Source organism: Aegilops tauschii, chromosome 7 (assembly GCF_002575655.3).
Source record: "Aegilops tauschii subsp. strangulata cultivar AL8/78 chromosome 7, Aet v6.0, whole genome shotgun sequence".
Classification (NCBI taxonomy): Eukaryota; Viridiplantae; Streptophyta; class Magnoliopsida; order Poales; family Poaceae; genus Aegilops; species Aegilops tauschii.
In genome coordinates, this window is record NC_053041.3 from 62,825,617 (window position 1) to 62,897,705 (window position 72,089).

The 72,089-nt window shown below is 47.3% G+C and overlaps 2 long non-coding RNA genes across 4 annotated transcripts; both read left to right on the plus strand.

The window, feature by feature from the left end:
• Positions 1-22,336: 22,336 nt before the first annotated feature.
• On the plus strand, positions 22,337-24,756 carry LOC109751663 (uncharacterized). The gene is made up of 3 exons (XR_006667137.2): positions 22,337-22,684; positions 22,788-22,909; positions 24,136-24,756. It is a non-coding gene; the product is annotated as an uncharacterized lncRNA (long non-coding RNA).
• An 8,344-nt stretch (positions 24,757-33,100) lies between these two features.
• LOC120968340 (uncharacterized) lies at positions 33,101-35,591 on the plus strand. 3 transcript variants are annotated; one of them, XR_006666345.2, is made up of 4 exons: positions 33,101-34,077; positions 34,259-34,710; positions 35,218-35,256; positions 35,380-35,591. It is a non-coding gene; the product is annotated as an uncharacterized lncRNA (long non-coding RNA). The 3 variants fall into 3 exon arrangements; XR_006666344.2 differs by having other exon boundaries at positions 33,101-33,436; positions 34,013-34,710; XR_006666343.2 differs by having other exon boundaries at positions 33,101-34,710.
• Positions 35,592-72,089: the final 36,498 nt, after the last annotated feature.

Genomic DNA, 72,089 nt, shown 5'->3' on the forward strand with positions numbered 1-72,089 from the left:
AAAAAAGAGCTCACCAAAAAAATATGGGAAAAGGAGAGAGTGGCACACTACTATCCATTATACAAACGCGTGCTTCAAAGTAGCACCATGTACTTCATATAGAGAGTTATCATATTTTTCATTTTCATAGTAGTGGGATCTTTTACATTATAGAACATGACTTGCATATTCCAATGATGAGCTTCTTCAAATGCTTGAGGCCGTGAGAAAGGAGTTGGATGCACACACACTTAGTTCATATTGAGAACTTTCATATACTAGTGATTCCGTCGCATCGCAATCTCTATTCCTCTCACTATATATCAATTATAAGGCCTATCCATTGCCGAACGATAAGATGCATTAGTGTGAGACTTTCTTACCTTTTGCCTTCTTATAAAAGCGCCATCATCATTCTATTTTTCATCTAAGTGCGAAGGCCAATGCTTGTAGCTCGGGCATTAAGCAAAGTGCTGAGTAGTTGAAAAGGGCTTTCATGGATTTGGTTACTTGACTGAAGCACGGGGTTGTGTTATGATAATATGTTTAAATATGATAGTCTTGAGTAATTGGAACAATGAATATGATACATAATAGTATTGGTTGGTATTACATGAAAACACTGAACCATGAAAAGCAAGAGTAATTTTGTTTGCACATTTCGATGTTACTTGCGTGTTATCAATTATAGATCATTGCCTTGAATCACTTTTATCTCGATTTCACAAACGCTTTACATCATTTGATCAAGTTTATGCTAGGTATCACTACACATAAAAATTATCTTTGTTTTATTATCTACCCACTCGAGGACGAGCAGGATTAAGCTTGGGTATGTTGATACGCCTCAAACGTATGTATAATGTCAGTTTTTATCAAATATGCCCGCCATTTGCAATACAAAAAACAAATTGACCACGCCTACATACTGCGATGACGGTTATGGAAGACATAATTGTCATCCACGTCAGCACAACAATGGGACCACATGTTAGAATCATTGACCGGTCAGACGACACATCGTCACTGAAAATAGAACGCCTGGTCCCATATGTAAGGAGCCACGTCAGCATCTTCATGGCCCATATGTTAGCACCATTGACCGGTCAAACTGACGTCCGACTTATTAATGGCGGGACCGTCTGCGATAAAACCGACGGGGGACCCACATGGTAGCATCCACGTCAACAACTACTGGCCCCACCTGTCAGAATCTTTGACCGATCAAACCAGCGAACCGATCGCTGGTGACGGGATTATCGTTGCCAAAAAGATCTTAGGTGATAGATTGGGTATCATAGGTGACAATCTGGGCCATCAACGAAAACGACAATCAGTGACATTTTTTGGCCTGCCACTTAAAATGCGATCTTGCGCGAGAAAAAAAGTGGTACCGTCAAAATTTTATTTTCCATGACGCGCTTCGGTGACGGTGGGGTGACAGCCAGAGAACATCACGTGTGTATTTTCCGTGACGAAAAAGGGTTATACGTGACACAAGTGAAACGTCACAAAATAGAGAAAAATTTCTAGTGAAGAAGTAGATGATTAGATGATTGGTTCTCCTAGTTTAGCATGAGTATAATTGTTTACTAAGGTGTGCGCAAATGTTGTGTATAGTCATTGATGTAATTGGATGTTTAATTTGATTATGCAATCATGTTCGTATAAGTATATATGTTTTTGTTCTGTAGACAAAGTATAGATGTTGTGCAGATAGAGCAAATCAAATCGCACAAACTAAACTATGGAACCTATCAGTGATGATTTCATCAATCGCTGAAAATTATATACCAGCAAGAGTTTGCCCACAACACACACAACTTATTAGTAGGAACCAAATGTGTTATCAGTCTTCCTCCGTAATTCTGATTACTACTGTTTGCCAGGTATCATACACATCTAGTTAAGTCAAATCATTTCTGTTGTTTTGGCTCATCGCAAACAGTTGATTCGAGTGACATGTATGCTGTCTATCGCACACACCTTGATCTGGTTAATCGTTTATGTTGTTTTCTCTCACCGCAAACAGTTCATCCAAGTGACATGTATACCGTCTATCGCACACAATTGATTTGGCTAACCCTTTTTGTTGGTTTGGTTCATCGCAAATAGTTCATCCGAATGACCTGTATGTTGTCTATTGCACACAACTTCATCTGGATAACCGTTTCTGTGGTGTTGTCCCATCATAAACAACTTGTATGGACTAACTTTATGCCATGTATCGCACACGCAACTCTTTGATGAATCATGCTTGATGGATCCGCCATCGCACACAGCTCATTTAATTGGTTACTGTTTTATTACCATACCGTTTGTGATTCATGCATCGCACTGATCGAATGGTCTCCTATACATGTGTCGCGTTAGGACCTTCCTGTAGTAATGCTCTATCACTATCTATTTGCTTTTAATCTTATAACTAGCAAGACAAGGGGCCTGACAACCCCCTTGCCATGTTGGGCGCAAGCAATTTGATTTGTTTGTGTGCGGGTGATGTTTACGTTGTTAGTTTGCTGACTCCTACTGATTCGATAAACCTTGATTCTTAGCTGAGAGAAATACTTTCTGATGTTGTGCTACATCACCTTTCCTCCTCGGGGAATCCAACAACTCCTACAGGAGTAGCAGCGTACATGGCATGACCGAATCCGACACAGGCTAACGACTGAGCACACCATGAAACGCGCAAGACGGATCATGTGGTCACAACGAAAAATGTCAACTGAATCCACATGGTGAATTCCGACGCTCGCAGGTCGACCAGCCTTCCCATCGCGTACAGAGTAGCGTGGGAGCACTACAAAAAAAAGACACATCCGTGACATTTTGGGTCGAACGAATTTTTTTTCTGTCATACTTATGACACTTCTATGATGATAATTGTGACAAAATCCGGTATCATCATAGATGTGGTGGGGTCCTACTTCTATGACAAAAAATCATGACAGAAAATGGGCTTTTCGTCCTGGGCGGGCCGGAGACGCAGCTGCATGACATTCTTTGGGCCGTCCATGACAGAAAAAACCGTGGTAGAAGCGAGGGCGAGGAAAATATCGGGGTGTTCCCGGTTACGGTGGGTGGTCGGGGCCGAGCGATGCGCGTTTCTCTCGTACACGCACGCGCGTGGGTGCGAGGCGTTGGGCTCTAACTGAACACAAGCGATTGCACTGCAGGCTACGCGTTACTGAACCCGAGCGATCAATCGATGGCTGTTAACTGAACCCGATCGAGCGATTCCTTCGCTGCTGCTGCTAACTGAAGTCGATCGATGCTGCCTCTGGATGAACAGTGAGCGTTGCTGGGGGGTTTGGATGAACAGTTCCCGGTGGGGGTGGATGAACAGGACCCCGTGGTGTTGCCTCTGGATGAACAGGACCCTGATCGATCGAGCCAGTTGGGGCTGGATGAACAGGACCCCGTGGAGGGCAGGATGAACAGGACCATCTCGTGGAGGGCTGGATGAATAGTAGACGGTGGAGGGCTAGATGAACAGTAGCTCGTGGAGGGGTGGTTGAACAGGAGCCCGTGGAGAGGGCTGGTTGAACAGTAGCCAGTGGAGTAGCGCGCGGTGGAGGCTGGATGAACAGGAGCCCGTGGATGAACAGGAGCCCGTGGATGAACAGTCGCAGGTGGAGGCTGGAGGAGGTCGACAGTGGATGAACAGTTAGCCCGTGGAGGCTGTAGGGGGTCGACGGTGGAGATGAACAGTATCCCGTGGAGTCCCGTTTTGCGGTACGCCACACCCCTCCCGATGAACAGGACCCCCGTTTCGACCGTAGCGCTCCAACACAAGTCCGTTTCCCCCGTTTTGCGGTACGCCACACCCCTCCCGATCAACAGGACCCCCGTTTTGGCCGTAGGAGGTCCGTTTCCTCCGTTTTGCGGTATGCCAGACACCTCCCGATGAACAGGATCCCGTTTCGAACGTGGCCGGTCGAACACAAGGCCTTTTCCTTCATTCTGCGGTACGCCAGGCCTCGTTTCTATCGGCTGTTCCGTCCAAGCCCTCCTGATGAACACGACGACACATTCTGTTCCGACCCAGCCGGTTGGGTCCCCATGAGCACGACGACGACGCAGTTTCTCCGTTCCGGCCCAGCCATGTACAAGAGCCCTGGCCGTACGTATGCGCGAGTAGGCGTTCGAGACCCTGCCCGTATGTACGTACGTGGCCGTATTTTCTTTCTTGCACACTGGCCGCTGTACATATGTGTACATGCTACGTGGGCGCCTATACTACGACACGTGTGCGCCTCTACATCGACCAGTATGTACATACACGTTCGCAACCAGAATGACAACGCTACGTACGCTTCGACCAGGTGGGTCCTGTCGGTGTCAAAACCGGCGGATCTCGGGTAGGGGGTCCCGAACTGTGCGTCTAAGGCGGATGGTAACAGGAGGCGGGGGACACGATGTTTACCCAGGTTCGGGCCCTCTCGATGGAGGTAATACCCTACTTCCTGCTTGATTGATCTTGATGATATGAGTATTACAAGAGTTGATCTACTACGAGATCGTAGAGGCTAAACCCTAGAGGCTAGCCTATGGTATGATTGTTGTTGTCCTACGGACTAAACCCTCCGGTTAATATAGACACCGGAGGGGGCTAGGGTTACACAGAGTCGGTTACAAGGGAGGAGATCTACATATTCGTATTGCCAAGCTTGCCTTCCACGCCAAGGAGAGACCCATCCGGACACGGGATGAAGTCTTCAATCTTGTGTCTTCATAGTCCAACAGTCCGGCCAAAGGATATAGTCCGGCTGTCCGAGGACCCCCTAATCTAGGACTCCCTCAGTAGCCCCTGAACCAGGCTTCAATGATGATGAGTCCGACGTGCAGATTGTCTTCGGCATTGCAAGGCGGGTTCCTCCTCTGAATACTCCATAGAAGATTTTGAACACAAGGATAGTGTCCGGCTCTGCAAAACAAATTCCACATAACACCGTAGAGAGAATAATATTTCCACAAATCTAATCTGCTGACGCATTTTGCAGCATGACATCACACCACGGCCCGGTCATTATTCGAACCATTTTTTCACAACCAGCCACTGCACATATCGCGAGGCGGTTTCCTTGGCATGTCTTGTCGAAGGAGAGATCGTGTCCCCTTATCACGGGATTCTCATCAATACGGGTATGGGTAACCCAACTGAGCCATCAATTACGACGCTTGGGGAATAAGCGGTTTTACCAGGTAGGTGGGGAGGCGCATAGCTTCTTCCGCCCTTATAAAGGGACAAGGATTCACCCTTTTCACCCACGCCTTCTTCCTCCTTGCTCATCCATTCTTGCGCACTCGAGCTCCAGCGCCCAAGTTCGCGTTTTTCTCCTCACACCACTCCAAGCATGTCCGGAGCGGGAGGCAAGTGGATGGTCTCCTCCGTTACGGAGGAGAACATCACAAAGCTGCGGGATGCCGGATATCTGGCCGCGGATATCGCGCACCGGCTGCCAGATGCGGGGCAGATCATCCCTACTCCAGAACCCCATGAGAGGGTGGTTTTCCTTACCCACTTCGTCCGCGGACTGGGATTTCCCCTCCACCCGTTTGTCCGCACGCTCATGTTCTACTACGGGCTGGACTTTCACGATCTGGCCCCCAATTTCATCCTCAACATCTCGGCGTTTATCGTCGTGTGCGAGGCCTTCCTCCGCATCAAGCCCCACTTCGGCCTGTGGCTGAAGACCTTCAATGTTAAACCGAAGGTGGTGGTTGGCCAGCAAGCAGAGTGCGGAGGTGCCATGGTGGGCAAAATGCCCAACGTCACCTGGCTCGAAGGCTCCTATTGTTGGGGAACGTAGTAATTTCAAAATTTTCCTACGCACACGCAAGATCATGGTGATGCATAGCAACGAGAGGGGAGAGTGTTGTCCACGTACCCTCGTAGACCGACAGCGGAAGCGTTATCATAACGCGGTTGATGTAGTCGTACGTCTTCACGATCCGACCGATTAAGTACCGAACGTACGGCACCTCCGAGTTCTACACACGTTCAGCTCGATGACGTCCCTCGAACTCCGATCCAGCCGAGTGTTGAGGGAGAGTTTCGTCAGCACGACGGCGTGGTGACGATGGTGATGTTCCACCGATGCAGGGCTTCGCCTAAGCTCCGCAACGGTATTATCGAGGTGTAATATGGTGGAGGGGGGCACCGCACAAGGCTAAGAGATCTCAAGGATCAATTATTGTGTCTCTGGGGTGCCCCCCTGCCTCCGTATATAAAGGAGCAAGGGAGGAGGAGGCCGGCCCTAGGAGGGGGCGCACCAAGTGTGGAGTCCTACTAGGACTCCCTAGTCCTAGTAGGATTCCACCTCCCATATGGAATAGGAAAAGAGGAAGGGAAAAAGAGAAGGAAGGAAGGGGGCGCCCCCCTTCCCTAGTCCAATTCGGACCAGACCAAGGGGAGGGGTGCGGCCACCCTTGAGGCCCTTTTCCTTCTTTCCCGTATGGCCCAATAAGGCCCAATACGTATTCCCGTAACTCTCCGGTACTCCGAAAAATACCCGAATCACTCAGAACCTTTCCGAAGTCCGAATATAGTCGTCCAATATATCGATCTTTACGTCTCGGCCATTTCGAGACTCGTCATGTCTCCGATCTCATCCGGGACTCCGAACTCCTTCGGTACATCAAAACTCAATAAAACTATCATCGTAACGTTAAGCGTGCGGACCCTACGGGTTCGAGAACTATGTAGACATGACCGAGACACGACTCCGGTCAATAACTAATAGCGGGACCTGGATGCCCATATTGGCTCCCACATATTCTACGAAGATCTTTATCGGTCAGACCGCATAACAACATACGTTGTTCCCTTTGTCACCGGTATGTTACTTGCCCGAGATTTGATCGTCGGTATCTCGATACCTAGTTCAATCTCGTTACCGGCAAGTCTCTTTACTCGTTCCGTAACACATCATCCCGCAACTAACTTATTAGTCACAATGCTTGCAAGGCTTATAGTGATGTGCATTACCGAGTGGGCCCAGAGATACCTCTCCGACAATCGGAGTGACAAATCCTAATCTCGAAATACGCCAACCCAACAAGTACCTTTGGAGACACCTGTAGAGCACCTTTATAATCACCCATTTACGTTGTGACGTTTGGTAGCACACAAAGTGTTCCTCCGGTAAACGGGAATTGCATAATCTCATAGTCAGAGGAACATGTATAAGTCATGAAGAAAGCAATAGCAACATACTAAACGATCGGGTGCTAAGCTAACGGAATGGGTCAAGTCAATCACGTCATTCTCCTAATGAGGTGATCTCATTAATCAAATGACAACTCATGTCTATGGCTAGGAAACATAACCATCTTTGATTAACGAGCATCTTTGATTAACGAGCTAGTCAAGTAGAGGCATACTAGTGACACTCTGTTTGTCTATGTATTCACACATGTATTATGTTTCCGGTTAATACAATTCTAGCATGAATAATAAACATTTATCATGATATAAGGAAATATATAATACTTTATTATTGCCTCTAGGGCATATTTCCTTCAGTCTCCCACTTGCACTAGAGTCAATAATCTAGTTCACATCGCCATGTGATTTAACATCAATAATTCACATCACCATGTGATTAACACCCATAGTTCACATCTCTATGTGACCAACACTCAAAGGGTTTACTAGAGTCAATAATCTAGTTCACATCGCTATGCGAATAACACCCAAAGAGTACTAAGGTGTGATCATGTTTTGATTGTGAGATAATTTTAGTCAACGGGTCTGCCATATTCAGATCCGTAAGTATTTTGCAAATTTCTATGTCTACAATGCTCTGCACGGCGCTACTCTAGCTAATTGCTTCCACTTTCAATATGTATCTAGACCGAGACTTAGAGTCATCTAGATTTAGTGTCAAAACTTGTATCAACGTAAGCCTTTACGACGAACCTTTTTGTCACTTCCATAATCGAGAAACATATCCTTATTCCACTAAGGATAATTTTGACCGCTGTCCAGTGATCTACTCCTAGATCACTATTGTACTCCCTTGCCAAAATCAGTGTAGGGTATACAATAGATCTGGTACACAGCATGGCATACTTTATAGAACCTATGTCCAAGGCATAGGGAATGACTTTCATTCTTTTTCTATCTTCTGCCGTGGTCGGGCTTTGAGTCGTACTCAATTTCACACCTTGTAACACAGGTAAGAAACTCTTTCTTTGACTGTTCCATTTTGAACCACTTCAAAATCTTGTTAAGGTATGTACTCATTGAATAAACTTATCAAGCGTCTTGATCTATCTCTATAGATCTTGATGCTCAATATGTAAGCAGCTTCACGGAGGTCTTTCTTTGAAAAACTCCTTTCAAACACTCCTTTATGCTTTGTAGAATAATTCTACATTATTTCCGATCAACAATATGTCATTCACATATACTTATCAGAAATGTTGTAGTGCTCCCACTCACTTTCTTGTAAATACAGGCTTCACCGCAAGTCTGTATACAACTATATGCTTTGATCAACTTATCAAAGCGTATATTCTAACTCCGAGATGCTTGCACCAGTCCATTGATGGATCGCTGGAGCTTGCATATTTTGTTAGCACCTTTAGGATTGACAAAACCTTCTGGTTGTATCATATACAACTCTTCTTTAATAAATCCATCAAGGAATGCAGTTTTGTTTATCCCTTTGCCAGATTTCATAAAATGCGGCAATTGCTAACATGATTCGGACAGACTTAAGCATAGATACGAGTGAGAAACTCTCATCGTAGTCAACATCTTGAACTTGTCGAAAAACTTTTTGCGACAATTCTAGCTTTGTAGATAGTGATACTACTATCAGCGTCCGTCTTCCTCTTGACAATCCATTTATTCTCAATTGCTTGCCGATCATCGGGCAAGTCAACCAAAGTCCACACTTTGTTCTCATACATGGATCTCATCTCAGATTTCATGGCCTCAAGCCATTTTGCGGAATCTGGGCTCACCATCGCTTCTTCATAGTTCGTAGGTTCGTTATGGTCTAGTAACATAACCTCCAGAACAGGATTACTGTACCACTCTGGTGCGGATCTTACTCTGGTTTACCTACGAGGTTTGGTAGTAACTTGATCTGAAGTTACATGATCATCATCATTAACTTCCTCACTAATTGGTGTAGAAGTCACAGGAACAGATTTTTGTGATCCAATAAGGGAGCAGGTACAGTTACCTCATCAAGTTCTACTTTCCTCCCACTCACATCTTTCGAGAGAAACTCCTTCTCTAGAAAGGATCCATACTTAGCAACGAATGTCTTGCCTTCGGATCTGTGATAGAAGGTGTACCCAACTGTTTCCTTTGGGTATCCTATGAAGACACATTTCTCCGATTTGGGTTTGAGCTTATCAAGATGAAACTTTTTCACATAAGCATCGCAACCCCAAAATTTTAAGAAACGACAACTTTGGTTTCTTGCCAAACCACAGTTCATAAGGCGTCGTCTCAACGGATTTTGATGGTGCCCTATTTAACGTGAATGCAGTTGTCTCTAATGCATAACCCCCAAAACGTTTAGTGGTAAATTGGTAAGAGACATCATAGATTGCACTATATCCAATAAAGTACGCTTATGACGTTCGGACACACCATTATGTTGTGGTGTTCCAGGTGGCATGAATTTGTGAAACTATTCCACATTGTTTTAACAGAAGGCCAAACTCGTAACTTAAATACTCTTCTCCACGATCAGATCGTAGAAACTTTATTTTCTTGTTACGATGATTTTCTGCTTCACTCTGAAATTATATGAACTTTTCAAATGTTTCAGACTCTTGTTTCATTAAGTAGATATACCCATATCTGCTCAAATCATCTGTGAAGGTCAGAAAATAATGATACCTACTACGAGCCTCAATATTCATCGAACCACATACATCTGTATGTATGATTTCCAACAAATCTGTTGCTCTCTCCATAGTTCCGGAGAACGGCGTTTTAGTCATCTTGCCCATGAGGCACGGTTCGCAAGCATCAAGTGATTCATAATCAAGTGATTCCAAAATCCCATCAGTATGGAGTTTCTTCATGCGCTTTACACCAATATGACCTAAACAGCAGTGCCACAAATAAGTTGCACTATCATTATTAACTTTGCATCTTTTGGCTTCAATATTATGAATATGTGTATCACTACGATCGAGATCCAACAAACCATTTTCGTTGGTGTGTATGACCATAGAAGGTTTTATTCATGTAAACAGAACAACAATTGTTCTCTAATTTAAATGAATAACCGTATTGCAATAAGCATGATCAAATCATATTCATGCTCAACGCAAACACCAAATAACACTTATTTAGTTTCAACACTAATCCTGAAAGTACAGGGAGTGTGCGATGATGATCATATCAATCTTGGAACTACTTCCAACACACATCGTCACCTTGCCTTTTACTAGTCTCTGTTTATTCTGCAACTCCCGTTTCGAGTTACTACTCTTAGCAACTGAACCAGTATCAATTACCGAGGGGTTGCTATAAACATTAGTAAAGTACACATCAATAATCTGTATATCAAATATACCTTTGTTCACTTTTACTAGCCTCTGTTTATTCTGCAACTCCCGTTTCGAGTTACTACTCTTAGCAACTGAACCAGTATCAATTACCGAGGGGTTGCTATAAACACTAGTAAAGTACACATCAATAATCTGTATATCAAATATACCTTTGTTCACTTTGCCATCCTTCTTATCCACCAAATAGTTGGGGTAGTTACGCTTCCAGTGACCAGTCCCTTTGCAGTAGAAGCACTTAGTCTCAGGCTTAGGACCAGACTTAGGCTTCTTCACTTGAGCAGCAACTTGCTTGTCGTTCTTCTTGAAGTTCCCCTTCTTCCCTTTGCCCTTTTCTTGAAACTAGTGGTCTCGTCAACCATCAACACTTGATGTTTTTCTTGATTTCTACCTTCGTCGATTTCAGCATCACGAAGAGCTCGGGAATTACTTTCGTCATCCCTTGCATACTATAGTTCATCACGAAGTTCTACTAACTTGGTGATGGTGACTAGAGAATTCTGTCAATCACTATTTTATCTGGAAGATTAACTCCCACTTGATTCAAGCGATTGTAGTACCCAGACAATCTGAGCACATGCTCACTAGTTGAGCGATTCTCCTCCATCTTTTAGCTATAGAACTTGTTGGAGACTTCATATCTCTCAACTCGGGTATTTGCTTGAAATATTAACTTCAACTCCTGGAACATCTCATATGGTCCATGACGTTCAAAACGTCTTTGAAGTCCCGATTCTCAGCCGTTAAGCATGGTGCACTAAACTATCAAGTAGTCATCATATTGAGCTAGCCAAACGTTCATAACGTCTGCATCTGCTCCTGCAATAGGTCTGTCACCTAGCGGTGCATCAAGGACATAATTTTTCTGTGCAGCAATGAGGATAATCCTCAGATCACGGATCCAATCCGCATCTTTGCTACTAACATCTTTCAACATAATTTTTCTCTAGGAACATATCAAAAATAAACACAGGGAAGCAACAACGCGAGCTATTGATCTACAACATAATTTGCAAAATACTATCAGGACTAAGTTCATGATAAATTTAAGTTCAATTAATCATATTACTTAAGAACTCCCACTTAGATAGACATCCCTCTAATCATCTAAGTGATTACGTGATCCAAAGCAACTAAACCATGTCTGATTAACACGTGAGATGGAGTAGTTTCAATGGTGAACATCACTATGTTGATCATATCTACTATATGATTCACGCTCGACCTTTCGGTCTCTGTGTTCCGAGGCCATATATGTATATGCTAGGCTCGTCAAGTTTAACCTGAGTATTCCGCGTGTGCAACTGTTTTGCACCCGTTGTATTTGAACGTAGAGCCTATCACACCCGATTAACACGTGGTGTCTCAGCACGAAGAACTTTTGCAACGGTGCATACTCAGGGAGAACGCTTTTATCTTGAAATTTTAGTGAGAGATCATCTTATAATGCTACCGTCAATCAAAGCAAGATAAGATGCATAAAGGATTAACATCACATGCAATCAATATAAGTGATATGATATGGCCATCATCATCTTGTGCTTGTGATCTCCATCTCCGAAGCACCGTCATGATCACCATCGTCACCGACTCGACACCTTGATCTCCATCGTAGTATCGTCGTCGTCTCGCCAACTTATTGCTTTTACGACTATCGCTACCGCTTAGTGATAAAGTAAAACTATTACATGGCGATTGCATCTCATACAATAAAGCGACAACCATATGGCTCCTGCCAGTTGCCGATAACTCGGTTACAAAACATGATCATCTCATACAACACATTATATCACATCATGTCTTGACCATATCACATCACAACATGCCCTGCAAAAACAAGTTAGACGTCCTCTACTTTGTTGTTGCATATTTTACGTGGCTGCTACGGGCTTAGCAAGAACCGTTCTTACCTACGCATCAAAACCACAACGATAGTTTTTCAAGTTGGTGCTGTTTTAACATTCGCAAGGACCGGGCGTAGCCACACTCGGTTCAACTAAAGTGAGAGAGACAGACACCCGCCAGTCACCTTTAAGCAACGAGTGCTCCGAACGGTGAAACCAGTCTCGCGTAAGCGTACGCGTAATGTCGGTCCGGGCCGCTTCATCTCACAATACCGTTGAACCAAAGTATGACATGCTGGTAAGCAGTATGACTTATATCGCCCACAAATCACTTGTGTTCTACTCGTGCATAGCATCAACGCATAAAATCAGGCTCGGATGCCACTGTTGGGGAACGTAGTAATTTCAAAATTTTCCTACGCACACGCAAGATCATGGTGATGCATAGCAACGAGAGGGGAGAGTGTTGTCCACGTACCCTCGTAGACCGACAGCGGAAGCGTTATCATAACGCGGTTGATGTAGTCGTACGTCTTCACGATCCGACCGATCAAGTACCGAACGTACGACACCTTCGAGTTCTACACACGTTCAGCTCGATGACGTCCCTCGAACTCCGATCCAGCCGAGTGTTGAGGGAGAGTTTCATCAGCACGACGGCGTGGTGACGATGGTGATGTTCCACCGACGCAGGGCTTCGCCTAAGCTCCGCAACGGTATTATCGAGGTGTAATATGGTGGAGGGGGGCACCGCACACGGCTAAAAGATCTCAAGGATCAATTGTTGTGTCTCTGGGGTGCCCCCCTGCCCCCGTATATAAAGGAGCAAGGGAGGAGGAGGCCGGCCCTAGGAGGGGGCGCACCAAGTGTGGAGTCCTACTAGGACTCCCTAGTCCTAGTAGGATTCCACCTCCCATATGGAATAGGAAAAGAGGAAGGGAAAAAGAGAAGGAAGGAATGGGGCGCCCCCCTTCCCTAGTCCAATTCGGACCAGACCAAGGGGAGGGGTGTGGCCACCCTTGAGGCCCTTTTCCTTCTTTCCCGTATGGCCCAATAAGGCCCAATACGTATTCCCGTAACTCTCCGGTACTCCGAAAAATACCCGAATCACTCAGAACCTTTCCGAAGTCCGAATATAGTCGTCCAATATATCGATCTTTACGTCTCGGCCATTTCGAGACTCCTCGTCATGTCCCCGATCTCATCCGGGACTCCGAACTCCTTCGGTACATCAAAACTCAATAAAACTGTCATCGTAACGTTAAGCGTGCGGACCCTACGGGTTCGAGAACTATGTAGACATGACCGAGACACGACTCTGGTCAATAACCAATAGCGGGACCTGGATGCCCATATTGGCTCCCACATATTCTACGAAGAACTTTATCGGTCAGACCGCATAACAACATACGTTGTTCCCTTTGTCACCGGTATGTTACTTGCCCGAGATTTGATCGTCGGTATCTCGATACCTAGTTCAATCTCGTTACCGGCAAGTCTCTTTACTCGTTCGGTAACACATCATCCCGCAACTAACTTATTAGTCACAATGCTTGCAAGGCTTATAGTGATGTGCATTACCGAGTGGGCCCAGAGATACCTCTCCGACAATCGGAGTGACAAATCCTAATCTCGAAATACGCCAACCCAACAAGTACCTTTGGAGACACCTGTAGAGCACCTTTATAATCACCCATTTACGTTGTGACGTTTGGTAGCACACAAAGTGTTCCTCCGGTAAACGGGAGTTGCATAATCTCATAGTCAGAGGAACATGTATAAGTTATGAAGAAAGCAATAGCAACATACTAAACGATCGGGTGCTAAGCTAACGGAATGGGTCAAGTCAATCACGTCATTCTCCTAATGAGGTGATCTCGTTAATCAAATGACAACTCATGTCTATGGCTAGGAAACATAACCATCTTTGATTAACGAGCTAGTCAAGTAGAGGCATACTAGTGACACTCTGTTTGTCTATGTATTCACACATGTATTATGTTTCCGGTTAATACAATTCTAGCATGAATAATAAACATTTATCATGATATAAGGAAATATATAATACTTTATTATTGCCTCTAGGGCATATTTCCTTCACCTATGTGGAGACCATAAAGGGGTGGCAATCGGGATGGTTCTACATCCCCGAGCCGCGCGACACCAACTAGGTGGCGGCCCCCAAATTTCGATCCGGAATCCCCATGCGGCTCACCTCCTGGAAAGAGAAGGGCCTGTCCTGGGGTTCCCCGGTAGAGCTGACCGGACTCCAGACATGCATCAAGAACATGATGAGCAAGAAAATCAAGCTCGTCAACGTGGTCCAAGTCATGCTCTTCCGCCGGATCCTCCCGTGTTAAAGGCGGGCGTTCAATTTGTGGGAGTTCGACCCGTCCAAGCACCAGACGTTGCGAGAGCTCTTCGACACGACGCACAAGGACGTCTGGAAGGTGCTGTTCAAGGACGCCGAGTTACCTCCTCCCCTTACCGAGGACCGCGGACTCAGCGCAAAGCGCCCTGCCAATCCGGTAAGTCGTTGATATCTCATAAGATGTTCATTTTCCCCAGCTTAACCATGTGCAGGATATAAGCTTCCACACTATTTAACAGGACTGGGTAGAGACAACGGAGTAGATCGATTGTCCAGCCCCCCTGCCCGAAGATCCAGCAGACGCTCTACTTACGGAGATGCTGGTTCCAGCGCCTTATGAGGTGCCGGCGAAGAAGGCCAAGAAGAAGGCCACGGGGACCAGGAAGGGTCTCCGGCGCAAGGTTATATCGGACTCATCGTCCGAAAACACCGAGACGCACTCCTCCCACGAAAACGAGGAGGAGGAAGAGGAAAGTTCTCCCCCCCTGCTGGGGGAGACAAGAAAAGGAAGGCCGCCCCATCTGGGGAGGCCGAAGGGTCCAAGAAGGGAAGGACTCTCCTTCCGGACTGCTCCACGACGGCCGCCTATAGCGACGACGAGTGGTTGCCCAGGGACAAGCCCCTGGCGAAGTCGTAAGTATCCGGATACCATAATAATTCTTGGTATGTTTTATTGAAATGCTTCTCATCACGCCGAACATGATTATGCAGTCCGTCCCGAGCCCATATCGATGTATCCTCATCGGATGGTTCTTTGGACCCGTCGAATCTGAACAGCGATTCACTTCCGACCGCCTCCTCCCCTTGCCCTACGGACAACGTCGAAGTGTTGTCTCAAAGGGCACCGAGCCGAGGGGAGGTAGTCCTGGAGGCGCCTCAAGGCGACATTCCGGATGCTGGGTGCAAAGGGAGCAAGACTCCCATGGGCTCTGATGGTGGGGGCAGCAAATTCGGCCCCCAGCCGAATACTGCACCAGAACCTCCAGTGGTTCCGGACTCTGTCAGGCAACCCCTCCCTAAAATGGGAAAACTGCCTGTGCCGATGGCCTGTGTCCATCCAGAGGCATCGGACAACTTGCTGGAAGCGCTTCGCGGCGCTTCCATCGACGAAGAACACCGCACTATTATGAGTGCGGTGGTCAAGAAAGTTCAGTCCGCCAAGAGCGGGCTGACTGAAGCCTGTGCCAGCCTCCTAACAGGCTTTGAGGTAAGTAACCAGATTATAAGAGAATGTTACCGCATAGACACTAGACCCTGATGCTCTGTTTGGCGTTTGCGAAGAAAGGCCGAATAGAGGATCAAATAATAACTGCAGGAGTCTAATCGAAATATGTCTATGTGCATATGCAGGCTTCACTGCTAGCCGCTGCCGCACGTACTGCGGAGGTCGCCGCACTGAAGCGGGACCTTGAGCGCTCCAAGGAAGAGCTCGGCCTTGCCAAAAGGCAGCTCGAAGAGAACAAAGGTAAGTTATACCCCGTCTATATATTATAAAAAATTTGGTTTTAGAATAATAGGATCGTCACGAATTTTGCTAGGGGCCACGACCGAAGTGGCGACCCTACAGAAGGCGCTATCCGAGGCCGAAGACAAAGCGGCCAAGGAGCGAAGTGAGCGAGAAAAGCAAGAGGCCCGGGTGGGCGAGGTGCAGCAAGAGCTCCAGGCTCTCGTCAAAAAACACGAGTCCTTGGAGCTTGACTCTAAGACGCGAGAGTCCGAGCTTGCGAAGGCCCTCGAAAGCGCACAACATGCCAAGGCCGGAGCCCAAGAGGCCCCCAGGAAATTGAGGCGGTTAAGAAAATAGCGGCGGGTAAGGCATTCATTATGCAAAGCAAGCATGTGAAAGAAAATTTCCTTTTACTTACCCGAGTTTGGAGCTCTCCAGGAACGTTCGCAGATCTACCCTGCAGTGTGTCAAATGCCGCGGACTTCTACCGGGCCGAGGATGGGAGCTCGACAGAGAAGTTGTTCTGGTCTCAGTATACTGGGACCGAACACCCCATGCCCTTGAGCGACCAGCTGAAGCAACTGGTCGAGCTCCACAAGGTGGCCGAACAGGCCATGAAGGGTCTTATAGTCCGGATGTGGCCTGGCGATCCCCTGCCTGATAGCTACTTCGGCCTGGTGAGGCGGCTTGTGAATGCCTGCCCACGGCTTGAAGTCATAAAGCGGTCCGTCTGCATCGAGGGTGCGCGCAGGGCTTTTGCCCCGGCAAAGATGCACTGGGCGAAGCTGGACGCCGAGAAGCTGGCGAAGGAGGGACCGCCGGAAGGCAAGGAGCATCGCCACCCCGAAATGTATTATAACAGTGTCCTGAAGGGTTCTCGCCTTGTGGCGGAGGAGTGTGCTAAGGATGTAATATTCGAATGAATGTACCCATGTGATCCTGTAATATGAAACGAGTTCATTTGCGCTATGCAACGCTTGTGAATTTAAAATATTACCTTTTGTGCGGCCGTTTACAAAATTTGAGAGTTGGCCAGTCGTCGGCTTCTGCCCCCATGTAACTAGTACTGAGGTGTTCGGGATAAACCTGAGCACTCTTTATCCCAATTTTGGGTCCTTCGAGGGAGGTGTTCAGCACAACGAACCAGGCAATCGGACTATAAGGCTTTATCACTCTCACTTAGCCATAGAAGTCTACAATTTTAAATTTTGGCGAAGTCCCTAGTATTCGGAAGGCCGAATTTGGGGCGCTATATACGCCTAAGTCGGGTAAGCCCGACTCCTCGCCCGAAGCGGAAAAAGTCTTTAAGGACTTGAGACCTCTCGAACAGCGACCAGCTCTCGCCTTATCATGACAGTCAGTTTTTGGCTTTCTCTACTGAGGTGCTCGTCCGGAAGAACCGGGACACAATCGCAGTAGTTCTCCCAATGCTACCTTAGCCGATATTGCAGAACGTAAGGTACCAAAACATGGGAGCCGGGCAAACCCAACTATTGACCCAAGACATGATTCGGAGCTGATGCATATAATGCTATAAGTTCGGGGTGCCGCACTGTCGAAAGTGTTCGGACTTCTCACGCCGTGTTATGGGGTATACTGAAGCCCCTGGCGTACTGGTCGTACCAGAATGTACGGGAGCAATTTGTCGTAAATAAACAGACAAGGAAAAAGGGAAGGGTAATGCAATAATACACTAATGCTATGAATTGTTATTTAAAATAATACGTCGAAGTGTACTGATACAAATAGTGCAATAAGCAAAAAATAGGACTATTTGACATGTCCTATCCAAGGGCAAGTTGCGTATGGGTATTTAAAACGGGTACTTCGATCGTTATTAGAGACCACCTGGGTATTCCCTTGTACGTCTTAGCTTCTTGCCTCCTTGGTTTTTCCTTCCCGTAATGTGTCCAGCAATCAGACTGCCGAAGAGGGGCTTCCAGAGAGTAAGGTCCTGAAAGAGAAAAAATGATAAAGATATACAGCCCCTGAGGCGGTTGAGCCGCATTGTGGGATGTGCCCTGGTCGTGCCCCCACCTATGCACATGGTATTTTTAGTGCGTAATTATGTACGCGCGGCACAGATTTCGTCGCTTGACTGGGACTAGGACGGGGGACGAATTGCTAGGCGAGCTCTGAACGTGCCAGGCGATCCTGTTGCAGGTTACTTCGGATTCGCTTGAAGGTATCCGGGGGCTTTATCGCCGAATTGGCGGTTTGCCTTAAAAGGCTGCTTTGTGCCTCAGCTGCGAGGGCCGTAGTGTGCTCCTTCGTGCGGAGCGAGCGTTCTGTGTTTCCATTGACTGTTATAACCCCACGAGGTCCTGGCATTTTGAGCTTGAGGTATGCGTAATGCGGTACCGCATTGAATCTGGCAAATGCGGTTCGCCCGAGCAGTGCGTGATAGCCACTGCGGAACGGGACGATATCGAAGATTAACTCCTCGCTTCAGAAGTTGTCCGGAGATCTGAAGACCACTTCCAGTGTGATTGAGCCCGTGCAATGGGCCTCTACACCTGGGATGACACCTTTAAAGGTGGTTTTAGTGGGTTTGATCCTCGAGGAGTCTATACCCATTTTGCGCACTGTATCCTGATAGAGCAGGTTCAGGCTGCTGCCGCCGTCCACAAGGACTCGAGTGAGGTGAAATCCGTCGATGATGGGGTCAAGGACCAATGCGGCAGATCTGCCATGACGGATACTAGTGGGGTGGTCCCTGCGATCGAAGGTGATCGGACAAGAGGACCATGGGTTGAACTTTGGGGCGACTGGCTCCATCGCATAGACGTCCCTTAGTGCACGCTTCCGTTCCTTCTTGGGAATGTGGGTTGCGTATATCATGTTCACCGTTTTCACTTGTGGGGGGAACCTCTTTTGTCGTCCTGTGTTCGGCGGCCGGGGCTCCTCGTCGTCGTCGCTATGCAGCCCCTTGTCCCTGTTTTCGGCATTCAACTTGCCGGCCTGCTTGAACACCCATCATTCTCTGTTGGTGTGATTGGCTGGCTTATCGGGGGTGCCGTGAATTTGACACGAGCGATCGAGTATGCGGTCCAAACTGGACGGGCCCGGATTGCTTCTTTTGAACGACTTCTTTCGCTGACCGGATGTAGAGCCGCTGAATCCGGCGTTGACTACCGTGTCTTCGGCGTTGTCGCCGTTGTTTCGGCGCTTGTGTCTGTTACGACGTGGTCTGCCGTTAGTATCCTTTGTATCTGAAGTGCCATGACTTCTTGACGTGTTGTTGCTGCGAGCCAGCCAGCTGTCTTCACCCACGCAAAAGCGGGTCATGAGCGTCGTGAGCACTGCCATAGACTTCGGCTTCTCCTGGCCGAGGTGCCGGGCGAGCCACTCGTCACGGATGTTATGCTTAAATGCCGCTAAGGCCTCTGCATCCGGACAGTCGACAATTTGTTTTTTCTTAGTTAGGAACCAGGTCGAGAATTGCCTGGCCGATTCCCCTGGCTGCTGAGTTATATGGCTCAAGTCATTAGCATCCGGTAGTCGCACATAAGTGCCCTAGAAGTTGTCAAGGAATGCATCTTCCAAATCCTCCCAACTGCCAATGGAGTCTGTTGGCAAGCTATTCAGCCAATGCCGAGCTAGTCCTTTGAGTTCTAGTGGGAGGTACTTGATGGCATGTAGATCATCACCGCGAGCCATGTGGATGTGGAGGAGGAAATCCTCGATCCATACCGCGGGATTTGTTGTACCATCATATGATTCAATGTTTACGGGTTTAAAACCCTTTGGGAATTCGTGATCCATTACTTCATCAGTGAAGCATAGGGGGTGTGTGGCGCCTCTGTGCCGGGCTATATCACGACACAGTTCATACGAGTCTTGTCTGCTGTATTCGGCCCGGCCGGATTTGCTTTTAGTGTATCCGGCGTGACGATCATCGTCACGCGTTGGGGCGCGACCCCGTGATCCGTAGATCGATCTTGCATATTTCGCTTTGTTTTCCAATACGCCTCGCAGGTCCTGCGTGTTGCCCCAGGCCTTGGTATTTTTGTTTGGATGGCGGCAGGGTGCGGGCTGGACTTCGGGCTGATATGCCTCTCTGTCTCGGCCACGAGGTGGCCGATCAGCCGCATCATACGCTGGTGATGTGGGTTTCAATGCTTCCTCCTCCAGTTGAGGTAGCAACCTGCGCTTTGGGTAACTCTTGGTTGGGCGCTCGAGTTCGTATTCCTCGGCTGCCAGGACTTCAGTCCATCTGTCCGCTAGCAGATCCTGATCAGCTCGAAGTTGTTGTTGCTTTTTCTTCAGGCTGTTTGCTGTGGCTATAAGCCGGCACTTGAAGCGCTCCTGCTCGACGGGATCCTCAGGAACGACAAATTCTTCGTCGCCGAGGCTCACTTCGTCTTCGGAGAGAGGCATGTAATTGTCATCCTCTGATTCTCCGTTTGCTGCCTGTTCCGGAGGGCTAGCTTGTTCATCCTCTCGCTCGAGGTCTGGCTGGAGGGGATTGTCGTCGTCTTCGGCACTATCTGCAGCGTTATTGTCTCTTGTGCCGGTATCACTGCTTTTGCTATGGAGGGACTTAGAGTGGCGCCGCTGACGTCGGTGCTTGGATTGCTTCTTGGAGGGATTATCCTCCATTGCCTTATCGCCATCGCCTTCTTTGGGGGTGTCCACCATGTATATATCATACGATGAGGTGGCAGTCCAGCGCCCTGTGGGCGGTGGTTCTTGTTCGTCTCCTGCATCGTCGTCCATACCGTCGATGTCTTCGGAGCCGAAGTCGAGCATGTCGGTTAAATCATCGACAGTGGCTACTAAGTGGGTGGTGGGTGGGGCGCGAATTTCTTCGTCGTCCGCATCCCATTCTAGCCGGACATAGTTCGGCCAAGGGTCTCCTGACAGGGAGAGAGACTTCAACGAGTTTAGTACATCGCCAAAAGGCGAGTGCTGAAAGATATCCGCGGAGGTGAACTCCATGATCGGTGCCCAATCGGATTTGGTGGGCACGGACGCATGCGGCTCGGAGTCCGTGGCCGGGGACGAATCCAACGGTTCGGCAACACGGGTCTCGTAGGAGGTGAAGTCAGTATTCGGTTCTATCGCCGCTGAGTGTGCGGCCTCCGTGGCGGGGTCCATCCACCAGTCCTCAGATGGCGCAATTTGTTCCGAATTGAGGGCCGGAGTGGTTGCAGGTGTGATCTCCCGAACACTGTCCGACGACAGAGCTAAATCATGCTCGTCATGATTGTGCGGCGCACCTGACATGGGCTTGAATCCGTCAAAGATCAAGTCTCCGCGGATGTCGGTAGTATAGTTCAAGTTTCCAAACCTGACCTGATGGCCAGGGCATAGCTATCGATCTGCTCCAGATGGCCAAGCGAGTTGGCCCGCAGTACGAAGCCGCCGAATACGAAGATCTGTCCGGGGAGGAAAACCTCACCCTGGATCGCACCGTTGCCGATGATCGAAGGAGCCATCGAGCCTTATGGTGACGGCACAGTGGAACTCTCATTGAAAGCACCAATGTCGGTGTCAAAACCGGCGGATCTCGGGTAGGGGGTCCCGAACTGTGCGTCTAAGGCGGATGGTAACAGGAGGCGAGGGACACGATGTTTACCCAGGTTCGGGCCCTCTCGATGGAGGTAATACCCTACTTCCTGCTTGATTGATCTTGATGATATGAGTATTACAAGAATTGATCTACTACGAGATCGTAGAGGCTAAACCCTAGAGGCTAGCCTATGGTATGATTGTTGTTATCCTACGGACTAAACCCTCCGGTTTATATAGACACCGGAGAGGGCTAGGGTTACACAGAGTCGGTTACAAGGGAGGAGATCTACATATCCGTATTGCCAAGTTTTCCATCCACGCCAAGGAGAGTCCCATCCGGACACGGGACGAAGTCTTCAATCTTGTATCTTCATAGTCCAACAGTCCGGCCAAAGGATATAGTCCGGCTGTCCGAGGACCCCCTAATTCAGGACTACCTCAGGTCCCGACTGTCAGGCACTTGCGTGCGAACACTACAAGAAACTTATTAATACATGACGGATTTCGGATGACAATTTTAAAATTCATCATGAACCGCCTAGTACAGGCCCGCAAGCCCACTAAAGCCCGCCTAAAGCTCTTAATCTTTCCCCGTATAAAAGCTAACCCTAAGAGAATCCCGTCCCCAATCTGTTTCTCCATCCGCCGCCACCACACCTCGCCTCTCCTCTGCTCGCCCCGTCCTCTGCCTCAACCTCCCCGCCTCGAAGCGACGATGACGGCCCGAGATCCATGGCGACAGCGGCTGCAGCGGCCCGATGGAAGGGGCGGCCAATCCTAGCCGCTGTGGCGCGCCTCAGCTGCTCACAACCCATGACCTGGGCCATGGATCTACGGCAGGGACCTCCCTCCTCCGTCTCCCAGGCCGCGCAACTGCCTCGCCATCCGGAGATTTGGAGCAGCAAGGGCCGGATGAGGAGAGGACGACGACCGTGACCCGAGCTGGACCTCGCCGGCGACGTCGACACCCCGCACAAGGTCCATCCCTGCCTCCGCCCCCCCCCCCCCCCCCCCCCCCCCCCCCCCCCCCGCCGTCATCTTCTCTCCCATCCCCAATCGAAGTTTTTTTGCTTTGATTCAGATCAGCGGGAGCTCTCCACCTCTCCACTTCGATGGATGGCAACGATCGGGACCCCACGCTCGAGCCAGATGAGCTCGATGGCTAGGAGCCCCGACAACCATGATTCCCCAGAGAACAAGAAGGTCGACCCTCTCACTCTGTTTTTTCTTTTCTTTCCAAGTGACTGCTGCTGTTCTTTAGCATAGTTCTCCAGGGACTCTCCAATTTTCTTGGACTGAACCTGATGCAGAAAACGTGGCCGCTTTGTTTCCTGATACTCGCAAGTTACGGCCAACAATAGACTAGCACTGTTGGCTATTTCCCTTTTGTTTTCTCACCGTGCGAGCATTAGCAGTGTAGGTGTAATCTGCTAGTTAATTAAGTAACTGTACTAGTTAGACAAGCTATGTGGTGGTTCACGTTTAGTCCCTAACCAAAAATTAGGCCATGCCCATATTACTGTTTTTCTCCTTTCTATTGTTATTAGTCTGGCATATCCCTATTTTTTTTATATTATCTACCACTTTACTCCCTGGCATAGTTGCTAACTAATAATTAACTATGTGTCTGTTCTACACCGAGAAGTTGTTGTTTGGTATAGTATACCAGTGTGCATTTTTACTTGTAGCAGAACTTGTCTAAGTTAGATGTACTCATGTTTGTTGCTATTAGGATCAAATATCAATGCTAGTTGGGACATACTACCTCCCATCTTGAAATATAAGATGTTTTTATAGGCTAAACTAGCCTACAAAAACGTATATATATTTTGAGTCTGGGGTAGTACTTGTTAGTTCTGACCATGCCTAGCTTAAGGACTGATCGGTATTCTTGAAAAAAAATCCTGCATATGTTCGTAAATTTTCCTATCTGAATTAATGTTGGATGTATTTTGGTGTGTGCATGTGACATTCAAGGCACATTTTTGCAATATATGTTAGTATATGGTGTTGTGAAACTTCTACGATTGAACATACCACGGCAAGCTTTAGAAGTAACTTTCTTCCATCTACAAAAGCTGAGAGGCAGAGGGAGGGGCACATAGTTTTACCATTGAATAAGCTACTCCCTGAGCTAGAGGGAGGGGCACAACATTTACCACTGAATACGCTGCTCCATTCAACATGATTGAGGCTCTAAAATGAAAGTGTAACAATCTGCAGCTTTAGAGATTTAGAGGCACACACAGATAATGAAATAGTGTAACAATCTGCAGCTTTGAAATTTTGGTGTTCTTATTTGATCTTGGTTTGCAGCAAATAATAATATTGGTGTTATCATTGACTTTGGGCTCCAATGAAATTCTTGTACGTGTCAATCCTAATTCTCTGCCAAAAGTTGTTTAACAGTATGCTAATGCTTTGCCCAGGTCTATCTCATGGACACCCAGATTTTGTATGCAATTTTCTCAACACCATCGCGTTACCCACTGCTGGTGGTAATTTTGCATCGCCACTTATTAATTTTTTTTATTATTGTTACTGTCAAATACTAATTCTTCAGCTGTACGCTTGATAATTGTTGATGATCTCTTAGGGTTGCAAGCGAAATGTATCCTTGGGCAAAATGTCCACGTTCTTAGATAGGTCCATTACTGTCTCCTTCATAGCCTTTTGGTTTTATTATTTTCACTATATACCTTTTTTTTTCTTATTCAAGGTATATCCAATTTCTTAATGCTCTAATAGGGTAGGTTCTGGGTTGGTTAACCTCATTGAAGCAAATTGTTTGTACCCAAAGGTGCCATTCTGTCAAATATTGACAAGTTGATTCATGCCTACTTACAAGGCTGGAAAAGTAATGTATTACTGGACCTATCCCAGAATTGTTGATTCATGCCTACTTACAAGGCTGGAAAAGTAATGTATTACTGGACCTATCCCAGAATTGTTGATTCATTTCGTGGAGGATTTTGTAAACTCCAATGTTATAGATGCTTGCAGATGACTGCATATATTGATTCATATGTGCACATGAAGCACTTTGGAAATACCTTGTCGTAGCATTACGATTTGCATAACGCATCATGCTTTAAAATGTAATTGTTCAAAATTGGGCTGAATGAAATAGGCTAACGGGTTGAACTAATGGGCTACCCCATGTAGGATATCCATGATGATTTCTGTGACGAAAAATAGTGTCCACATAGGCTGCCACGTCATTCCAATTGGTCAATTGAAAACTCTACGTGGCGTTGTCCGTGATGGTCTGTTCCGTCACAATGGTTGGGGCCTTGGGCGGGCCTGGGTAGATCCTTGACGGTCAAAAACAGTCATGGACAGCACCATGTCAAATTATGACGCGGTATACATGTCACGATATACATGTCAGGGGAGCGAATCGTTTTTTTTTGCCCGGACGCACTTCTTTGCGGGCGAATATGTAGCTGGTGGGTCCTACAAGTCAGGGGAAACATTTTTTTGCGAAATACGGTGGCCCGTCCGGTGGGTCCCTGCTGTCAGGTGAAGGAATAATTATTTTGCACGTAATAAGGAGGCACTTCCTTGCTGCGGCCGTGGACCCAGCTGTCAGCCTCTCCACATACAGTCCATGTCCGATGGAAGCCGTTCCATGATCACGTTGACCACGCCGCGTCGAGAGCACCAGGGCGGTGGACGACGGCGAGGCCTAGGAAGGGGACGACGCGGAGCCGGGGAAGACGCGGCAGTGGATGCCCACGCGTAGAGGAGTATGAGGGTTCACTGGTTCGCCGCGGTGTGAGGCTGCTGTCGTTGCAGAATAACAGGGGGTGTGGGTGAGTAGAGGGATGGCCTGGCCAGCGGTGGGAGTAGTAGGGGGCGGTGAGGCCTCCGCCGCATCACAGCCGACCACGGGAGGCAGGAGCACGAGGCACGACCGGCGCTGGTTTGGGCGGCTGAAGCAAGAAGACCAGAGTTTGAAGAAGCACTACGACCGTTGGATGGACATCGCACGGTCAGTGGAGCTAGAATCGTGCATATTGACTAAGTTGACAAAGCCCTCCGTCCCGTCAACTTACTAGGCCCACAAGTCAGCCTGCCACTATACTGGGTCCCAGCTAGCAGGGGCAGTATTCATTTTTTTGTGCGTAATAAGGAGGCACTTCCTTGCGTGCGAAGATATAGCTGGTGGGTCCAAGCTATCAGCGGCGGTAACATTTTTTTCGCAAAATACAGAGGCCCTTTCGGTGGGTCCCAGATGTCAGGTGGAGGAATCATTATTTTGCGTGTAATAAGGAGGCATTTCCTTGCGTGTGGCCGTGGACCCAGCTGTCAGCCTCTCCACGTACAGTCCACTTCAGATGCATGTCGGTCGTTGACCACGTTGACCAGGCCGCGCCGAGAGCACCAGGGCGGTGGACGACGACGAGGCCTAGGAAGGGAACGAAATGGAGGCAGGAAAGAGTCGGCAGTTGTTTCCCACGTGGAGGGGAGTATGACTGTACGAGGGTTTACTAGTTCGTCTGCCATCACCGGAGAATAACAGCATGTGTGGGTGAGTAGAGGGATGGCTAGGCCAGCGATGGGAGTACGGTGGGGTGATGAGGCCTGCGCGGCAGCATAGCCGGCCGCGGGGAGGAGGGAGCAGGCAGTCCTGCCGGCGGTTGTTTGAGCAGCTGGAGCAGTAAGAGCAGAGATTTAAGAAGCACGACGGCCGTTGGATGGAAATCCAACAGTCACTGCTTGTGCGTCAACCTTTTTTTAGGAAAGTCTCAAATCTGTGGAAAAGATCATAGAGCCTATCTGCCATTATTTCTAATAATTTACAGCCCATTTGCTAGTTCTTAAGGTTTTTTGGAGCCCATATTCTTTTTGTTAGCATTACAGCCCATATTGTGGCCACGGTTAAAAAATTATACGAAATTTTGCATATTTCGGTGTGGTCCGAACTGTTTTTAATCCCGAAATTTCGAGTCACATTCAAACTGATTTTAAAAATAAATGTATATCAATATAAAATCCAACAAATAGTCCACGCATAAAAATCAATGCAATTTAAAATCTCGAAATGAAAAAAAGAAATTTGAAACTAATTGCCGGTTTGATGTGTTTTAAAAATGTACAGCCAATTTCTCATGACTGATAGGCCATTTTCTCGGCCAGCCGAATGAAGCTCTCCTCGTCTTGAAAGATTTGCAGCCCAACAGGCCTGACAAAGCGACTTACTTGGCAAATCACAAAAAACTAGGCTGTGACCGTGGACCCATCTGTCAACCCCTCCACGTACAGTACTCTTCCGATGGAAGTCGGTCATTGACCACATTGACCATGCCGGGCTGAGAGGACCAAGGCGGTGGACGACGGCGAGGCCTAGGAAGGGGACTTGCTGGGCTGGGTGAAAATATAATGTTGGGCTAGACGGAGAAATGTTATAAAAACAAAAACACATGATTGCACGTCTATTACTGCATTAGGCTAGACATGGGACAGTTGAGTTGGTTCTAGGGAAAAGTACTGGGAGAAAACTCAGTTTACATAAAAAAAGTAAGTGGGAGAAAATTCAGATATAGGATTAATGAAAACGAAAAATAAAGGAAGTGGGAAGGTCTATAAAATGGTTGGACGAACGACAGGTTTAACAGAAACTTATGTTGTTTCTAATATATATATATATGTGTGTGTGTGTGTGTAATAAAATAAGATATAAATATAGGTTCAGTTTTGCATTCTTATAGAAAAATAGAACTGAGTTGTGGGTCGTCTTGAAAAAACAAACATAACTTGGGCTGCTGATGTTATAGACAAGTTAGGTTGGGAGGCCCAGAGGCCGCTTGATACCTGCTGGATCCAAAAAATGTTGAAACATGTCATGGGCTGTCCATGTTAAACAACAAAACCTAGGCCATGGACCTGGTAGGCCCGGGACGGTCAGCCTCTCGACGAACAATTGTCTCCCGATTCCTCTTGTTTTGATGACCATGTTGGGAACGACAGACGGCGGCGCCGCGGCTCGAGCACCAAGGCGGAGGACGACGTCGAGACCTCGGACCGAACGAACCAGAGCGGGGGAAGACGCAGGCGGAGGGGACTACGAGGGTTGACTTGTTCGGGTGCAGGGTGGGCCGGTGGAGCTGCCGCCGCCGGACAATGTGTGGTAGTAGAGGGATGGCCTGACCAACGCCATAGGCTATGATGGCCAGCCATTGTATAGGAAGAGGACGAAAGATTGAACAAAATAAAGAAATACAAATGGATAGGTGGTTGGTCCCATATGTCTGTGTACGAGACCTGCTGGGTCCACCTGAGGAGGGGAATATGTTGGGAGGAAGGAGATTCAAAGCACGGCAGCCGAGTGAACTAGTTTTTTCTAACGGACAAGTGAACTAGTTACATACATAAGCAAATAGCCACTAAAAAAAGCAAACAGGTTAATGGGTTCTTAAAAGAAATATTTCGGACAAAACAGATAATTACGACACATAGGCTAATGCATGAAACACTCAGATGATAAAGGTGCTTATAAACAGACAAAGTACAACATCTAGACCTTCCTGGCACGCTTGATCATGACGCTGCGGCTGTCCGTGTACTCGTCGGTTACGGGAAGCAGACACGCCCTCATGTCCAAGATCTGCCTATACATGTCGTAGCATGCGTATGCGTCCTTGGCCGCGTAGGTTATGTAGGCTAGATTCAGAGGTACCTCCCACGTGTTCAGGTCCTTGGTATCGTTGTCTTTTTTCATGTCGGCGTATCAGGGGTCGATGATGGTCTCGGCAAGGTCAACCACGGAGTCCTTCTCCTGCCCGTTGCTGATGATCTTGTATTGCTTCTGGATGTCGACAAGCTTGTTGCACCAGATGGACGAATCGTCGCTTCTTCCTTCTCTCCACCGTAGCGAAGGTGCAGTCGGCGCTGCCGATGAAACGGGCGAATGCTCCAGAACCTTTGATGGCCCTACAGAAGTGGTAGATGAGAACCTCGTCCCGCACACATACCTGGGCGACGGCGATGGATGGAGACGAATGGATGGGCACAAGGTATAGTCCTGCAACTTTGTGCTTTCTCGTCCTGTAGGTACTGCTTGAACTCGGCGAGGCAGAGCTTCACCGAGTCTGGATCGTTGGTGTACATCAAATTCAAGTTGGTGCAGCCATAGGACTGAACGGCGAACTCAAAGGGGAACTCCTTGCCGAAGTCCATATCCAGCAGGCTCACCCCTCGGATCGCCATTGGAGTCTCTTCAAGTGAACAAGTGTGTAGGCGGCGGCAGGAGTTCGTTTTTCAGCTCTTGGGGAACTGGATTCAACAGTAAACTGAGTGTGTACAGGCGACAACAGTTACTACCCCTCCCTCGTCCGCTGCACGCCCGGCAGAAGATGCACCCTCGGCGCATTCAAACCCCTCCATTAAGAAACCTATTCCGGCCACACGTCGGTTCACGAGCGGGTCTGTATTGGTACTGTAATAACAGGAGTTAGTGGTCACTGTACTTAAATTTAATTAGCTTTAATAGAAATTTATACTTAAAACAAGCAATGCATTGGCTCGTTCTATCAGTGCCACAGGATCAACATGCACAACAACTAGAATTATTATTCTCAGGACGCACACGATCAGCACATTTGTCGCACCTTCACAAAGATAATACTACCAAGTTTGAACTGTTTGTTATGGTTGTTGTCCTCTGCATCAGCATGCCGTGTTTCCTAGCTTGCAAGATCCAGAACCAACAAATAAGATCCAAATAATAAGTACAACAAAGATACCTACACATCTCATTGATTCCCAGCTTGCAAGATTCAGAACCAACAAATAAGATCCAAATAATAATTACAACAAAGATTCCTACACATCTCATTGATTCCCAGCTTGCAAGATTCAGAACCAACAAATAAGATTCAAATAATAAGTACAACAAAGATGCCTACACATCTCATTGATTCCCAGCTTGCAAGATTCAGAACCAACCCATTAGAGCTTTTTGATAAAGTGAATATCGGGATTAAATCCATCTTGGCTAGCCATGTCATACAATCGAAGAACTTGGCGAATACTCTTGACCGTCGCAACATCTGTAGTTGAGTATTCCTGTTTGCACAGCACAAACAAGAAAAGCATGATTTCACTTTAATAGTGGCCTCCTTGAACTCAACCTGCAGCTCCACTCGGATGAGGCCTGCCTGGAGTTCCATGATTCAATTCTTGCGCCTTTTCTGTAGTTCACCTGAAATGAAGCAAAGATTGCATCATTCAGCTAGCAAGAAGTACTTGCTCTCGTGAGCTAGCTGGTTCTTCTTTAGTAGTTGCACTAAAATTGATGAACATTAAGGTTGGCTGTCCGGCTCATGTAAGGTGCAACTATAATTTTCTTATCATTTTGTGCAGTTCCACTAAAATAAAGTGCCATTGTGGTGACAGTGACGGCTCATCTTGCAAAGGCTAATAAAATGTTGCACGAGATTACCAGCAGAACTTGACGGAGATTTTGGAAACTCAAATCACCATTTTGTGCAGTTCCACCAAAATTGAGAGATGTTGCCCACGTGACATTTTAGTTGATCTGCACAAGACACTCATTCCAAAAAAGAGTGTTTTGTGCAGTTCACCAAAAGGTCACAATAGCAACAAGGTGAAATGGATATCCCTATCTGCACAAAAAGATAGAAAGTAAACAGTTGCTGGTCAATAAGAATATACGAAACATATACGAAATGAAAAGAAGCATCTTAATTATGTTCATGGCAATCACGCAAGGACAGTAGAAATTTAAACGTCAGCAATGCTTCATGTTACCAAAAGCATTACGATCAACAATGAGATTCCTCAAATATGGTGGCATTGCTTGTTTACCAGGTACAGTAAATCAACAACAGCTAAAGAGTTGGTTTAAGGGCATGGGACCGTGGGGATACCAGGACACTCAACAGCGTAAAGGAGCAACTTACTTATCATACTGGGGAAAACATCAGGAGTGCCATTTGTAACACAGTTTAATTGCATCTTATCACTGGAGGCATTAGATTAACAATAACACTGGTTAGACATGTCCCTAAGGTAACAGTGTGATCGCTTCATTTTACATGCGCCCTTACATTAATAACAACAAAAGGTTGGTATAAGGACATGCGACAGTGAACGCATCAGCACAATGTACCTACAAGGAGGCATAAAGTGGTGATGCCGAGTTTGTTCATGCTATGTGAGGGCATCAAATCTAATCCTGGAGACCTTTGACTATGTGAGGGCAGCAAACCTAATCCTGGAGACCTTGTACTATGTGAGGGCAGCAAATCTAATCCTGGAGACCTTTTACTATGTGAGGGCAGCAAATCTAATCCTGGAGACCTTTTACTATGTGAGGGCAGCAAATCTAATTCTGGAGACCTTTTACTATGTGAGGGCAACAAATCTAATCCTGGACATACTCTGTTGACTTGTCCACCAGCCGCCACTTTCTATCCTTTTTTTAACCAATAATAGATCTGTTCCTTATCCAGTTTGTACTGCGTTTTCCCATTATTTCCCTTTTCAACCAAGAGACCTGTTGGGTACCGGTCTTTACTACTTTCACCATATTATTTCCTCTTTGAATCAAGTCCTAGATTCATGCCATAACTTTCCCCCTTTCTTCGTTGTTTGAACAAAGCCCTAGATTAGAATGCATGAAGTAGCTTTACCTCTAATAATACTAAAAATTTAGGTGGCTTTGGAAGAGCTGATGGGAGTAGAAAAAGATGCACATGCAGACACGTGGGGAGCTGGGGCAGTAGAGCAAGGCCGCTTTCGAAGAACTTATACCTGAGGGTCGTCGGGATGTCTGCGGCGGCAGGTCGGGTCTGCGGACAATACGGCAGGGAGGAAGAAGGGTCGGAGGACCTCCCGAGCCGGCGCTGTGTCGGAGAGAACGGCACGGGCAGAGGATCGGGCCCCTCTGGCAGCTGTGGGTTTCCTCCCTCGCCGGCGATGACTGCGTGAACGATGCACCTAGTCCTCTACACACACCAGCCGAAGGGATCCGGCCGGATCTGTGACCAGCGGTGAGCAGAGTGAAAATGTCGCTACCGCTGTCTTGTTTATATCTGGAGAGGATGAGAGAATGAAGAGAGCAACCCTAGTAAAGCAAACGCTCAGGCCCCTGCGCACATATATAGTGGAGTGATTATCTTTTTCTCTCCACAACAAGCGTTTCAATTTGTGTATGTGGCATTAAAGAAAAGAAACTCTCTATTTAAGGTGACTACCTGTACGACTCCTACTTACTACTACTAGTAGTAGTATTGTTCACTTGTGCTCCCCGGCCCTCCATTCATTGAACAACCCCATGGGTGAATAAACATACAGTACTAGTATTTATATAGAACGAACAAGCTCGAACTATTTATGCGTAGTTAAAAGTTGAGGGCGGGGCTTTTCCCGGGCAGTACGCGCGGCAGTTTTCGCGTAGGCAGTTTGACAGAGAGGCGAGGAGAGTGAGGGAGTAGCGGATTCAACTTACTTACTGCTGGAAAGGTCGGGCTGTGCGATTTGACGGCGCGTTACTGTTTGGATCCATGTGTTAGAGTTAGTTTGGGTTAGTTTGAACTCAACTAACCCAAAAATATCCAAACAGGAGGGTTAGTTTGGGTTACTGTTTGGATCCATGTAGTAGAGTTAGTTTGGGTTAGTTTGAACTCAACTAACCCAAAAAAAATCTAACCCACCCAAGAGGTGCTTATTTGGGTTAGTTCTTCTCGGGACACTAAAAAACACATTTTTCTCTCGCTCTCCCCGCAGCAGATCCCTCCCCACCTCCTCGAAGCTTCTCGTCCTCTCCCTCTAGCACCGCCCATGAAGGCACCTCGCCGTATCCGCGCTCCATCTAATACTGTCATCCAGACACCTCTTTCGCTATAGTTACTTCAGGGTTAGTTCAGGATTAGAATCTAACTCTAACTTTAACTGAGTTAGAGTATCCAAACAGGGCCAGGCGGTACGACCGGGGTGATGCCCCCCTTCCGTTCCGCACTCTAATCTGGTGCATGACACGTATTACGTCGACCCGGATGCTGCTGGCTGTCCCACATGTCGGCGAAGTAGTACGTAGTAGTAAGAAGAAGCAAAGCATCGTGCGGTATAAGTCTTTCTCACTAGAACAAAAACCTCCCTATACCAACGGATGTGTACCAACGATTTTAAAAGATGTGTTTTTTGTCCCACCTCCCACATGGCCACATCCCACCTCCCGCACTTCGAGCTAACCGGTACCTCCATAGATGCCTCCTCCACCCAAATATCACGCAACAAAACATTTTTATCCGCCATCTGTCTCCCAAGATTCCTCTCTCTCTCTCTCTCCCGACTTCCATGACCAGCGGCCGCCACCTCCGACTCCGGCTAGATCCGGCGATGTCTCGCGTCGTAGGTCATAGGCCAGCACACCCCCCCCCCCCCCCCCCCCCAAACCTCCCAGTACTCTCCTCATATATTCCGCCGTGGCGACGCCCTCTGCGTCCCTGCACGCGTCTCTATGGCAACCGTAGTCGCCACGCGTTGCCGGCGCCCGGCACAGCTCCCACGCCTCTGGTTTGGAGGGCCACCACCCAGCGTCTCAGCATGCGCTGCTGCCGGCTTGGGCATGACGGTGCTGCTCCGCCTCGGCTACCTTGTGTCGACGGTCAATCAGGATTGCAGGTTGGATCTGAAACAATTTGCGGTGTAGGGTGCTGCTCCCTTCTCTCGGTGCTGGCTGGCAGTGGAGACAGGTTCGAGGTAGGAGGAGCTCGGGCTGGAGCCCCGTCCTAATTCCTCAATTACCAATGGGATCCCGCCTGTGTTGGTGGTTCTTGCGGCTCGCAAAGCCTTCGGCGGCGATGTCGCTCCTTTTGTATTTATTTTGGTGCCCGTCCTGGTCCTGCTCCGATTCCTGGCTCGCGTGCATGTGCCCGTGATGTGTGCGCGTGCTGATGGATATTACAACCCTTCGTGACGCTGATTGTTTGCTACCACCGTTGTCTGCTATTGCTTTTGTCGCTGACTGCTATTGCTACTTCTGCTCATTTTTCTGCTATTTAGTACTAATACAGTAGATAGAAGATGATCTGCATTCCCAAAGAAAATAAATAGAAGATAATCTGTATGTTTGAAAATTGTGAACTGAGCCAACTACTTGTTATCTCTTCTCTAAACTTTCTCTTGATCAGATTCTCTTTTGTGCTGCAAAAATTACTCAATACACATATAATTAATGTGTTCAGTAAAACTCATGGAAAAATCTAGCTCCTTATTGATTCCATGGTCCCTTTTCCTTACAATTGTTTCCTTTATGTGTCTCGCTTCCAATTGCAGAGAAAATATTTTTCAGAAAAGGAAAGTAGGATTTCAACGCTATGCGCCCGTGCTCCACACCTGAGGTACGCCATCGTATAACATGAGTACTAGATTTTATATGATCATATCATGAATATCCTTGAAGTGGCACACTCCCTTGCTGATGTAACTCCGAGCATGGACTTTTGCTATTGTATTATTGTTTGACAATCTTGTATGAATTACTGGTAGGTACTAACTATGTGATTTGTACTATGTTTTTAGTTTGATCCAACTGGAATTCGTGGTGTTCAAGAATGATGCCTCATCGTGTAAACAGGTTCAATTTAAGTGGGAGCCATGAATAAGTTTAAAAAAGTAGGGTTGTAGACTTGTAGTCGATATAGAGACAAGAGCTGACCAATGTGGAGCAGACTGACAATATTAATGGAGATACCCAGTCTTGCATGCTTTATTCTTAGTTTATGCAACCGTGATGTTTACAAGAAACTGTCCTACATTGCAGGTCAGGTTTCAAACTGTTGACAATAGACGCGTAAATAGATAAGATTATGTTGAAATCTTTATTTTTTTGGCGGATTGTGTAAGGAATTAACTTGCTTTAATGTCGTGCAGCTTCAGGGGCAGATGGATATGTATGGCTTACTACCTCATCGCAGAATGTGGGGCAACCCAGTCGCTTCCTTGAATACCGTCCCCTGGTTCAGGCCACTAAGGTGTCCGTTTCCACATCTTCTCATGTTGTACCACTCTTATTTATTCCATATCTTCAATTTTTACACTAACTGGTCCAACGAGTCTTTTTTAGTTAAGTGTGCCCATATATGTCTATATTTTCCGGTCTTCACTTTTGTCCAGTCCCATATTTTATAGATTTATATTGGTATTTAGTTATTAAATGACATGACAAATGATACTCCCTCCGTTCCGGAATACTTGTCGTGGTTTTTTTAGTTCAAAAATTTGAACTTAAACCACGACAAGTATTTTGGTACGGAGGGAGTACATGATTAGGGAGCTGAGTAGTGACCAAAGATGAAATTCAATTGATTATATGATATGCCACATTGGCAGTGAAGGCGCATGGGTAGTGTTTCTTAAAACTGGGTATGTATTGACAAATAATTGTTCATTTAGCTGAATTCTTCTCATCGTTGATATAATATAAGCTTTGGATAACTGTTAGTAGTGAATGCATGTTGATGCTTGTTCACATTGTGCAGGCACATCCGATTGGTCAAACATGATCGGTGTTCTAATATGTACGCCTATTAAGTTATTTATCAGTTATACATAGCTTATGCCCCCCGCCCCCCAATGATCTTTTCTTGCACACTTGGTAATTTTGAATTTATGCCTAATAGCATTATGATTTTTCTTTGTAGGTTGAGAATTTCAATACTAGATGATTACCTGGATCCTTTGAAGAATATATGCTGATTCTTGGTACTTGGAGGAGAAAGAAGACAGTTATATCACTGTTTAGAAATATGTATTCTATTTTTTTTTCTAAGTGATGTACTCCTAATTGATGATACTTGCAATGTAATGTAACAGATTGTTCCATTAAATCAATATATCAGTTTCATTTCTACTCCATCGATTTTTAATAAAGTTGTACTACCTCTGTTCTAAATGTAGGATGTTTTGGCAGTTTAAACTGCCAAAACGTCTTATATTTAAGAATAGAGGGTGTCTTATATTTAAGAACAGAGGGTGTATCAGGAAGGGTGTACCTTGTACTGCCATTGGAACTACATGCATATATAAATGGAATATATATGCTGGTTATTCTATTTCTCAAGCACCAACGCATAGAAACGTTGTATGAATCTGTTGTTGCCTTGCAAGGCATTATTTTGCAGGTTACCAACAGATCTATATATGTTGTTGAAGACGTTAGCAACGCCACCAACGACAACACATATGAATCCGTTGGTGTAGACCTTACCAACGGTTATATGGACAAACGACAACGCATTGATGCGTTGCTAAAGGGGGGTTCTTGTTGTAGTGTCTAGAGATTCCAACAAGTGACTAGACTACACCGCGTGTAGTATCTCAAATCTCAAATCTCCCTTCCGGTTTATAGGGCTCAAATCTCAAATCTCATCAACCAAGGCATTTGGCGATTGAAGGAATGTATCTCGTACTTTACAAAACTACCCTAATTAAACTCATGCATTAATTACGTAGTTCTCTCATTTTCCTCTCCGCCTTGGTCCCAGTGCACAATATTGACCACTCCTACTGTATATGACTAGCCGCTCTATCTACATGCGGGACATCAAAGCATCCGGGTCCGCGTGCCATCCACCAAATCACAGCGAGGTGCTACAGTCGAAACTCACCGGTCACCCCGGTGTGGCCGTCATGACCCGTCATATCACAAAACCCACACCTTTACCAGTAGTGGTAAAGTGGCCTCGAAGTTGGACTGGACGAAGCAACCATCATTTCACTGAAACGCTCGTTGAAGCCCTTTCTCCCCTTTCTTGAAGAAAACCTCACTCCAGGCTACTCACTTCTGCCGTTTTTCTTCTGTACCGACGAAGGAAAGGTGGGAGAATCAGTGATGCTGCTATATTTTCATTCCAAGAATCTTCTTTTTGCGAAGCACCGACCGATTCTCACAGCCTATTCTTTTCCCGTTTTCATTGCGATTGTGGTTTCCTTTCGATTGCTTTTTGTTTGTCAGTTCATTGATGGATCCTGGAGCACTAGGCAAAGAGTTGCCGGCGGATAACCCACTGGAGACAGCGATCTTCAGGAAGCGAGCACCGACCAACGAGTTGACCTTGTTGGTGGGCCAACCCATGGAGACGAAGAACTCCAAGAAACAAGCACTGGCCAAAGAGTTGACGACGTTGGCGGACGAACTCCTCAAAGAAAGTTGGAAGAACAGCAAGGGCCCCACCGTGCCTACCCCAGAAACTCTGGTGGCCACCTATCCGAGGCTCAAGGCCGAGTTTGAGGAGATAGTCGCCGTTGAGAAGTAGTATTCCCCTGGCAAGGTGATGGCCCCCATCGAGGACGAGGAGATGGCCCCCGGAGGGATGGGATCCCCCCGGTGAGCTGCACAAGCTAAAAAATAATGGCTTACTACCGAAAGTTGTGGTTTTTGATTATTTGCAATGTGCTTGCTAATATGTTAGGGTTGTGTAGGTGCCGGTGGACGTCCTTGATGATTCCGATGTCGCGGCCCATCCCGTGGACAACGCCCCAGAGATCGTTTTTGATGTCGCGGTCCGTCCTGTTGGCATCGCCCCGGAGATCGATTCCGATGCCGATGTCCATCCTATGGACATCGCCCCAGAGATCGATTCCGATGTCGCGGTCAGTACTGTGGACATCGCCCCAGAGATCGATTCCCATGCCACTGTCCGTGCTGTGGTCATTGCCCGAGAGATCGATGACAAGAAATAGTTGGTCGCGCTAATCCTTCAGGGTAGTTTGCATTGCCCTGTGTTTAATTACCAGAACGATGCGTGTTATCAAACCATCTTAGGGCTAGTGCACTGTCTTGTGTGGGTGGTACTTTCTACTTTTGTTTGATAGTAAATCATGCGAACCCTCTCCGAGTTATGGAAACAGATGTATCCTCACCATCTTTTGATGTAATATATGGCATGCTTAGATGTAAGTTTGAACTGTTTATCATATCAGTAGGGCTTATTTGATGATTCTTGGTGTTAGTAGGCTAGCTACTGTACGAGCTATAGTACTTGCAAAACACTCACTGAAGAGAAATGTTGGGGCTGATGAGCTCGTGGTACGCTTATACTGATCCGTCGTCGATCGGCCAATAGCCCAAGCTCCTAAAATTGTAGGCTTAGCGATCGATCAGACAATAGTCGACACGGATACATTCAGGCCTCATTTGGTTCATAGGGTAGGAAAATCATAGCAAAAGTACAGAGACGTACAACACAAAATCATAGTAGTATAGAGACGTCCCTCCGTTCCAAAATAGATGAGTCAACTTTGTACTACTAGCTTTGAAACGGAGGGAGTACAAATCCTAGGCGGGCTAGTTTGGCCTAGTGGGTTTAGTGATATGACGTGGTACAGTGCCGTCCAGTCTTCGCGTGTGGTAGCAGTACTGCGGGTAGAGTAAGTTTTCATGAAGAAGCGGAATTCAATGAAGTCATGATGGTTCCTTCGTCCGACTAACTTTGTGCATGGCAGGTGGACCAGGATAATTTTGTGCATGGAAGGTGGACCAGGATGGTCGACGTCCCACATATCGGCGAATGAAAGTATTCTTTCCGATATAGTGGACGAGCAACGAGTACTCATTGTTTATTTTTGATGAAACCTATTGTCTCCACTGTTACGACGGAGGAGTGTGAAACACGGTAGCCCAGTGAACTTGGCATGTGCACCACTCCCTCCTTCCGCATGTAATACTACCGTAGTGTTGACTATAAGGTTACAACTTTTTCTCACTCTCTCTCTATCTATTTCCTCTCAAATGTTTTTTACCTTTCTTTTTTTAGACACAATTATTTTTATGCCTCTTTTTTTAGAATTAGTTTTTTATACGTAGGAGCACGTGTAGAGACGGGCTCCTGCAGATCCCACTCCTTGACTTTGTCAATGCCTCTCTCTCCTCCACATAAGCGGGCTTGTCGAGAAGACAAGAGATGATATCTTAGCACAATATTTTTACCATGTTTTTAGGAATAACTAGTTATTAAAGATAAGGCTAAGAGATGATCCATTGTACACATGTTTTTTTGTCATCTCTAAATTACATGCAAGACTTATGATAAGACTATCTTATCAACCATTGTACATGCCCTTTATAGCCCAGAATTTTACTGGTACTACTTGCTATGAATGCGGGCAGCTGGCCTCTGAGGGGGGAGCGCGCGTGGGGAGGTGGTGGGGTGGGGGAGGGGTTCTGGTGGGCTAGGGCGGTAAGAAGCGGGCTTGGAAGCGGTGCGGATTCCCGCATGGCCCACCTCACAATATCACCACATATTTCTTGCAGTCTGTGCATGGCGGGCGGGCGATCTCTTCTCCCTCCCCCGTCTCTCTCCTCTCAGCCGACGCCCGCCGAGCGATTAGATTTCGGCTATTGACGGTTTATTCAATTGCAGTCCCACATGTCAATGAAAATGCAAGACAACGCGTGTCCCCTCTAGTGAGCGGCGTGCGAGCCGGACTGTCGGGGGTGCGACGTGAACTCGACGCGTACGAGTTGTAAGTGTGCCGCCTTTTCCTTTTGAACTTGCAAAGCGTAACATTTTCGTGCGATCGATTGGTAGAAATCCAGAACAAAATGACGAGGCGGTGCTTTCCCGCGCGTTAGGTGGGCTAGTTTGAGTGATATGACGTGCTACAGTGCCGTCCACTTGCTCCAATTTTATGTAAGCAAGAGTCTACACTCTTACGTGGGAGGAGTGCGAAACACGGCGGATCTGATTTTGATCGAGGGATAACTGTTCCCTACGAAATAATGGAGCACTGTTAGCGATTATAGCATGATAGTTAGGGCATCTCCAGCGCTCACTACTAGGGAAAGGCTAATTAGTGGCGCACCTGTTTTGGCCATTAATGGCGCACTATAGGTGTGCCACTATTACCACGCCACTAGTAACAAATACTAATGGCGCACCTCTGGTGCGCCATTAGTATTGCAGGTAACAGTGGCGCACCTTGTAGTGCGCCATTACTATTGCTACAGGTGCGCCACTGGTAACTTTTTTTTTGAATTTTTTTGATATTTTTCTGAATTTTGAAGGCGGAAAAATAGTATTGGTGCACCGTCTAACCCCCACCGTGCGCTATTGCTATTTTTGAATTTTGAATTTGGATCTGGATCGTGATTTTTTTGCCCTTTTTCTGCTCGTTTTTTTTGCTCATTTTTTTGCACGATATTTTTTCAAATTTTGTTCTCGTTTTTGGATCTTGTACGTTCTTTTGCCGGAGGAGTTCACCGGAGAGGAGGGCCGAGGTCACCGGAGAGGAGGAGGAGGAGGAGGTCACCAGAGAGGAGGTCGCCTACATCGCCGGAGAGGAGGAGGAGGTCGCCGCAGAGGAGTTCACCGGAGAGGAGGGAGGAGAAACCGTGAGGGGAGGGGAGGAGAGGAGGGAGGAGGAGCTCACCGGAGAGGAGGGAGGAGGAGCTCACCGGAGAGGAGAGGGAGGAGGAGATCACCGGAGAGGAGGGAGGAGGAGCTCATCGGAGAGGAGAGGGAGGAGGAGATCACCGGAGAGGAGGAAGGAGGAGCTCACCGGAGAGGAGGGAGGAGAAACCGTGAGGGGAGGGGAGGAGAGGAGGGAGGATGAGGTCACCGGAGAGGAGGAGGAGGAGGAGGTCGCCGGAGAGGATGAGGGGGGTATGGTGGAGGAGAGGAGGGGAGATGGAGTGGAGGAGAGGAGGAGATGGAGTGGAGGAGAGGTGGAGTGGAGGAGAACAATGAAGAGGTAAGGAGGAGAGGACCCCGCCCAGCCATATATACGGCATAGTAATGGCGCACCGTGGGAAGGTGCGCCATTACTAACTTTTTTTGATTTATTTTGAATTTTGAAGGCGGGAAGATAGTAATGGCGCACCTTTGGCAGGTGCGCCATTACTAATTTATTTTTATTTTTTATATAGTTTGAATTTTGAAGGCGGGAAGATAGTAATGGCGCACCATGGGTAGGTGCGCCATTACTGAGTTTGATTTTTTTTGATTTTTTTTGCCTCTCCAGATCTTGAAAGCCCCGTAACTTTTTTTCTGTTACGTTTTTGGGGATTTTGAAAATGTTCAATGGGGTTTCCCCAGTTGAATTCGGATGTAACTTTTCGAGTAGATGATTTTTCATATAAAAAACTTTTTCATATAAAAACTTTTTCATCGGAGTTCGTATGCAAAAGTTATGCCCATTTTACAAATTCTCGAGAGATTTTGCAAAAAAGTCGAAAATTCATGTTTGTAAATTTTGCTAACAACTAGACCACATATCACATGGGAATCTTATTTTCTTTTATTTCTTTGACATTTCTATCATTTTCATTTATTTTTTTGAAACTGAAAAGGCGGTCCAGGGGGGTGCATTTGATGATGTGTAAATGTTAGTAGCAGCGCACCAGGGAACAGTGCGCCATTACTAGTTAAAACTAGTAATGGCGCACTATCCCCTATTACTAGTTTTGAAAAAAAGTTAAAAAAATTGTTAGTAGTGGCGCACAGAGTGTGTGGCGCCATTACTAGTTTTGGAAAAAAAAAATGTTAGTAATGGCGCACCGTGTGTGTGGTGCGCCATTAGTAATGAGGACACCAATGACGCACCTCTATCTGGTGCGCCACTGCTATATAGCAGTGGCGCACCACATACATGGTGCGCCATTAATGTTCATATTAGCTATAGCCCTTTTCCTAGTAGTGGCTGGCCCTCAAATTTACGCCGTCATCTGTCCGAGGACACTAATGGATGCCATCCAATGCTGCCCGCATACCTTTCGACAACTATATGAACTAACCGGACGAAATTCGTGCAAACAAAGCAAATTTCAAATTTACTGGATGAAATTCATTACATTTCGAGAACTTTCCCTATAAACTGGACAAAATTCATTACATATTTCGCACAAACCGTACTAAAACCTACTGTAAACCTAATCTAAATGATCGCTGGGCCCCAACCACCATGTCCGGCCATGAACCCGAGAAAGCCGGCCATTGCCTTTGCCTCCTCCTTATCCGCCTTGATAACCTCCTCCTCCGGAGCACAATGTTATGAAGATTTCCGCCTCCACGTCGCCGTCAAGCGGCTAATCGGCCGCCGATTTTTATCCCACCAAGCTTGGCGTTGACTGAGTGGAGGAGCGGTGGCCTTCCTGGGACCAGAGCGGTGGCGACCTACCATGTATTACTCTTCCTCGCTGCCGGCAGCGCCCACGCATGCGCGCCGGCTTCGTTGTCGTCGCGGCGGAGGGTGACCGGGGGGAGCCGGCGATCTCCTTCGTCTGCTCCGGCGAGAGTACGTCCAAGAGAGCTTTGGAGCGCGCCCGGAGCGGAGCCACCGATGTCCTTCGTCTGCTCCTGCGACAGTATGTCCAAGAGAGCTTTGGAGCGCCCGGAGGCCATGGTTGGAGTGGTGCCAACAGAAGGAAGGGACCGGAGGAGAATGAGTGTGGGTCTTTGGCTATGGCTGGGAGCTGGGGCTCAAGTTAATATAGCGGGAGAATGGCAATGAGCCGCGGCCGATGGATGGACGGCTGGCACCGGAGTAGGTTCGTCGGCAGCCGTGGTGTCATTAACGCGGAGCAGTCGCTTGCACTGGGATGCCGCGCGGGTGGCGCTCTCTCGGCCGTCACGCTGCTGCAATGCCGGCGCCAGTGAGAGGTCGCGTCGGGCGTGAATGTGGACGCTGCTTCAGTGACTTAACCGCAGGTGCGTTGTCCCACTGACATGTGGGCCCAACGAGCATCAGGCCCGCATGTCAGTGACACACCAACTGCACCTGCAGTTAAGGCCGGTGAATGCGGCATTGACTTTCTGGAGAGACGGTGATCGTTTCAGGCGGGAAGCACGCGCTAGCGATGGAAGGGGTTTCGGTAGGCCAGGGCGGTCAGACGCTGGCGTGGTGGTAAAATGTGAACTCATGGATGACGAGCCTTTGAAGCGTATGCGGCACGTATTGACGACCAGGTGTCCATGCAACTGCTCTTGTCGCCAGCTAGCATTCGACGACCACCATTAGACACCACACAACCATACATAACTTACGAATAATGGATGAATCGATCAGACACACATTCGTGTGCAGTGGCACTATGATCGGTTGCTCACGATAGTACAAACTCCGCACCATAGTACCCTCTCTAGCTAGGCTGTTTTATAGATTGTCGTTGTGATGGACGATATACATGAGCAAGGCGCCGAGTCACAAGTATGACCGTTGGTGTTGAGCCAGGTGAATACATGCTCGGTGTTCGCGGAGGCCTCCAGCAAACGTCTAAACAGTAATGTCAGATACGCATAATTTTGGTTTTTATTTCTTTCTCCACTGACAGGTAGGCCCGCATAGATAGATAGATAAAGAACACGAGCTGATGAGGCGCATGCGGACTGTTTGACTGGTCAACTAGACAAATACGGAGCTATACGCTGAGCCAGTGACCGTATAATCACCATATCTCGTATACAATGATCAAAGTGAGCCATCAAGACAAGTTCAATGACCGCCAATGCATTTTACTCGGTAATAAATGACCAAGATTGAAGGGGAATCCAAATTTCCTTCGTCTTCTGTCCTTGAGCTCTTGACAAACCAATGCACTTTACGGTTGTCCGGCCACTCCACCCCAGAGCTGTCACCAAGCGTCGTTCACGCCACCGCGCCGCACACTAACCGGTAAGGAAGCGATGGCATCCCGCCGCGCCGAGTTCCTCGCCGCCCACGACCGCACATAGGATGGTAGGCAAGCGGTGGCATCCCGCCGTGCCGAGTTCATCGCCGCTCGCGACCTCACACCTATGTGAGCGGAATTTGAAGCTGCCAAGGCCGAATGGGCGGTAGAGCAAGAGGCGGCCAAAGCCACACAGAGGGAGCGGAAAAGTCAGAAAGCACTCAAGAAAAGAGAGGCTCGCCGCCGCAAGAAAGAACAGGACGCACGTGCTGCTGCGGAGAGGTCGGCGGAGATCCAAGCACGGTGGGGTGTCGCCAACAAAGCCGGGAAGGAGAATGACGGCGTCTGACCAGCATGTGAGAAATAGTAGTACTAGTAGTTAGTGTGTGTGTGTCTGTGTCGCCCGTACGTTTGTTTAGTTAATTACGAGCATGTAACAGTACTACTAGTTACTACTGTAGTTTTTAGAGCAAATTACCAGTACATTAGCCTAGACTCAATGGAAAAATTCCTATCCTATGCATCAAATGGCATCTCTTTCTCTATAGGAATTGAGATGCATGTCATCTCACTTCCTATGATTTTCAGATTCCTATAAAATTCCTATCATATGAACCAAAGGAGGCCTCTGCTGGAGTAACTACTGTAGCTAGCAGTACTGCTGGTACAGTAGTTTTCTTCAAGAAGCAGAATTCAACGAAGTCATGATGGTTCCTTCGTCCGAGCAACTTCACTGTGGGTAATGTTGGGCGTGTGATTTGACGGCTCATTAGTAATTACTGCGGCGCGACGACCGGGGTGACTCTCCCTTGTAGTTCTACGGGCATGGCAAGTGGACCAGGATGGTCGACGTCCCACATGTCGGCTAGCGGAAGTATTCTTTCTGATATCGAGGAGCAAGGAAACCGCGTGGTATAGTATCACTAGTGATTTATATTTATTTTTTATTTCTAATGAATGCTAGCATTTCAATTCTTACGACGAAGGAGTGCCAAACACACGGCACGTGCTGGATGTCGCACGCATCAGCGAAAGGAGTGGTTCATGAACAGCGTGGTAGAGCGTCTCCACTTCTGGGTCGGAGACCACACGTAGTACTACTACTATACTAGTGGTATGAACGATACAAAGTGCGACCCGGAGAGAAAGACACGTCTAGTTGGAAGGTCTTGGGGCATACACGTAAACAAATATAAAACCTAATATGTGCCTCCATTACTAGGAAAAGGGCTATAGATGGAATGGCCACTAATGGCGCACCAGACATGTGGTGCACCACTACTATATAGCAGTGGCGCACCATGTGCTGGTGCGCCATTAGTGTGAAAGACACTAATGGCGCACCAGACACACGGTGCGCCACTAGTAACAATTTTTTTTCGAACATACTAATGGCGCATCAGGGCACAGTGCGCCATTACTAGTTCTAACTAGTAATGGCGCACCGGCCCGATAGTGGGCCACTACTATATTTTTTTAATTTTTTTTGCAAAACTACTAATGGCGCACCAGTGTATAGTGCGTCATTACTAGTTTAAACTAGTAATGGCGCACTGTTACCCGGTGCGCCATTAGTGTATATTTATGGACACTTGATCGATCTCGATCCCCATCCATCTCGATCGCTATCCCACCTCGCCAGATCCGGTCCCCCTCGCCGCCGAGCACCCCCCGCACCCTCTACCCCGCTCCACCGGCCGCCGCCGCCGACCCCCCGCACCCTCCCCCGCTCCACCGCCGCCACCGACCCACCGCACCCTCCCCTGCTCCACCGCCGCCGACGACCCACGCACCCTCCCCTGCTCCACCGCCGCCGACGACCCACCGCACCCTCCCCGGCCCACTCCACCGCCGCCGACGACCCCCTGCACCCTCCCCGGCCCGCTCCACCGTCACAAAAAATTATTACTGTTTTTATAAAAAATTATTACTGTTTCATATTCATATTCATTTTCTAAAAAATTATTAGATGCAACAAAAAATAATAATAAAAAAATTACTTAAGGCGCACATCTGGCTGGTGCGCCATTGCTATATAAAAAAAGATTACTAATGGCGCACCTCTGGCCGGTGCGCCATTGCTATATAAAAAAAGATTACTAATGACGCACCGATCGTGGGTGCGCCATTGCTATCTAAAAAAACATTCTAATGGCGCACCTCTGGCCGGTTACTGACGAAGCTTCGCGTACTCAACCTCTACTTCGACCCCCTCCGGCCTCCAGTGTTCCAGGTCTCACCCCTCCACCCAAATTCACTTCTCTTTGCTTATCAAAATCCCTGCTCATTTTCCCCTGCACGAATCATATGCCGATGGCACCACTGTTATCCCCATCTGATCCACCATTGCGTTGGGAGCCTGCAAAAGAAACACATAGATTCAGATAGACACCAACCTTCTGAACTGAAACTGAAGAAAGCAGTGGCATCCTTTCCACAAGCTGCATTCTCTTCTTTGATACACACTTGGGTACTGTGATAAGTGTCAACACACAACAAACACGAAAAAGGAAGAAATTGAAAACAGTTACTCTCACGCTCCTACTTCTACCCTACCTTGAAATCACATTTTGCTTTGTCCGAATACTTGAGTCTGGATGGATGTTGTGGTGTAACTAGGGAGGGGGAGGTGGCCTGGACTTGGGACTATCTTGTTCTAAGCACTGCTATTTAAGAAGGTTTTAAGCATAAAAACTTTAGCTTTAAGAATGGCTGTGTTCTACTGGTGGTGTGGGGGGTTCAGTTTTGTAAAGTGACCAAGCTTCCCTCTCAAGCACCAAAGATTCTTGGCAATGTGGGCAAGAGCTCCTTTCCCTTTTTTTTGCAGAAGTGACTTTAGTCATGTTAGTACTCCTACTACTATTAGCACATTGTTTGGTTTTGATGCCCATTTTCTTTTTCCCTTGTCATTGTATCAGTTTCAGAACCAGACAGTAAGTTTTGGCACAGAGGAAACAAACAAGAGGTCAGCAAACAAGGACCAATACACAATCTGCAGGTTCTCACCTAATAAAGTAACCCTGCTCGGTAGAGAGGCTTTTGCCAGTTCCCCATCCTGCTTTGCCTAGCCTATTGCACATGTCCACTTTTTGTTACATTGCGTTATCTTTCTGTAGAGTAGTAATGCTCCACTTCCACATATTTTTAGTTAGTTATCTTCCAGTAGTATTTCAAATTGAAGCCCTGAGCAGCAACACCTCTTGTGTTGTTCACTATCACATAGTTGCAAAACTCCAGTTGCTTTGGTGCAGTTCTTCTGGCCACTGGCAGTTTTTATGCTGCATGACACTCCTAGTTCATGGGGAGGATGGTCCATGGCTCATAGCTCAGAAGATGGATATATGGCTATTTAATTTGCAGTCTCTTATCTACCCTGCCAGTTAATAAACAAGTACTCTATTTTCAGATAGCTTGATAGTTAATCAACAAGTACTCTATTTTCAGATAGCTTGATCATTGCAATTTGTTGCTGTCAGCATGAGTTTATGTTGTTATAAGTTTATGATCGTACAACTGCAATTTCATTTATGTTGTTATAAGTTTGTTGCTGTCAACATGAGTTAACTTGCTGTCATTTATCGAAATTCAGAATGTGCTGGACTATATGTTCATTGGTACTACTTGTGATGCTGCTACTGTACTACTTGGGAATTTTGTTAACTTGTGATGCTGCGGCTGTACCCCGAGAGGCCCTTGAGTTTGCTGGAATGTCGATTAACTTCCGTTCCGGCAAATTCGGGTACTCCATATGTCCTATTTTCAGCAAAGGTCATGCTGAAATTTTCCATGAATTTTAGCATGACTTTGCTAAAAATAGGACATATGGGGTACTTGTGACTAATGCATGGGTCGGGGTCTTAGTACTTAATTAAGTAGGATCAACTGCCTCTTGTGTTATACATATAGAAGTGTGATATCTACTCATAGTTATTACTAATGTCAGTTGCTCGTCATCGATAAACCCTAATCTGGTAGGATGACCTACTAAAAAAGCCCATACCACATATTCTATTTGGATGGCCCTGCTAACCCTTGACCATAAATACTTGAGATGGATGTAGCAGGCTTAAAGAAAGAAATGTTTTTAGGCCAACTCCACTGGGCCTGGCTGAAAATGCACAAGTGTGCATGACTAACAATATTTTATTGTAAATCTAAACAGGAAAGAGGAACCACCCATCCTAACCATTTGCTCTCAAAATTACCACTTCACTTCTTACTACTGAAAATCTTAGACCATCTCCATTCACCAATTGCTCAAACCAGTTCGAAGGGCGTGTTTTCACCACACTATGGATTATCTTATTGGACCCAACAGAGATGACGTAGTTTTGAATTATGAACATAGGAAATGTCGTCATCGGACGACGAAATTCTCCCGGGGGAGTGCGACTGGTGCCACGACGGTCGAGGCCTGTGCGACAGGCCTCACCTGGACGATGATCGGCGCTTGAGCATTAAGCTCGAGGAGACCTTCGAAGTTGAAATGGTACGCAACGACGACAAGTATTTTTTTCATAATTAAGCATGACTTCAACTATTTCAACGTGTAATTTCATCTTTTACAATTCGAGTATAGTTATCCCATGCCATCCAAGACGCTATGTCTTGGAGAGGATGGATTTTGAAGATCATGAAAATTTTGAAACGAAGAAAATTCACCTAAGGACACATCATGATGTGGATTTTGAAGTAAATCTGTATAATGCTGAGAGCGTAACCCATTTTGGTTGCAAAAATTGGGAAGCATTTTGCAAGATGTATGGTTTTTATGAGGGTATGCCTGTCACCATGGATCTTGGTGATCCTGACATCGACCAAGACAATATGGACATTTGGGTCCTTGTTGATACGCCTCCAGTTCTACCGCTATGTGAGTTTCTCAAACATAGTTAATTATTAACTAATTTATATTGTTTATTTCAAAATAGTTGAGAACTTATTTCCATTGACAGCTTATTTTGATTGTTCAAAAAATGTGCGGAACATGGTAGACAAAACCCACTACACCGATGGCTCCGTGTTAACTTATCAGGAGAAAAATCATCTGGTCGGATTTTGTACTGATCTTGAGAATTACAATATCTACAATCAAACTCCTCAACATTATGGTCAATACGTGCCACTAGTGCACATGTTGAACTACGGTAACTACCATGGAGATACCCTGGTAAGAGTTTTTACTATTACGACATCCGTGCATCTTTTGCATACTTCTAAAACTAGTACATCATTGCTAACTATGAAGTTATTACTATGTTTTTCAACAAAGAATCCCAGAGGATTGTGTGCCTCATTTGATGTATCAGAACGGCAGCCTTCGTGTTTTGAACTTATATCCAGGTCATCCTACGAATCTCAACTGTCCATACCGGATTTCTAGAAGAAGTGGAGACATGCTAATTAGAGAATGGAAAAAATGTATGGATAGTCGTAAGGAGGTTTTTGGAAGCAAAAGGAAGCGCCGCGCAAGAATTGGAGATAGGATGATCTCCATTCTCCATAATGGAGAGTCAGGGTCTATATTGTTTTATGCTATTTTACCTTAAATAGGGTATTTAGGTCCTGCCTAATACCGATGATCATGTGCTAAGAACAATTAAGTAGGGTTGGTTCGATGACTATCAGGATGATGATCGTATGACTTGTTATTAATAACGAGTAGAAGTTGTATGATGATGATTAGTAGGACTTGTTAGGATTAGTATTACTTTCGACAAACTCGCTACTCGCGGTCTCGAGACTTGTAATGTTCTATCTTTGTTCGGTCTTTTGAATTCGGAGACTAATATGATGAATTGTATTCGGAGACTAATCTTCTATTGTATTCGATGAATCTGCTGTTGCTGTGTGGTGCTGTTTATATTCTGTCCAATAATATATTTTGTAATCTGTGCAAATATCAGAAAACAAAAAAAAATCCCTAATATACATACTAATGGCGCATCACCCCAACGTGCGCCATTAGTATGCCAAAGGATACTAATGGCGCATCACCCCGCAGTGCGCCATTAGTATGGCAAAGCACATGAGTAAATATGGCCCCCTGGGAGGCATACTAATGGCGCACCGTGGCCTATACTAATGGCGCACTGCCTGGTGCGCCATTAGTAAAAAATACTAGTGTCGTGGTACTAGTGGCGCACCAGTAGTGCGCCATTAGTAGGCAAAACTGGTGCGCCACTAGTAGGCCTTTTCCTAGTAGTGCTCCAATTAATATAGTAGTAGTAGAGTACTTAGTCACGTACTCCATAACATCACCGGGCATTGCACGTACAACATTTAGTGGTAATAAGATACAAATGCATGCCTATATGCCACGCATGTTCATACTATTTGTGCCTTTCTACTTCACTTACTGCGCTACATTACACAGGTTCGCACGTCCACTCCTGGGTACATGTCCTTCTTGTAGTTCCAGTCCCATGTGTTCTTCATATAGATGGAACGATCCTTGCATGACACATGCACCTTGATGCTAGATGTGTTGCGTGCTGGCAAAAGGATGAACAAAGCTCATGTAAAAAAAGAGTGGAAGAACATAGATTCCCGACGACCGAGAAGGAGCAAGGAACCTCGGGGTGGAGCGTCTGCACTCATAATATTTTATATTATTCAGCGATATAAAATCAACCAATCATCTCCACAGTGGACTGGAAGAGTACGAAACACGGCAGCCCAGTGTAGTTACATCATACTAGTACATGGCTAACCAACGCTATCACCATATTTCCTAGCTTCCGTGCGACACCTATCTCTAGTAATCCAGCAGCCCGTATCGCTTCTCCCTCCTCGTCTCTCTCAAAGTGCGGCGGGCTGGCGTTTTTGCCGTCTATTGAGGTCGGTTAACTCATCACAAGTTAGCGACATGCATAGAGCATTCTAAAAAAATTCCTTTCACATTCCATTTTCAAAAATAAAAAATCCTTTCACGTACGAATTTGACTGTATGCTTTGAGCAACTTGCATGTCCTATACTGCTCCTATTTGGATACTCTAACTTAGCTAGAGGTTAGACTAACTCATGACTAACCCTGAACTAACTGTAGCCAAAGAGGTGTTTGGGTGACAGGGTTAGATTGACAATAAATGCACTTGATGGAGAGAGAGAGACGTGATTTTTCAGTGGTCCCAATGAGAACTATCTCCAGTTAGCACCTCTTGGGTGGGATAGTTTTTTTTTTGGTGGGTTCGGTGCAACTTGCTCCAATTTAAATCCTCATGCTTGGATACTTTAGGGCTATTTGAGCCCCAACTAGCTCAAACTAACTCTAACCCATGGATCCAAACAGGGCCTATGGCCAGCCTCGACGCGGAGTAGTCGGTGCACCGGGAAGCGGCGCTTTCTCGGCCGTCGCGCCGCTTCAAAGCCGGCGCCAGTGAGAGGTCGCCTCCGCTCTGGCCGGGCATTAATGCGGCACTGACGCTCCAGGGCGACGCTGACCGTTTCACGCGGGAAGCGCGCGCTGGAAAGGGAGTATAGGTTTTGAACCGTTTCAGGTGTAGTACTGGTAGTTTGCAAAACTACCCAATTATTGCACTCAGTTTCCTAAGAAATTGTGGTAAGAAACGTTACTCCATAGCCTGCTTCGCTTCTCCTTCCTCTTCCACCGCCCACGCACGTCCGCGGGAATCGACCGGTCAACCCTTATATAGGAGTGCTAGCACAAAAAGAAGCATGCATGACCACTAAAATTTCCAGATTAAAGAGCCGCTTCGGCGGGAGTATGGCATATGTTGTTACCTTCGGCCGGGCCATGGCTACCGGGCGGGACATGGATCCTCTGACGTGGCTATCACTGCCTTACCCTGCCTTTCCTTCGCTGACTGGTGGGACCCACGCTTGGGTGTCCCACATGTCAGTGATAGAATGGTAGGATTGTTCACGTCAAGGGATCCTCATCCGGGCGACGGCGACCAGAGAAGAGGCGGCGGGAGGGGAATGAATGCAGCTACTTTTTGGGTTTGCCGTCCAGCTTAAATAAATGCGCAGCATCACGTGTACCCGCGGGTGCACAAATTGTAACATACGTGTTTGCTTAAGTGGGCGTCACGTAACTGGTGTGTGTGTGTGTGTGAGATTCTGAGAGATAGAGTGCGTGTGTGCGACTCTACTCTTCGGACATGTACTCAACCTTTTGCATCGGGATATAAGTATAACGGTATTTACTTTAGCTAGTGATTTACGTGGCCATGTTAACGTGGTTGTGTAAAAAAAATGTCACTTCCTGCTCGTGATTTGCGTTATATAATTACAAGCAAGATGCTCGTGCATTGCACGGAACATCAATATGCATTTTTTTACAAAACACATGTTGTGATTTACCCATGCAGGAGTAATCCCATGTGTAAAAACTAATGATATTTCAAGAATTTTATCGGAAAACTGGTATCTCGAGAATGTCATCGAAAAAAATGAAAGATGAGAGATAAGGTGAGGAGGAGTGGAGCGTGGTGGTGACTGGTGGTCGAAATGGGCGGAGGCATGGGGATGGACGACGCCGGCAGGCGGCTGCGGCCACCATGCTAGATTGTTCCGGAGACATTCTTTTTTAATTGCTCGGCAATGAGGTGTGGGAGATAAGGATGTGGAGAGAGGTGCGGCTATCTTTTGTAAAATTATCATAGTTTGCTTTCTATTCGTCAGATATAGATCCGACGGTCTATATTACAAGATGGCAGGCACACCATAATCGCCAACTCGGTTTTTTATAAGGGTACAGATGATAAGTTTGCTAACTACTAAAGTAAAGTGGAATTTGTCCATGTTATACAAGTAAATTAAGGTGATTGTTTATCATACGTGTCGTGGAATTGTCATGGCAGATGTCCTAGGGTGAGGACTTAGTCGTGAGGCCAACACATCTATGTGGTAGCTTGAGAGGGGTTGAGCGGAACGAGAGACGCAACACAAGACAAGGGTTTAGACAGCTTTGGGCCCCGGGAAACATCATCCGGTAACAACCCTACATGCTGTTTGTGGCTAGGTCTTATTATCATCACGAGGGAGTCGCCGGGAAACCGGCTCTTTGTGTCTAGCCCTAGAGATTGTTTCTTCTTGCCTGTCCCTCTTTGGGGAGCCCTGCCCCTCCTTATATAAGTTGAAGGGGCGGGTTACATGTGGAGTCCTATTAGGATTAGGACTAGTCTACCTTCTAATACAAACCGGATACAAGTCTGGGTCTTTAACTCCTTGTAAGGTAATATTCTTCACACCTTTCCTCTTAAATCGGCCCACCATCAATATAAACCGGCCCTCTAGGCCTTGGGCCTTGTCATCTGTCTGTCCCGCCTGCCGGGTTACCAGTGAGTTATAATGTCCAGGCAGGTTGCTTGTAAACCGTCTGGTCAGGGCAGGTCGCCAGTGAATCGCCAAATGTCAATCGGGTCTCAAGTAAACCGCCAAGTCCGGCCGGGTCATATTTCCGGCCGGTTCATACCGCGGGGTATATCCCCGACATTAGCCCCCAGTTTAATTTGGATTTATCCATGTTAAACTGATCCTGTAAAACAAACACAAGAACAAATTTGACAGGTTGTGCTCCGGGTTAAATATTTTGTTAGCCGGCACCTGATCATCCTTAAGTCCCTGTCATTTCCTCCTTCTAGAAAATCCGGGTCAGTAGACCAGCTTCATAATCAATTTGCTTGTAGAAAAAATATTGTAAATAAAGAATCCATTTGACTCGGCCTTCAATGCTCTGACTTGACAAAAATATTGGTCTTCAAATATTCAACTGATATTCAGTCGGCTTGAAAATATAGAACTTGCCGATCTATTATTTCCAACATCGCCGGGTTATAAAAACTGATAATTCCGGGTCATGATTGTTGCCAATGCCGGTTCATGATTGTTGCCAACGCCGGTTCATGATTGTTGCCAACGGCGGTTCATGATTATTGCTGACGTCGGTTCATGATTATTGATGACACCGGGTTATGATTGTTGCAGATACCGGATCATAATGATTGGTGACGAAGGGTCAATAATTGTTGGTGACGCCGGATCAATCTGGTTAGCTCAAAAGATAAAATTGGAAGATATTTCTCCCTTATATCCATATTACCTGTAGCCCCCAAGTCTTGAACAGAACAAAGTGATGGTTTGAGACTTGTTTCCATATAATTACTGTCACTTTGAAGAAATCCATGTTGTTCACCTCAGTCACTAGTAAAGACTGAATACTCCATATATGTAGCCCCCAAGTGCCGGGTTGTCATGCTTGCAGCAACCTGGGACTTGTAATTGCCTTATACTCATAAAACTTCAACGAGTATAGCCCCCAAGGGCCAGGTCATTATGCAATAATGAGCAGGGACTTTATAAATATGATCATGCTTCACTGAAAATAACATCATATGATGTAACTCCACCATGAGGCTTGAACCCACGTCCACAAGGTTAAGAGCTTTGTGCTTTACCAACTGAGCAGTGGACCCTTGAATATGATGGATTAAGACTTATGTACCTTCAATCATTGATAGTAGAAATTGGTAGCCCCCAAGGGTCGGCTCATTATGATGTGATGAGTCGGGTCTTCAATAAGGCCAATAAAAATGACTTTGCATTAGCCCCCAAGTGTCATGGTGCATGCTTGTAGCGACATGAGACTTGCATATTTGATATAATCTCAACTTTGAATAATGTAGCCCCCAAGTGCCGGGTCGTAAGCCGGCAGCGACTCGGGACTATTCCTTCAGTTGTAGAATAAATCACATCCATTGATAAAATAATAACCATTGCGCTAAAGCGACTTTGAAAACCTCAATCATAATACTGGTTATTGATAACCATAATAAAATCCAGCCATGTTGGCTATTTGAAGATTTGAATAATATAATGCAATGATTTATGAGCGCATGATTCCAATGGCGCAATCCAAATATATACTGGCGATTTACAATCCCAAGCCAGTCCGGGTTAATAAACACTGGTTAATTTATCATCATACTGGCGACTTATAGTCGAAAGCCAGGCCGGGTTAATAAACGCCGGTGATTTATAATCATGCTTTATTCAACCTGTTTCTGCATACAACAAGTTTAAAGTGTCCTGGCGGTTTACCGCCGGACAGGTCATAATGCCCAACATATAACCCGGGTTTATAACCAGGGATGCACTTAAGAATAATCAAATATGAAATATATCATACCTGTGACATTGAATCACATCGTTGGTTTACCAACTTTTTGTAGTAAGGGTGATAAACCAAATCTTGAGTACTGATAACTCCTCCCATATTTTGCCGGTTTATGATAAAACCGTACCGGGTTGTGATAAACACCGGATTAACCATATATAATGCTGGTGACTTATAGTAAAAACCAGACCGGGTTAATAAGCGCCGGATTATAACTGATCATGTACTGACAACTTGTAGTTGAAAGCTGAGCCGGGTTAATGAACGCCGGTTTACCAAAAACATCATAAATCTCATCAAAGGAGAAAAAACTTGGCAAATAAAAGCATATGAAAACTTGTAGTCGAGGCTTTTCACGGGCTGTCAGGCCCCAAATTCGAGGCTTTTCATGGGCTGCCAGGCCGCTAAGTTAAACCATTTTGCAAAGCCTTTTAAGATGGTCCTCAATCCTTAACCAATCGTCGTTTTAACTTGACAAGTTCAGGGTCTTATCAGAGTAACTTGTCAAAGTTCGACGGGTCATACCAGGTTTACCTGGGCGGAGTGACTTACTTAAAAAGGCAGGCTAACCCGGGGTTTTAGGTGTATACACCAGGCTTCCAAGCCATGGCTTGATAGCCTATTACAAGTGTAGATTCTTTGTTCATTGCGACAGCAAAGAATCCCCAAGTAACATTTTGAGCTGTGCTCAGTGGGTGCCTATATTTGAGTTGTTCTTTTGCAACACTCTCTTTGGCCCCGAAGTAGTTTTCTGGTGTAGCTATGGTTCGAACACGACCAAGCCCCCAAGTGACTTTTCTAGTGGCCTTGCGCCGATCAAGAGGTGTAGCTATGGTTCGAATACGACCAAGCCCCCAAGTGATTTTTATATATGGCTTTATAAGCCGGATCAATGGGTAAGCAGAACTCCGCTTTATAAATAGAAGCCCCCACGTGATCAATAATATGATAAGCCATGTTTGAACCGCGCATCATGGCAGCAGGTCCTCTTCGGCAACCTTTAACTTTTTGCAAGAGATATATTCTTCTTGAACTATATGTTAAACCGGATATTGAGAGTTTCAAAGCTTTGTGGGAGACATCTTTCTCTTGAACCGGATTTTAAACCGGAATCTTCATTTTCAGCCAGAAATTTTCTGACGGCCTTTAAACTCGAACTTGCGAGAAGTAAGTTCTTTTTTGAACCAGAAATTCTTAAACCAGATTGGAGAGCTTCAGAGATTTGTGGGAGAACAGATTTCCCTTGAACCGGATTGTAAACCGGATATTTGAGAGCTTCAGTGAGACTGACTTCCCTTGAGCCAGATTTGAAACTGGAATCCTTTGTGATGACCTGGATCTTCTTCACTGAGCCGGGATTTTGTAACTGTCATATACTTTCTAAGCCGGAAATTTTCTGACGGCCTTTAAATTTTCATCAATATAACAGTAGCCTCCGGGACCGGGTTATCTTTCCCTCCATCGTCCTGGGGTTCCTAAATTTGCTGAAACTGGCAAGATTTGCTGAGTCATGTCATTGTAGCCCCCGAGTCTCAAAGGTGACTCGAGGAGTTGGCTTGAGACTCTCCATATTTGACCGTGATATAAGCCAGCATAACTTGTATATCATTGGTGTTGATAGCACGATGTGAATCCACAGAAGGTTGAGGTGACTACGGCGGGTTATAAATGATCCCGTATGAGCCGTGTCAGCAACTCGGCCAATGGTTCTTTTCAACTGGTGATTTGAGGTTAACCAAACTGTAGTGGCGGAGACTTGTGTGCCTGTCCATTGAGCCATCTAGTGCAGACGGCGGTTGATAGTATATGATAATTTGCCTCCAATTTGTTGAAAGAAAACCGGGCAACCCAAGCTGTGACTTGCTCATAGTCAATAAACAGCTCCTGCAGACAGGTGCGGCCCGGTGTGTTGATGTAGACCAGGCCTCGGGGGTGGCGATTTTCTCACGTCCATTAACATCGAGAAGTCGGGATCCCAGCAAGCCGATGTGGGCCGGACCGCCAGGGTAGCAGCTTGTGTGCGTCCATTCATCATGTGATATGTCCCGGATTATCCCCAGGCGGAATATTATCAATCTGTGCTCCATATCCGTGGTATAAACCACATTTGTAATGAATAATAGTCCTGTATATAAGAATATACAAACCAAAGTAATTATTCTTTAACAAAAATAATGCGTACTAAAAATAGACTTGGATGGATATCACCTGGTATATTTCGTCAGATGAACACTGACGCTGTCAGCGCAGACGACCGCGTAGATGTAAGTCTGATAAAGCAGTAGCACCCACGTGGCCCTCTTTTTTCTTCTTGTTTATTCTCACGCCATGGATTTGCAAGGCATATAGCACTCTGCGCCCGCGAGGCACTGCCGTATATAGATCTTTCGGCTGTAACTTTGACTTGTTGCTCACTTGCTTTTGCTCAACGCTGTACTAGTACAGATTCGGCGTGGTCATGGCCACAGAGTAAGGCGGGCTGAAATCGCTTGCAGGCTGAAACCGCATATACACTGATTTAGCAGCAACTGACTTAAAAACTGCTCGTGGAGACGGCTGCGGAAGTTGGCAGCGGCCTGACACGCCGACGAGGGCGGTTCGAGCGCAACCGGTTTGACGAGGCCACATGCGGGTACAGCAGCAGCTTTGCGGCAGAAGCGAGCCAATCACGCTCGACGGTGGCCGGCGATTTGAAGGTGAGCCGTAGCAGGAGCAGTTTACGCAGCGACTCAACCCTGCTACTTAAGACAGCAGGAGCAACATGATTGGCTTGGCGTGCATGGAACTTCGAGGTGGCCATGGCGTAAACCGCGCAGCGGCTCAAGCCGAGCTTGGAGACAACGGCGTCTCGGCGACCGAGATGGAGGTGGAATCCGGGGCCGCTGCGGTAGAGTTGGAGGCAGGCGGTTTAACACGAGGCCACGGGCGTGGCCATTGTTGCAGCGGAGGCCATGCAAGGCGGAGGCAAGGAACTTGAGGCGGCGTAGGGCCGCGGCGGGTCTGACGAAGCGGAGGCGCGGCCCGGTTGGAGACGGAGGTGGCGAGGCCGGTTCGGTGACACCACTTGGCGGTGGAGAGGCAAAGCAAAGCGGCAGCTGGAGGTGATTTGGTGGTGGCGAACCGACCCACAGGCAGCAGGGCAAGTCCGTGGCGACCCGGCGGCGGCTCGAGCAGAGGTGAACCGGTGAAGGCGACTCGGCCAGGCTGGAGTACAGCGGCAGTTTACGTGCGAGACCGGGCGGTTTGGCGGCAAGCGACAGCGGAGGCGAGGCCAACCCTGGAGGCGTTGGCTCAGCGACTCGAGTAGAAGCGGTGGGCGGTAGGTCAACGAAGGCGAACCGGCGCGGGAAGGAGGCCAGGCGGGACGCTGTGCCGGCGGCGTGAGACGACGCAAGGTGTGGAACCGCCGGCGGTGAAGGCAAGGTTGTGGCCTAAAGGTGCGGCAGCGGGTCATGGCCGGTAGCGTCGACAGGGGTGAAGCCACAACACAGACTTGCAAGGCTCACCGGTGATGAAGACGAGGATCGGCTCAGAGGCCGCGCGGGCGAAATGAGGCAAGACCGCAACGGTTTTGGAAACCGGTTCGGATCGGATAAGGGCTCAGCCTCGGCAGAAGCGAGGACTGCGACGGCGACTCGAGAGCGAAGCTAATCTGTGGCCGGTTTGTGGGGCGGCTGTGACGCACAGGCGGAGATCGCAGCGGCGACTCGGTCGCGGCAGAGGCGGAGCGAGGCCGCGATTGTTGGGGTGGACCGACGAGGCGTCGGAGACAGGTGGCTGGATGCGAGGCCGTCGCCGTGGCCGCGGCCGCGGCGGCGCACCGGCGGAGGCCGTGCCCACGTTCGTTTTTCCGGGTTGTAGACGGCTCTGCTGACTCAAATCCGTGTTTTCCTCCAAGTAGTGTTCTTTCCTCTCTCTATCTTCGCAGATTACTTTACGGATTCGCCTCGGGACTTTGTGGACATGGAGCAGTAGTGGAACTCAGCAGATTAGGATGTAGCCACGGATGTCTTGCGCGCAGACGGGCCGCATAGTGGCGCGAGCCGGCTGCTCGAGGTCCGTCCGAGGTGAGGCCATGTTGGATAAGCAGTGAGCCGGCGGGGCAGACCCGGCGGGCCGGTTGATGAAGTTAGGCGCGCGGGCAATCTGGCAAGGCAGAGTGCGCAAGGGCGAGGAAACCCGAGACGCGGTTGGTGGCCTAGAGCAGAAACGAGGTAGTGGTCGCGTCCGCCGGGCGGTGCCGACACCGGCCGTGTGTGAAGGCGACCCGGCGACTTGAAACAGCAGCAGCGACTCAAGGTAGCACATGAAGTAGAGCTCAGCGGCTCGGAACACAGCAGCAACGGGGCCATGATAGTGAAGACAGCAGGGAAAGGCAGTGTTCGCAGTGGAGCGGTAGCAAGAGGCCGAGGCACCAGCGGGTCAAGGAAGCAGGGCGCGGCTTGAGCCGCCGCGCAAGGACAGCGACCCGGCGAGGTGAGCCGGCGCTGGTGGCTGGTGTCCTGAAGCGAGGCCAGCGACCCGGCGCGGGCGATTCGACAGCAGGGTCGTGGAGATAGCGGCTCGAGGGGCACGACACAGAGATACGACGACTTGGAAGCAGCAGAAGCTGATGATGGCGACGGGGGCCGAAACGAGCGGCGGAGATGGCGGCTCGAGCCGGCAGAGGCGACGGGCGGCGGACTGGCGAGGCGACTTGGAGGCGCCGTGGAAGGAACCGCGCGCAACACAAGCGCGGTGGAGGAGCAACCAGGCGCGCCGGTTAGCATCTTGAGGCCGGCGATTTAACAGTGACGGCTCGGAGTGGTATGGTAGCAGCGGAGGCGGATTCGAGCCGGAGGTGGAACGAAGCCAGCCACAGGTCGTGGTTGGTTTTGGATGGATTCACATCCGTGTCCTCCGGATCGTGGGCCCTTTTTTTTACGCCGATTACTGCCACACGTGTGGGCGTTAAGGGATCTGCCCACACGTTCTGTGTGGTGCCTAAGAGGACCAGCCCACACGCATGTGTGTTGGCAAAACAACTAGCGCCCATACGCCTCTTTTTTCCCCTCCCGGTCCCTCTTACACGCGTGCGTGTGGGCGATATAGATAACGCCCACACGCCCGGTACATCAGGCCTCGTACCTCGTGGTCCCGCACGCCCCACGTGACACTTTACCGCGCGCCCGCAGTTGCCATGGGCCGGACCCTCGTCCATGTTCATTTAAGTGCAGTTGCCATGTCGCTGAACTACGGTTGCCATGTCGGAGAACTACAGTTGCCATGTTTTCTCAACTGCAGTTGCCATCTCAGGTCAAAGTTCCAGATTGCCATTTTTTGGACAACTACAGCTGTTGACATGTGTGGTCTGGTCTACTACAGTTGCCATGATTTCAAAACTTTAGGAGTTGCCCCCTACTAACACTAGGCAGTTGCCATGTAGCACTACAAAAAAGGCATGGCAAAAAAACATGTTCGGGTAAAAGAGAGAGTTGCCATGTGCTCACAAGCACCCTAGGGCAGTTGCCATGTAAAAAGAAAGAGTTGCCATCTCCTTACGTCCACGCTAGGGAAGTTTGCCATGTACCATGCAAAACATATGGCAACTGACATGTTCGAGTAAAAAAAAGAGAGTTGCCATCTGCTTGCAATCACACTAGGGCAGTTGCCAGGTACACTGCAAAACGCATGGCAACTGGCAGCTTGGGTGTGGGAGAGGAGGCGGGCGTGTGGGAGAGATGGCAAACGCCCACACACCAGCCCTTGTGCGTGACTGAAAACTGGTGTGTGGGCGAACTGCTAAACGCCCACACACCGGACCCTCCGTGTGGTAAAACGGATGTGTGGGCGACCTTTCTCACACACCACACACGCGAGTTGTCCTACGTGGCATACAAAATCAGCTAATTCGTGCCAAGATTCGTGCAGAAGTTACTGGACAGGGATGGAGGCGTGTGGGTGAGTTGGCTAACCCCCACACGTGTGGGCGTTACACTTTTTGTTTTTTTAGGAGCGATGCTTTGACCAGCCTGCGTGCCTTTAGCCACTTTTGGGAATCGATGGTTACGATCGTGGGAGTACTAGTTGACGTCCGCTGGATTTGCCAGTTCGATTTGCATCGCCCCGACGAATCTTCTCGGGACTTGTCTTAAAAGTAACTCCAGAAACTTCACAGAACGACTGCCATATTGAGGCATTGATCCGACCATGATGGAAACAACCTATCTATTGCTTCGAACTTCTGTCGGTCTAGCGAGATCCGTGCCTTGTCAGATCGTCGAACGGCGGCTGCGCGCACAGACATGACCCTTGTTTTTCTCGATTTTTCTTTTGCTTTTGCTGACGCTGCGGATGCGGTAGGCATCTTCTCCATCGGAAAAATTATGAACTTCTCGATCCATGGGTAAGCACTTCAAGAACTCAACACCATCGTGCGCAGGCCCCACGGTGGGCGCCAATTGTCGTGGAATTGTCACGACAGATGTCCTAGGGTGAGGACTTAGTCGTGAGGCCAACGCATCTATGTGGTAGATTGAGAGGGGTTGAGCGGAATCGAGAAACGCAACACAAGACAAGGGTTTAGACAGCTTCGGGCCCCGGAAAACATCATCCGGTAACAACCCTACATGCTGTTTGTGGCTAGGTCTTATTATCATCACGAGGGAGTGGCCGGTAAACCGGCTCTTTATGTCTAGCCCAGAGATTGTTTCTTCTTTCATGTCCCTCTTTGGGGAGCCCTGACCCTCCTTATATAAGTTGAAGGGGCGGGTTACATGTGGAGTCCTATTAGGATTAGGACTAGTCTACCTTCTAATACAAACCGGATACAAGTACGGGTCTTTAACTCCTTGTAAGGTAATATTCTTCACACCTTTCCTCTTAAACCAGCCCGCCATTAATATACACCGGACCTTTGTGTTGGGAATCGTAGCAAAAATTAAAATTTTCTACGCATCACCAAGATCAATCTATGGAGTTTACTAGCAACGAGAGGGGAGGAGTGCATCTACATACCCTTGTAGATCGCGAGCGGAAGCGTTCAAGAGAACGGGGTTGATGGAGTCGTACTCGTTGTGATCCAAATCACCGATAATCCAAGCGCCGAACGGACGGCACCTCCGCGTTCAACACACGTACGGAGCGGTGACGTCTCCCACGCCTTGATCCAGCAAGGAGGAGGGAGAGGTTGAGGAAGAAGGCTCCAACAGCAGCACGACGACGTGGTGGTGGTGGAGTGACAGTTCTCCGACAGGGCTTCGCTAAGCACACGCGGAGGAGGAGAGGTGTTGGGGAGGGGAGGGGCTGCGCCTTGGGAAAGGTGTGGCTGCCCTCCCACCCCTACACTATATATAGGGGCAAGGGAGAGGGGGGCCGACCCCCTCAGATCCCATCTGGTGGGAGCGGCGGCGGCCAGGGGGAGGTGGCTTGCCCCCCAAGCAAGGGGGGCGCCCCCCTTTAGGGTTCCCCCCAAACCCTAGGCGCATGGACCCTAGGGGGGTTTGGCTCCCAGCCCACTTAGGGCTGGTTCCCTTCCACCTACAGCCCATAAGGCCCTACGGGGCAGGTGGACCCTCCCGGTGGACCCCCGGAACCCCTTCGGTGGTCCCGACACAATACCAGCATACCCCCGAACACTTCCGGTGACCGTATGGTGACTTCCCATATATAAATCTTTACCTCCGGACCATTCCGAACTCCTCGTGACGTCCGGGATCTCATCCGGGACTCCGAACAACATTCGGTAATCACATACAAACCTTCCTTATAACCCTAGCGTCATTGAACCTTATGTGTGTAGACCCTACGGGTTCGGCAATCATGCACACATGACCGAGACACTTCTCTAGCCAATAACCAACAGCGGGATCTGGATACCCATGTTGGCTCCCACATGTTCCACGATGATCTCATCGGATGAACCGCGATGTCGAGGATTCAAGCAATCCCGTATACAATTCCCTTTATCAATCGGTACGTTACTTGCCCGAGATTCGATCGTCGGTATCCCAATACCTCGTTCAATCTCATTACCGGCAAGACACTTTACTCATTCCGTAATGCATGATCCCGTGACTAACTACTTAGTCACATTGAGCTCATTATGATGATGCAATACCGAGTGGGCCCAGAGATACCTCTCCGTCATACGGAGTGACAAATCCCAGTCTCGATCCGAGCCAACCCAACAGACACTTTCGGAGATACCTGTAGTGCACCTTTATAGCCACCCAGTTACGTTGTGACGTTTGGTACACCCAAAGCATTCCTACGGTGTCCGGGAGTTGCATGATCTCATGGTCTAAGGAAATGATACTTGACATTAGAAAAGCTTTAGCAAACGAACTACACGATCTAGTGCTATGCTTAGGATTGGGTCTTGTCCATCACATCATTCTCCTAATGATGTGATCCCGTTATCAATGACATCCAATGTGCATGGTCAGGAAATCGTAACCATCTATTGATCAACGAGCTAGTCAACTAGAGGCTCACTAGGGACATGTTATGGTCTATGTATTCACACATGTATTACGATTTCCGGATAACACAATTAAAGAATGAACAACAGACAATTATCATGAACAAGGAAATATAATAATAACCATTATATTATTGCCTCTAGGGCATATTTCCAATAGTCTCCCACTTGCACTAGAGTCAATAATCTAGTTACATTGTGATGAATTGTACACCCATAGAGTTCTGGTGTTGATCATGTTTCACTCGTGGAAGAGGTTTAGTCAATGGATCTGCGACATTCAAATCCGTATGCACTTTACAAATATCTATGTCTCCATTTTGAACATTTTCACGAATGGAGTTGAAGCGACGCTTGATATGCCTGGTCTTCTTGTGAAACCTGGGCTCCTTGGCAAGGGCAATAGCTCCAGTGTTGTCACAGAAGAGAGTCATCGGCCCCGATGCATTGGGAATAACTCCTAGGTCGGCAATGAACTCCTTCATCCAGATTGCTTCATGTGCTGCCTCCGAGGCTGCCATGTACTCCGCTTCACATGTAGATCCCGCCACGACGCTTTGCTTGCAACTGCACCAGCTGACTGCCCCACCATTCAAAACATACACGTATCCGGTTTGTGACTTAGAGTCATCCAGATCTGTGTCGAAGCTAGCATCGACATAACCCTTTACGACGAGCTCTTCGTCACCTCCATAAACGAGAAACATATCCTTAGTCCTTTTCAGGTACTTCAGGATGTTCTTGACCGCTGTCCAGTGTTCCATGCCGGGATTACTTTGGTACCTTCCTACCAAACTTACGGCAAGGTTTACATCAGGTCTGGTACACAGCATGGCATACATAATAGACCCTATGGCCAAGGCATAGGGGATGACACTCATCTTTTCTCTATCTTCTTCCGTGGTCGGGCATTGAGCCGTGCTCAATCTCACACCTTGCAATACAGGCAAGAACCCCTTCTTGGACTGCTCCATATTGAACTTCTTCAATATCTTGTCAAGGTATGTGCTTTGTGAAAGACCTATGAGGCGTCTCGATCTATCTCTATAGATCTTGATGCCTAATATGTAGGTAGCTTCTCCAAGGTCCTTCATTGAAAAACACTTATTCAAGTAGGCCTTTATACTTTCCAAGAATTCTATATCATTTCCCATCAATAGTATGTCATCCACATATAATAAGAGAAATGCTACAGAGCTCCCACTCACTTTCTTGTAAACACAGGCTTCTCCATAAGTTTGCGTAAACCCAAACGCTTTGATCATCTCATCAAAGCGAATGTTCCAACTCCGAGATGCCTGCACCAGCCCATAAATTGAGCGCTGGAGCTTGCATACTTTTTCAGCATTCTTAGGATTGGCAAAACCTTCCGGCTGCATCATATATAATTCTTCCTTAAGGAAGCCGTTAAGGAATGCCGTTTTGACGTCCATTTGCCATATTTCATAATCGTAGAATGCGGCAATTGCTAACATGATTCGGACGGACTTCATCTTCACTACGGGTGAGAAGGTCTCATCGTAGTCAACTCCTTGAACTTGTCGATAACCCTTAGCGACAAGTCGAGCTTTATAGATGGTAACATTTCCATCCGCGTCCGTCTTCTTCTTAAAGATCCATTTATTTTCTATCGCTCGCCGATCATCGGGTAAGTCTGTTAAAGTCCATACTTTGTTTTCATACATGGATCCTATCTCGGATTGCATGGCTTCAAGCCATTTGTTGGAATCTGGGCCCGCCATCGCTTCTTCATAGTTCGAAGGTTCACCATTGTCCAACAACATGATTTCCAGGACAGGGTTGCCGTACCACTCTGGTGCGGAGCGTGTCCTTGTGGACCTACGAAGTTCAGTGGTAACTTGATCATGATCGTCATCATTAACTTCCTCTCTAGTCGGTGCAGGCACCACAGAAACATTTTCTTGTGCTGCGCTACTTTCTGGTTCGAGAGGGGTCATCTAATCAAGTTCCTCTTTCCTCCCACTTACCTCTTTCGAGAGAAACTCTTTCTCCAGAAAGGACCCATTCTTGGCAACGAAGATCTTGCCTTCGGATCTGAGGTAGAAGGTATACCCAATGGTTTCCTTAGGGTATCCTATGAAGACGCATTTTTCCGACTTGGGTTCGAGCTTTTCAGGTTGAAGTTTCTTGACATAAGCATCGCATCCCCAAACTTTAAGAAACGACAGCTTAGGTTTCTTTCCAAACCATAATTCATACGGTGTCATCTCAACGGATTTTGACGGAGCCCTATTTAAAGTGAATGCGGCAGACTCTAAAGCATAACCCCAGAATGATAGCGGTAGATCGATAAGAGACATCATAGATCGCACCATATCCAATAGAGTGCGATTACGACGTTCGGACACACCATTATGCTGAGGTGTTCCAGGCGGCGTGAGTTGTGAAACAATTCCACATTTCCTTAAGTGTGTGCCAAATTCATGACTCAAATATTCCCCTCCACGATCTGATCGTAAGAACTTTATTTTCCTGTCACGTTGATTCTCAACCTCACTCTGAAATTCCTTGAACTTTTCAAAGGTCTCAGACTTGTGTTTCATTAAATAGACATACCCATATCTACTCAAGTCATTAGTGAGGGTGAGAACATAACGATAGCCACCGCGAGCCTCAACGCTCATTGGACCGCACACATCAGTATGTATGATTTCCAATAAGTTGGTTGCTCGCTCCACTGTTCCGGAGAACGGAGTCTTGGTCATTTTGCCCATGAGGCATGGTTCGCACGTGTCAAATGATTCATAATCAAAAGACTCCAAAAGTCCATCTGCATGGAGTTTCTTCATGCGTTTGACACCAATGTGACCAAGGCGGCAGTGCCACAAGTATGTGGGACTATCATTATCAACCTTACATTTCTTGGCATTCACACTATGAATATGTGTAACATCACGTTCGAGATTCATTAATAATAAACCATTGACCAGCGAGGCATGACCATAAAACATATCTCTCGTATAAATAGAACAACTATTATTCTTGGATTTAAATGAGTAGCCATCTCGCATTAAACGAGATCCAGATACAATGTTCATGCTCAAAGCTGGCACTAAATAACAATTATTGAGGTTTAAAACTAGTCCCGTAGGTAAATGTAGAGGTAGCGTGCCGACGGCGATCACATCGACCTTGGAACCATTCCCGACGCGCATCGTCACCTCATCCTTCGCCAGTCTCCGCTTATTCTGCAGCTCCTGCTTTGAGTTACAAATATGAGCAACCGCACCGGTATCAAATACCCAGGAGCTACTACGAGCGCTGGTTAGGTACACATCTATAACATGTATATCACATATACCTTTGGTATTGCCGGCCTTCTTATCCGCTAAGTACCTGGGGCAGTTCCGCTTCCAGTGACCGTTTCCCTTGCAACAAAAGCACTCAGTCTCGGGCTTGGGTCCATTCTTTGTCTTCTTCCCGGTAGCTTGCTTACCGGGCGCGGCAACTCCCTTGCCGTCTTTCTTGAAGTTCTTCTTACCCTTGCCTTTCTTGAACTTAGTGGTTTTATTCACAATCAACACTTGATGTTCCTTTTTGATCTCCACCTCCGCTGATTTCAGCATTGAATATACCTCAGGAATGGTCTTTTCCATCCCCTGCATATTGAAGTTCATCACAAAGCTCTTGTAGCTAGGTGGGAGCGACTGAGGGATTCTGTCAACGGCCGCGTCATCCGGGAGATTAACTCCCAGCTGAGACAAGCGGTTGTGCAACCCAGACATTTTGAGTATGTGTTCGCTGACGGAACTATTCTCCTCCATCTTACAACTGTAGAACTTGTCGGAGACTTCATATCTCTCGACCTGGGCATGAGCTTGGAAAACCATTTTCAGCTCTTGGAACATCTCATATGCTCCGTGCTGCTCAAAATGCTTTTGGAGCCCCGGTTCTAAGCTGTAAAGCATGCCGCACTGAACCAGGGAGTAATCATCACTACGTGACTGCCAGGCGTTCAGAACGTCTTGAGTTGCTGGGAAAACAGGTGCATCACCTAGCGGTGCTTCAAGGACATATGCTTTCTTGGCAGCTATGAGGATAATCCTCAGGTTACGGACCCAGTCCATGTAGTTGCCACCATCGTCTTTCAGCTTGGTTTTCTCTAGGAACGCGTTGAAGTTGAGGGCAACATTAGCGTGGGCCATTTGATCTACAAGACATATTGTAAAGGTTTTTAGACTAAGTTCATGATAATAAAGTTCATCTAATCAAATTATTAACAAACTCCCACTCAGACAGACATCGCTCTAGTCATCTAAGTGATACATGATCCGAGTCAACTAGGCCGTGTCCGATCATCACGTGAGACGGACTAGTCATCATCGGTGAACATCTTCATGTTGATCGTATCTGCTATACGACTCATGTTCGACCTTTCGGTCTCTTGTGTTCCGAGGCCATGTCTGTACATGCTAGGCTCGTCAAGTCAACCTAAGTGTATTGCGTGTGTAAATCTGGCTTACACCCGTTGTATGCGAACGTTAGAACCTATCACACCCGATCATCACGTGGTGCTTCGGAACAACGAACCTTCGCAACGGTGCACAGTTAGGGGGAACACTTTCTTGAAATTTTAGCGAGGGATCATCTTATTTATGCTACCGTCGTTCTAAGCAAATAAGATGTAAAACATGATAAACATCACATGCAATCAAATAGTGACATGATATGGCCAATATCATTTTGCTCCTTTTGATCTCCATCTTCGGGGCGCCATGATCATCATCGTCACCGGCATGACACCATGATCTCCATCATCGTGATCTCCATCATCATATCTTCATGAAGTTGTCTCGCCAACTATTACTTCTACTACTATGGCTAACGGTTAGCAATAAAGTAAAGTAATTACATGATGTTCCAGTTGACACGCAGGTCATAAATAAATTAAGACAACTCCTATGGCTCCTGCCGGTTGTCATACTCATCGACATGCAAGTCGTGATTCCTATTACAAGAACATGATCAATCTCATACATCACATATATCATTCATCACATCCTTCTGGCCATATCACATCACATGACACTTGCTGCAAAAACAAGTTAGACGTCCTCTAATTGTTGTTGCAAACTTTTACGTGGCTGCTATAGGTTTCTAGCAAGAACGATTCTTACCTAGGCCAAAACCACAACGTGATATGCCAATTTCTATTTACCCTTCATAAGGACCCTTTTCATCGAATCCGATCCGACTAAAGTGGGAGAGACAGACACCCGCTAGCCACCTTATGCAACTAGTGCATGTCAGTCGGTGGAACCTGTCTAACGTAAGCGTACGTGTAAGGTCGGTCCGGGCCGCTTCATCCCATGATGCCGCCGAATCAAGATAAGACTAGTAACGGCAAGTAAATTGACAAAATCGACGCCCACAACAACTTGTGTTCTACTCGTGCACAGAAACTACGCATAGACCTAGCTCATGATGCCACTGTTGGGGATCGTAGCAGAAATTAAAATTTTCTACGCATCACCAAGATCAATCTATGGAGTTTACTAGCAATGAGAGGGGAGGAGTGCATCTACATACCCTTGTAGATCTCGAGCGAAAGCGTTCAAGAGAACGGGGTTGATGGAGTCGTACTCGTCGTGATCCAAATCACCGATGATCCAAGGGCCGAACGGACGGCACCTCCGCGTTCAACACACGTACGGAGCGGTGACGTCTCCCACGCCTTGATACAGCAAGGAGGAGTGAGAGGTTGAGGAAGAAGGCTCCAACAGCAGCACGACGGCGTGGTGGTGGTGGAGTGACAGTTCTCCGGCAGGGCTTCGCCAAGCACACGCGGAGGAGGAGAGGTGTTGGGGAGGGGAGGGGCTGCACCTTGGGAAAGGTGTGGCTGCCCTCCCACCCCTCCAGTATATATAGGGGCAAGGGAGAGGGGGGCCGGCCCCCTCAGATCCCATCTGGTGGGAGGGGCGGCGGCCAGGGGGAGGTGGCTTGCCCCCCAAGCAAGGGGGGGGGCGCCCCCCTTTAGGGTCCCCCCCAAACCCTAGGCGCATGGGCCCTAGGGGGGTTTGGCGCCCAGCCCACTTAGGGCTGGTTCCCTTCCACCTACAGCCCATAAGGCCCTCCGGGGCAGGTGGACCCTCCCGGTGGAACCCCGGAACCCCTTCGGTGGTCCCGGCACAATACCGGCATACCCTCGAACACTTCCGGTGACCGTATGGTGACTTCCCATATATAAATCTTTACCTCCGGACCATTCTGGAACTCCTCGTGACGTCCGGGATCTCATCCGGGACTCCGAACAACATTCGGTAATCACATACAAACCTTCCTTATAACCCTAGCGTCATCGAACCTTAAGTGTGTAGACCCTACGAGTTCGGGAATCATGCAGACATGACCGAGACACTTCTCTAGCCAATAACCAACAACGGGATATGGATACCCATGTTGGCTCCCACATGTTCCACGATGATCTCATCGGATGAACCACGATGTCAAGGATTCAAGCAATCCCGTATACAATTCCCTTTATCAATCGATACGTTACTTGCCCGAGATTCGATCGTCGGTATCCCAATACCTCGTTCAATCTCGTTACCGGCAAGTCACTTTACTCGTTCCGCAATGCATGATCCCGTGACTAACTACTTAGTCACATTGAGCTCATTATGATGATGCAATACCGAGTGGGCCCAGAGATACCTCTCCGTCATACGGAGGGACAAATCCCAGTCTCGATCCGAGCCAACCCAACAGACACTTTCGGAGATACCTGTAGTGCACCTTTATAGCCACCCAGTTACGTTGTGACGTTTGGTACACCCAAAGCATTCCTACGGTATCCGGGAGTTGCACGATCTCATGGTCTAAGGAAATGATACTTGACATTATAAAAGGTTTAGCAAACGAACTACACGATCTAGTGCTATGCTTAGGATTGGGTCTTGTCCATCACATCATTCTCCTAATGATGTGATCCCGTTATCAATGACATCCAATGTCCATGGTCAGGAAACCGTAACCATCTATTGATCAACGAGCTAGTCAACTAGAGGCTCACTAGGGACATGATATGGTCTATGTATTCACACATGTATTACGATTTCCGGATAACACAATTAAAGCATGAACAACAGACAATTATCATGAACAAGGAAATATAATAATAACCATTTTATTATTGCCTCTAGGGCATATTTCCAAGACTTTGGGCCTTGGGCCTTGTCATCCGTCTGTCCCGCCCGCCGGGTTACCGGTGAGTTATAATGTCCAGGCAGGTTGCTTGTAAACCGTTTAGTCAGGGCAGGTCGTCAGTGAATTGCCAAGTGTCAATCGGGTCTCAAGTAAACCGCCAAGTCCGTCCGGGTCATATTTCCGGCCGGTTCATACCGCGGGGTATATCCCCGACAATACGGGTAAGGGTGGATGAAGGGTGGTAGGAACAAATGCTTCGCCTAGAGCATGTCTGTGTGAGATGGAGTCTCGGTGTGTGTGTGTGTGTGTGTGTGTTTGTGTGTGCGTGTGTGTGTGATGGAGTCTTACTCTGTGTGTGTGTGTTTGTGTGTGTGGGTGGGTGGGTGCGTGTGTGTGTGTGTTTGTTTGTGTGTGTGTGTATGTGTCGCGGGGTCCTCGGTGGCGAATGTAATTTAGGTGTGCATGGCTTCATCATAGAGAGGTGATGTGTATGGCAGAGGCCACCAACGATGGGGTGCGAGAGAGAAAATGCCCGTAGAGAGGGAAGATAAGGTGTGTGCGCGTGAGAGTAGTCGACATCAAGAGAACGTGTTTGTTCGAGAGACACCGAGGAAGACTACTATATATAGATGGTGCATGTAGGCGGGAATTAAACGAAGGGATGGTCTTATTGGTTTCGGGGACATAGGGGAAGAGTGAGAGGGGGGTAGCTGCAAGGAGATTGTTAAGTGTGAGTGTGTTTTACCCATCCAGGCGGAAGTTATGTGCACACAAGAAGAGACCTTCAACGTGCATGTGTGAGAGGTATACATGTATACCTGGGATGTATGTGTGTGTGCGTGCGCATGATCGAGATAAAAGAAAGAAGACATAAGTCATAAGCTAAGATCAACGACATGGGAGAGACGGATCGGTATGACAATATGCATTCATGCGAGAATCCAGGGAAGAAGGCCCGGCAATTGAGCATGTGTTTTTGTCTTTAAGAGATAGTGGTGTGGGCTGGAGCATGCATCTATGGCGAGCAGAGGGAGTGAGGCACAACGATTGTGCAAAAGAGATCAACCTATCAATGAAAGAAGGTTGATGGAGAAATAGATAAATAGAAAGGTAAAGATGCTAGCTAGTGTGCGTTAGAGATATGAGTCGAGTGGATCGGAAGGCTGAGTTATGGGTGTGGGTGTGAGAGAGATGAAGAAAGGGTGCATGTGACTCACATACAAACAAATATCGGAGAGAAATGAGATCCTGAGAGACGGAGTTTTGTGTCTGCGAGAGAGAAAGATATTTCAAAACGAGAGTGATAGCTAGAGAAACATATGAGGGAACGCAAGATATCTCTAGGGAGAGAGAGTGTGTGTGAGCGACATACAAGAGAACAGTGGAGAAATATGAGACCCTGGGAGACAGAGTTTGTGTTTGTGTGTGAGAAAGAGATATTTAAGAGGAAGAGTCGTAGGTTCTCATACCTAAGAAGCGAAAGACATCTCTATATGAGGGGTGTGCGAGTGGCACACAGGGGAATAGTAGAGAGAAATGAGACCCCGGAAGACAAAGTTTTGTGTTTGTGTGAGAGAAAGAGATTCCACATGGAGAATCATAGTTAGAGACACATAGCAGGGAGCGAGATATACTTAGAGAGAGATAGAGTGATGAAGGTCGAGGGAGAGAGTACCGTCAGTGTGTTACGAAGATAAAAGATCATTGTCGACATACAGGTAGCACGAGAGATACCCGAGAGACGATGAACGCGTATAGGTCTAGAGAGATAGTCCTATATAAGCATGAGTGATAGTTATATGAGACGAATATCTGGATTAAATGGGATTCAAATATTTAAACTGGAGATCACGACATCGATAATATCATAACGCAAATTGGTGTATCAAACATGCATATTCATTTGAATTAGGGGACACGTGTAATGTTATATAGTTTATCAATATTGGTGATCCATAGATTCTTTAATTAGAAACA